At 41.3% G+C, this 72,089-nt stretch overlaps 4 long non-coding RNA genes across 4 annotated transcripts; all 4 read right to left on the reverse strand.

Annotated features, from left to right (window-relative positions):
- Positions 1-18,087: 18,087 nt before the first annotated feature.
- LOC127317148 (uncharacterized) lies at positions 18,088-20,900 on the reverse strand. The gene is made up of 4 exons (XR_007860932.2): positions 20,665-20,900; positions 20,408-20,579; positions 19,365-19,427; positions 18,088-18,282 (listed from the first exon to the last, which is right to left on the reverse strand). It is a non-coding gene; the product is annotated as an uncharacterized lncRNA (long non-coding RNA).
- A 2,739-nt stretch (positions 20,901-23,639) lies between these two features.
- Positions 23,640-26,559, reverse strand: LOC127317146 (uncharacterized). The gene is made up of 4 exons (XR_007860930.2): positions 26,247-26,559; positions 25,990-26,161; positions 24,949-25,011; positions 23,640-23,845 (listed from the first exon to the last, which is right to left on the reverse strand). It is a non-coding gene; the product is annotated as an uncharacterized lncRNA (long non-coding RNA).
- Positions 26,560-29,218: 2,659 nt separating this feature from the next.
- Positions 29,219-32,101, reverse strand: LOC127317147 (uncharacterized). The gene is made up of 4 exons (XR_007860931.2): positions 31,828-32,101; positions 31,571-31,742; positions 30,529-30,591; positions 29,219-29,424 (listed from the first exon to the last, which is right to left on the reverse strand). It is a non-coding gene; the product is annotated as an uncharacterized lncRNA (long non-coding RNA).
- Positions 32,102-34,792: 2,691 nt separating this feature from the next.
- Positions 34,793-37,314, reverse strand: LOC139833275 (uncharacterized). The gene is made up of 3 exons (XR_011748691.1): positions 37,147-37,314; positions 36,106-36,168; positions 34,793-34,998 (listed from the first exon to the last, which is right to left on the reverse strand). It is a non-coding gene; the product is annotated as an uncharacterized lncRNA (long non-coding RNA).
- Positions 37,315-72,089: the final 34,775 nt, after the last annotated feature.

Genomic DNA, 72,089 nt, shown 5'->3' on the forward strand with positions numbered 1-72,089 from the left:
CTTTTGGTCCTGTGCCGCCTTGGAAACGTTGAGACCGCTGCTGCAAAATGGGACCCGCATGTCATCCTCTATGTACAATAAAATTTCTTTTCTTGGATTATTTTTTGCTCCTGATATTTGGTCACTTGCATTTTTCTTTCAATCTCATGCCGAGTTTGAAACGTTGAGGAACCTGCTGGCTCATGGGTCCCGCATGTCATCCTCTACGAACAATAAAAGTTTTCTTTGTTGGATTTATTTTTTACCCCTAATTTCTGGCTATTTGCCTTTTTCTTTTGATCCCCTGCCCCCTTTGAAACGATGACGACGCAGCTGGCAGGTCGGTCCCACATGTCATCCTCTATGAACAATAAAGGTTTCCTTTGATAGATTTATTTTTGACCCTAATTAATTTCTGGCTATTTCCTTTTTTTATTTTGATCCCCTGCCGCCTTGGAATAGTTGAGGATGCTGCTGCCTCATGGGTCCCGCATGTCATCCTCTCAGAAAGGTAAATGTTTCATTTCTTGGATTTTGTTTACCAACTGATTTTTGGCTTATTTTTTTGTTTCGATCTCCTGCCGCCTTTAAAACGTTGACGACGCTGCTGGCTCATGGGTCCCCTTCTGCAAAGGTTGTATTTCTAGCTAGATAGCTAAGGTGGATTCGAATCTGCCGTGGTTCAGGCAGCTCAGGTAAGCCTTCTTGCACTGATTAATGGAACTAGTGTATAGCAAGGTCAAGACATGTGGCTCGGTGTAATGAATCTATTTGAATCATATTGTGGATTCAATCTGATAGTTCTCTAACAGGTCATCCAAAATAGAAATTAAGTTTTTTTCTAAAACGGAAATGCAAATTAAGATGAACACAAACATTAGTTATCATAATAGCTGATCATACATACATACTTGCTAAGAGCAAAAGCTTGCCAGAGTTTTACCACCCATACAATTAATTAGCAGTTCAGATAAGATAACCTTATATAAGTATAACTACAAATGCATTTGCTAAGGGCTCATGGGACAACAGAACTAGACAACTGCAAACTTTATGACCAGCATGTCACAGTGGCATCGAAAGATCTTGACCTTCAACTTTGATCCAATGCGAAGTTTGGCACCGCCAATGAACTTTTTCCACCTGGAAGTAACAGCCAAGCGGCCATCTGTGGGACTAACGGAGTACCGTCCCTCCACGGTGAGACCTTCACTCTCCATGACGAGGGAAATCTTGCCCCTTCGGCCAGCATTGAGATCCTTGGAGATACTTTTAGGCAATTTCTGATTCAAAGCAAGAGATACCACCAAAAATTAGTCAATGGCACCAATGCACTAAAGACTGAACCATGTGAGACTTTGAGCAGAGAAGACATCAAGATAAGAGCAGTTATGCTGTCATATACTCACGAACATAGCCTTGGATGCGTCCTGGTCACCACACGGGTGGCCACAGCAATGAGCCGAGACCTCGGTGATCTGGCTGGGCAGCAGGAGCAAGGGCTGGTACACGAGCTGGTGCTGATGCAGGAGACTGGGCGGGTGTGCAATAAATGGTGCCTCTAGAGGAACCGGTGCCGATGCAGGAGAGGTTGGCAGGTGTGTAAAGAACGGTGCAGCTAGAGGAACCGATCTTGATGCAGGAGCCTGCTGGGCAGGTGTAGTATATGGGGCCTCTACAGGGAACCAATGCTGATGTAGGGGCCTGCTGGGTAGATGCAGTAAACGGAGTTGGTACAGGAACCAGTGCTGATGCAGGAGAGTGGGAAGCCGGTGCCGGTGCTGGTGTGGGTGCCCTTTGTGACATCCGCTCCTGTTCCATCAGGGGATCTGCAGCTTTGATCATGTTAAACCCAGCAAGCTAGAACAGAGGGAATGGTTTGGAACAACTGCTCAGAATGCAGTAATCAAAGGATATGAGTACAAAAAAGTTACATATTATATATTTGGAAGTGTCTCCAACTCTGTAAGCAGTTACGTATATCTGCTCGTTTGAGTTTCTGATCCTCAGCTCGTCGCCCTTCTTCATACCGTAGTCAAAAGCAAACTTTCTCCAATCATGTCCATACAAATATGTGATGGCCTGCGTCTTGTAGACATACACCTCATAGACCGTGTAGGTGTTCATCAATTTGCCATTGCCATGCATAGTGAAAGACCCTTCATGCGGACACATCTGGTTAATCATTGGACGAAGTTCACAAGGTACGATCTCAGGTGAAAATTGATACTAATGTAAGAAGCAGGAAGACTAAAAACAAGACTTTACTATATGCCAATTCATGCTAAACCACTGAGAATACATACTTGTAACTCTGTGAAGGAGTTATTAGAAAGGTAGATAGAGCCATAGGAGGTGTTATATGCGGGGTATGTACATGGGCCCGCCATATTCCCGCAAGCTCGGCATCGGGATGGTGAAGGAAACATGGGAGGTACTACTGGTGCGTAGCGCTGAATGTAAGTGGAAGAATTAGGTTGTGTAAAGTGCATAGTTCAGAGCAATGCAAATGTTGACAAGCGAGTGCATAACACTATGTTACAAACTGAACAGTCAAAATTTAGTGTATGATGAATATAAGCATGCTAATTTGGCGTTTCCGAATTCCAAAAAGCATTAGACAGAGCCGGTGATAATATCAGACATAAATCATGGCATGTATATGTGGCTTAAGAAAATATACCCGAACCCTTGGATGGTTACGGCCCGGCTGGTCCTTGGACTTGAGCTTATATAAGCATCCGTAAGGTGGGCCGACAGTAACTTGGTGGCAGCCTCTGCAGATGCCTCATCAGCAGCAGTTGCAATCCTTTTGACCAATGAAGGCTTAGCAGTTTCAGTCTGCATATGAAAATTGAAGAGCAACAGACACCAGCAGTGATATATAAAATGAATCTATGATACACTGATGCATATAGTGCTGGATGTAAGTGGAAGAATAGGGTTGTGTGTGTTTCTGAACTATTGGTAAGCATTAGACAAAGCCGGCAATAAACAGACAAATCAAATCATGTATGATGATTAAGAAAATATACCTGCTTACTGAAAAGGATACCACCCAGCTGGCCCGTGGCCTTGTGCTTGAGGAAGTTTTCAGAAGATGGTGGCGGCACCATCGTCTTCACAGCAGCCTCATCAGGATCATTTTTTTTTCCATTTGAGTAGAGGTACAGAAGCTTCATCCTGCATATGAATAGCAACATAACTCATCATTGATATTTAATAAATCTATGAGATAGACTGATGCAAGTAGTGCGGGATGTAAGTGGAAGAATAGGGTTATGCATAGACAACAGTTGACAACAATGCAAATGATTACAAAAGAAGCCAACGGAACTCAACAGTTTATATACTGGATGAGACAGACTGAAAAGTGAAAAATTAGTGTATGAATGATGATTGTAAGCAAACGCAGTGTTTCTGAACCTTTGCTAAGCATTAGGCAAAGCCAACAGTAATTAAACAAATAATAATAAAATCATGTATGTGGATTAAGAAAATATACCAGATTCCTTAAAAGGTCACCACCCAGCTGGCCCATGGCCTCATGCTTGTAGAGGTTTTCGGATGATGGTGCCGGCACCATCATCCTCACAGCAGCCTCATCAGCCTCATTTTGCATCCACTTGAGTAAAGGCGCAGCAGTTTCAGCCTGCATAAGAATGGGAACAGATCTCACAGTTGATATTGAATGACTACGAGACAGATCGATGCATATAGTGCTTGGATGTAAGTGGAAGGGTATGGCTGTGTATGGACAACAGTTCACAACAATGCAAGGGTGTGTTCGGTTCTGAAACAGCGTGGAATGGAATGGAATGGTTCCATTTCGTAGGAATGGAATGGTTACATTTTTCGGTTGGGAAAAATGGAGAGCGAGAATGATCGAGGTTAAACTAATCATTTGTCTCAAAATTGTAATTAGCAATTGCAAATGACATTTTAATCTCAAAGTCGTAATTAACAGCGCCTAATGGTGCTCTTTTAATCTAAAAATCGTAATTAACATCATTTTTTGTTGGGTTAGGGGAACTGGAGAGTAGATGAACATTACTGTATGATGATTGTAAGCAAACGAATTTGGTGTTTCTAAACTTTTGGCTTCGAGATCTAATGGGCTTCAACTCTAGCCTACCCCAGCTTGTTTGGGACTGAAAGGCTTGGTTGTTGTTGTTGTTGTAAACTTTTGGCAAGCATTAGAAAAACCCGACAATAAACAGACAAAAATCAAGGCATGTTTTGTGGATTAAGAAAATATACCATATTCATTAAAAGATCACCACCCAGCGGACGCGTGGCCTTGTGCTTGTAGAGGCATTTAGAAGATGGGGGCGGCATCAATATACTGGCAGCCTGATCAGCCGCAGTTTTGATCTTCCTTTTGAGTAAAGGCCCCAAAGTTTGAGTCTGCATATGAATAGCAAAACAAAAGGCAGACCTCAACAGTGATATTGAATTACTGTATGAGATAGACTGATGCATATAGTGGATGCTCTTAGCTTTTTGCACCATGAACACTAGCTATGGATAGACAAAAAAACTAGTTGACTCAGCTTTGTCTAGATACCTCCATCCCAAAGCTTAAGGCTTATTTATTTTTGAGAAATCAAAACAAGTAAAGTTTGACCAAAATTTTAGAACATTCTATCAACAAATATAATATTATGTAGATACCGTAGGAAAATATATTTCACAACCTATTTAATGATATTAATTTTTTATTTTGCATGTTAATGATTTTTGGTAAAAGCTTAGTCAAATATGGTATAGTTTGACTTTCTAAAAATAATATAAGCCCTAAGCTTTGGGATGGAGGTAGTAGTATCTAGAGCTAAAACACGTCTAGATACATCCGTATCTGCAGATAGTTGAGTCAATTAATTTGGATCTGAGGGAGTATCAGATTCATACTACATCATGGTAAGTTGGTTAAAAAAATTTACCCCTGGGCGGTCCCTACCCAGCTCGGCAGTGGCATTCCGCTTCTTGTGCTGCAGATCTGGCCATGCTCTTGCAGCAGGTGGGGCGCTATCGTTCCCCATAGCCTCATCACGGAACCTGGAGGTACCAACCTAATACAGAGAATATAGAGCATGGTGTCACAGAGGCTTTACGCACAAACAGCTGAAGACATGTGCTACTTTAAGCATTTTCCAGAACAGGAACAGATTGAGGATGCAGACAGACAGAGTGGATAAGCAAACGGAATTACCGCTTTGCGGGGTGGGGACGCAGCTCAGGCTCAGCCAACTGCCCACATGCGTGGTGGCCTTACGCTCCATTGCCCCCCCACCACCACCACCGAGGTCTTCCCTTTCCTGTACAAGCTGACAAAAGATACAGTGAGGATCAGCAAAAACTACAAAGGTTGCAAATGTCGACAAATAAAGGAAGAACACCCCAATCCAAGCAAAGGTAGCCCCCGCCCCCCATCCCCATCAATCACTCCCAGCGCGAGGGTGACCAGAAAGACACCCCTTTGCCCAGAATAGGAAATAGATGCGCAAGATATCGAGGTGAGGAAAAAAGAACCGATCTCGAGAAAGGAAAGAACATTACTAGTACTACCTAATCCGCTTGGTCTAGATGCAGCTTGCCCCTCCAAGCTGGATGCCTGGACGGTGGAGGCGAAAGGAGGGGATCGAGCTAGCGGCTTGCATCCGTCGGCTGTCGGCACTCGATCGGGAGAGACAAGGGGGGCTACATAAAGGGGAGGGGTAACATATTTTATTACACGGTGAACTTACTGATGTGACTAGTCATTACATGTCTCACTGAAACTGGGGCCCATAGTGTGGCACCCCAAATTCACTTGAACCTGCCCGCGGGACGCATTGGCGCGTCAAGACAACCCCCGAATTGTAGCGGGGAAATGAAACATTTCACAAAAATTCGAAATTCAAGCACACTGCCACGCGCCAAGCACGCGGGCTGTTCCTTCCTCTTCCTCGGTTCCTCCTCCCCTATCCGAAAAACCCCAAATCCCAAGCTCAAACAACAAAAAAAACCAAATCCCCTGGCCGCCATGCATGTCGTCGTTAACCCGCTGGAGATCGTTCCCGGACGAGGCGGAACCCCGCCCTGAGATCCTGAGTTCGTCCGTTCCGTCCACCTCGAGGCACTGCGTGCTGTCTCGCAACGGCGGTTTGAGGGCGCTGCAGAGGAAGTTCCACCGGAAAGTGCTCATGGCAACAATGCAAGCTCACCGGCGTGCTGTATCCCGAGAGGAACTGGTCAAAGCTTTGCTATTCGCAAAAAAAAGCGGGCCAAGATCTGGTCAAAGCTTCGTCGATGGCTTGCCGCGAGAGGCTTGGAGTCTAGAGTCAATAAACTAGCTGCTCGAGGACTTGGGCGGTTTACACCAATTCATATTAACTGACTCAAGTTTGTTAGTCTAGTTAACAAATGCATCTAGATACATCCATATCTAGACAAAATTGAGTCAATTAATATGAATCAGAGGGGAGTGCCTGAAAGTGTTTCATGCTACCAATTAATGCGCTGGCAGGACTAGCTGTAGAAGTAATTGTGCTACTACTCATACAATGAACTGATTGTGTGGGTGTCAAATTTTGCAACGCGATCATCCACTGAATGCTTAATTATAGTTCTAGCGCCAAAGGGGTACAAATCTATACCTACTAATAAAGGAAGGAAGGTTTCTCCCCAAAATTTTCGTCCGTTTTTTTATTGCCCTTATTTTTTATGAAAATTACGACAACTACCACCGGTTATGTACAAAACGTTTTGCAGCGCGGAGAAAAAGATCGGACTCTGCTTCGCCTTTTCATGAATAAAAAGGGAATCACATCACAGCTTCGGCTCTGTCCGCAATGGGGGCAAGCAATCCTTTGCGCCGCACCTCCCACCGCGTGGTCGTTCAGGTGGGCGGGAGCAGGGCGTCCGTCCCGGAGGAGTACGGCGGCGGGGAACCTCACGTGCCGCCCCTTGCCGGCAAGCTCCTGCCCCACGCGCTGCCCCTCCTGGCGAGATCCCTTCACCGTCTAGCTGTCCCCGTGCGCAGCCCCTCCTTGCTGCCCCGGCCAGCCCCTCGCGCCTCCACATCGTCCTCGCCGAGGCCTCCCTCGCCTGGCCGGCGCCAAGAACAGAGGAAAGGCTCCGCAGTGGCGTTCGTGGTGGTCCTCGCCGGGATCTCCCCCAGCCCTAGCCGGCGCCAAGAATCCTCCCATGCGCCCACCACGAAGGCCATGCGAGGATGAGCATATCCGGGAGTGACTTATGCAGGGGACGAGCCAGGATTGAGACGGGTTGCGGGAAGGAAGCAGAGCGACGGTGTTCGGGTGAGGCGGGGCTTGCTCCGGAGTAGGCAGGCGCGGAGGCGGACGCGTAGCTGCACAGGTTGCGGCGAGCGCGGAGGCGGGCGTGGAGCTACGCAGGCTGCATGAAGACGGAGTTGCTGGATCAGGTGTACAACCGCTCGCTCAGTGTGGAGCTGATGGGACTGCCGCTCTCGCCTCTCGCACGAGTTCACAAAGGGGCTGAGCATCGGGGTGCTGCAGAGGATGATCGGGCTCTGAAAGAAGTCCGTGCTTGCACTTCCCCACATCTCCAGATCTCCTTTGCAACCGAGCGCCTTCGAATAAATTTGATATCAGATGACAATGAAATTACATCATCTCCGCTCGCTAGCAATATAGCTATCAGTACATTCATTCACTTCAAAGTTTCGAATCTGAAAACCAGATCCCGTTTTTAGTGATGCACAATGCACACTTCCAAACATTTGATACAGACTGGCCACGAAGATTTAGTTGACTGTTGAAGTAAGAAAATTCAGCAAATTCAGCTACCCACACGAAAGAAGTGTTTCAGTTTATTATTTGCTTGTGATTTGCCTACAACTTACTTTCTACAATATCGGTTGTAAACCATTGGGTGAATATCTCACCATCAACATCACACCTTCGCACATAACTTACCGACAGAAAATGATACTTATGTTTTATTAATTCTCCAAACTATCTAAATTACAATTTTAGATGACTCATAGATCTTATAGATACTAGAAAACTAGCTAAAGAGCAATGTAGGTTACTGAAATTTATGGACAGTGTAAGAGACATAGCAATTAATAAAAACTTATTATGAAGTTTGCAATTTATGTTACTGATTATGGACAGTGTTAGACACATGAAAACTAACAAAACTATCTTCTTAAATATTGTCGATGGTAGTTGCATTTTGTAAGCAATATCAGGAACAATAATCCGCCGCAACGCGCGGGCATTTTTCCTAGTCATAACAAAGATAGTACATACTACAGCACCAGAACATAAGAGTACGAATCATAAAGTAGGTCAACATTTTGCATCAGACTGGGTGGTCCTGAGACTACCGGGACGCCCCTGATGATCTCCGGGCGTGCATCCACTTCAACGCAAAGCTGTGTACTCGGTCCACGGCCTCCTTCTGTAGGCTGGATAATCTCAGGTGCAGGACCTTCGTCTATGAAAGGCTCGTCATCAGTACCATCCACATGTGCATCAGGGCTGGGTGGTCTTGAGACTACCAGGACGCCCCTGATGATCTCTGGGCGTGCATCCACTTCAACGCAAAGCTGTGTACTCGGTCCACGGCCTCCTTCTGTAGGCTGGATAATCTCAGGTGCAGGACCTTCGTCTATGAAAGGCTTGTCATCAGTACCATCCACAGGTGCATCAAACTGAGATTCATCTTCAAATCTCCCATCAAACTGAGAGACCTCTTCAACTCTATGCTTCTGCAATTAGTACATCAACAGATTAGACAAACATCTAAGGGATGCAACAAATGCCGTTTTACATATTTACCTTCTCATCTGGCACAACACATGTCCCAGAGCTGAAACCCGTTTCCTGAAGCAAGCGCTTTTTCTCTCCTTCCCGTCCATCCATCTGCAACAAGTTAAATTTGAGTACAGAACCTTGCACAGCAATGCAAACTATTGATCGAAACAACGGCAGCATCAATATAAATAATTAGCTACATATGCCAGCACACATACAGTGTGAGCAAGATCTGCTTCTCCCGCTGAAGGATCATTATATGGTTCACCATGATAAACCCACCTAACATATGTGCGGTCCATCCCAAAAATGTGTAAATGATCTTCCACTACATGGTGAGGCCTCTTCTCACCATTCATACATGTGCAGCGCGGGAAATACACGTCCAGGTTGTGACCTTCATGAGCTCTAATAAACCCCATAAAGGGTTGAACACCATTTATATATGAAGGGGAACATAAGTGTCCATGCAGTATCCAAGTTCTGTCCATCTGTTTAATTATGAGATACAATGGTTGGTGATTAATTTAAGGCGAAGTAGGAAATGTATATCCATCGAGTACAAAACTATACTAGTACATGATTATGCATTTCAGCAATCATGTCGAGTACAAAACAAAAATTGCCCATCGACATTTTAGCAAACAGATCGTGTACAAAACTCTGCCATGGCATTTCAGCAAATTAACGGATCGAGTGCAGAACTGACTCTATATGCCCACGCAAATGAACAAATTGATCGAGGACAAATCGAGCAGAAAACTATAAAGTGCCAATTAGTTCGAGCATATTGACGATTTTTTTAGCAGCATCAAGAAAATATAAATCGTTAGGCCATCTTGCCCGATGCATGATTGAGCTAGAGATAGCATCCCTACCGTGGATCAACTTGACCGCTGGTGCGTCTCGAGAAGAACGACGGGGAGGGGAAGCTTCTTCTTCGCACGGACGGGACGGGGAGGGGAAGCTCTTCGCACGGACGGGGATAAGTTGTGTAGCGGTGGGTGGGGTCATGCGGCCGGGCCGCCCGGTAGGTGGTGTTTAATGGAGTTGCGTGTGTAATTTGCCGTGCACAAGGTTGAGGAATAGGCGGTTCCCTTTGCCGCGCGCACAATTCAAACTATCCCGCCCATGTAGTTTAAATTCGCCCTATTTTCGTTAAATCGACATAAAGTCATGTGAGTGGGTGGAAATTAGCAAAGTTGCTTGAAAAATAGTAAAACTCTGGAATTATCCTTTAAATATGCTCTACTTCGTGTGAAAATCGGGGTGTGGAGGCATGTTGAGCTGTTTTATTTGTACTTTCTTCATTAAAATTCCCATTTTATGCACTTTGGATGGAAAGAAATCATTTGTACATAAATTTTGATAGCGCCATTTGCAAACATTAATTGTTTTACATGCCAAGATGCACCCATCCACCAAATATGGGGCAAAAGTTTATCACAATCTAGATATATATGTATAATTAGTGAGGGACCCCTTTTGATTTTGTGCAATTTCCACTAATTAGCTAGAGAGAAGGGGTCAATTAATTAGGCCATGTTAGGGGCTATGTGTTTTAGATTAGGGTTGTGTGGATTCAAATACAACTTCTTTATTTGTGTTATCAGTACTTATATATATAATTAATTGAATTATCAGTACTTATTATATAATTAATGAATCCCAATAATGTCTATATATATGATCGATATAGGCCATATATATTAATTGGGGTTATATAATCTAGGGTTTTAGCAAGGTTTTATTAGATTGGGTTATTAATTAGCTTGGGGTTATGTGTTTTAACGAGGGTTTGATTATCTAATTAAGGTTAATTTTCTATATATATACGATTTAGGGTTTAGGGTTAATGGCACATATATTTAATTAGAGGACCGCGAGGACCCCTGGCCTGCTTGATGCGCAATTAAGGGTCGTCGTTGGCCTATAGCTAGCTATATAGGGTTTTATGGTTTATTTAGAGGGTTTATGTGTTAGGGTAAATTATAACTTATTGTGAATTAAATTATAACTTTTTTTATTAGTGTGCTACACAATTAATCAAAACTCTAGCTAGATCGATCGAGTGTGCACAGACATGCACTATTAGAGGCACCCGCCTTTGCGCGTAAAGTGCAAGCATAATGTGTGTCGTTGCGCTGGCCACACCAATCGATAAAGAGAGAGATAGAGATGAGAGATTATTGAAATCGCCAAGAATATTCAAATATATATATATGCATGCATGGTAGGCCATGCATGCATGCACACTAATTATATATATATATATATATATATATATATATATATATATATATATATATATATATATATATATTGTGAGGCAACTTAATCAAATGTACGTGTTTTTCATTCAAAAACTTTTCAAAATTCAAGTTAATTAATTTATCAGCGCTAATTAGTTGGTCGCCTGCTTGATGCACAAGTAAGTGTCGTTGGCCTATATATATGTAGGGTTTAATTAGGGTTTAGTGTTTAGTGTTTAGGGTGTACGTTTAGGGTTTAGGGTTTAGGGTGTTTAGGGTGTTTAGGGATTAGGGATTAGGGTTTTAGGGTTGTATGGTTTAAGGTTTAGGGATCATCGATCGAGTGAACACACACATTACTATTAGAGGCACCCGCGCCTTTGCGCATAAAGTGCATGCGTATATAAGTGTGTTTTTTGGCCACCAACGATATATAGATCGAGAGAGAGATTGAACTATATATATCCCCAAGAATATGTTCAAATATATATATTGAAATATATGCACGAATGATATGCAAGCTAGGTATGCCATGCGCGCATGCACACTAATTATATATATATATATATTATGAGGCAACTTAATCAAATGTGTTTTCATTCGAGAGAACTTGTCAAAAATCAAGTTAATTAATTTATTAGCGCTAATTAGTTGGTCGCCTGCTTGATGCGCAATTAAGTGTCGTTGGCCTATATATGTAGGGTTTAATTATAGGGTTTAGGGTTTAGGGTTTAGTGTTTAGGGTTTTGGGTGTAGTGTTTAGGGTTTAGGGTCTAGGGTTTAGGGTTTAGTATTTACATTGTTTAGGTTGTATGTTTAGGGTATAATTAGGGATTAGGGTTTTAGGGTTTAAGGTTTAGGGATCATCGATCGAGTGCACACACACATTATTAGAGGCACCCGCGCCTTTGCGCATAAAGTGCATGCGCGTATATATATAAGTGTGTTTCTTGGCCACCAACGATATATAGATCGGGAGAGAGATTGAAATATATATATATCCCCAAGAATATGTTCAGATATATATTGAAATATATGCACGAATGATATGTGCAAGGTATGCCATGCGCGCATGCACACTAATTGTATATATATATATATATATTATGAGGCAACTTAATCAAATGTGTTTTCATTCGAGAGAACTTGTCAAAACTCAAGTTAATTAATTTATCAGCGCTAATTAGTTGGTCGCTTGCTTGATGCGCAATTAAGTGGGTTTAGGGTTTAGGGTTAGCTAGCTAGGGTTTTAGGGTTAGGGTTAATTAGGGTTTAGGGTCTATATAGGGTTTAGGGTTTAGGGTTTGGGGTTTAGTGTTTGGGGTTTAGGGTCTAGCTAGGGTTAGGGTTTAGGGTTTAGTGTTTAGGGTTTAGGGTGTAGTGTTTAGGGTTTAGGCCGGGTCTAGGGTTTAGGGTTTAGTGTTTAGGGTGTTTAGGGTGTACGTTTAGGGTACAATTAGGGATTAGGGATTAGGGTTTTAGGGTTTAAGGTTTAGGGATCATCGATCAAGTGCACACACACATTATTAGAGGCACCCGCGCCTTTGCGCATAAAGTGCATGCGTATATATATAAGTGTGTTTCTTGGCCACCAACGATATATAGATCTAGAGAGAGATCGAAATATATTTAGGGTTTATGGTTTAGGGTTTAGTGTTTAGGGTGTTTAGGGTGTATGTTTATTAGGGTATAATTAGGGATTAGGGTTAATTTAGGGTTTAAGGTTTAGGGATCATCGATCGAGTGCACACACACATTATTAGAGGCACCCGCGCCTTTGCGCGTAAAGTGCATGCGTATATATAAGTGTATTTCTTGGCCACCAACGATATATAGATCGAGAGAGAGAGATTGAAATATATATATCCCCAAGAATATGTTCAAATATATATTGAAATATATGCACAAATGATATGCAAGGTATCCCATGCGCGCATGCACACCAATTATATATATATTATGAGACTACTTAATCAAATGTGTTTTCATTCGAGATCGAGAACTTGTCAAAATTCAAGTTAATTAATTTATCAGCGCTAATTAGTTGGTCGCCTGCTTGATGCGCAATTAAGTGTCGTTGGCCTATATATGTAGGGTTTAATTAGGGCTAGGGTTAGGGTTAGTGTTAATTAGGGTATAGGGTCTAGGGTTTAGGGTTTAGTGTTTAGGGTTTAGGGTTTAGGGTTTAGGGTTTAGGGTTTAGTGTTTAGGGTTTAGGGTGTTTAGGGATTAGGGATTTGGGTTTTATGGTTTTATGGTTTAAGGTTTAGGGATCATCGATCGAGTGCGCACACACATTATTAGAGGCACCCGCCTTAATTTCCGCATAAATTGCATGCGTATATATATAAGTGTGTTTCTTGGCCACCAACGATATATAGATCGAGAGATAGAGATTGAAATCCCCAAGAATATGTTCAAATATACGCACACACATGAATTATTAGACACACCCGCGCCTTTGCGCATAAAGTGAATGCGTATATATATATATAAGTGTGCTTTTTGGCCACCAACGATATATAGATCGAGAGAGAGAGATTGATATATATATATCCCCAAGAATATGTTCAAATATATATTGAAATATATGCACGAATGATATGCAAGGTATGCCATGCGCGCATGCACACTAATTATATATATATTATGAGACTACTTAATCAAATGTGTTTTCATTCGAGATCGAGAACTTTTCAAAATTCAAGTTAATTAATTTATCAGCGCTAATTAGTTAGTCGCCTGCTTGATGCGCAATTAAGTGTCGTTGGCCTATATATGTAGGGTTTAATTAGGGCTAGGGTTAGGGTTAGTGTTAATTAGGGTATAGGGTCTAGGGTTTAGGGTTTAGTGTTTAGGGTGATTAGGGATTAGGGTTTAGGGTTTAGTGTTTAGGGTTTTGGGGTTTAGGGTTTAGTGTTTAGGGTTTAGGGTGTTTAGGGATTAGGGATTAGGGTTTTAGGGTTTTATGGTTTAAGGTTTAGGGATCATCGATCGAGTGCGCACACACATTATTAGAGGCACCCGCCTTAATTTGCGCATAAAGTGCATGCATATATATATATAAGTGTGTTTCTTGGCCACCAACGATATATAGATCGAGAGATATAGATTGAAATCCCCAAGAATATGTTCAAATATACGCACACACATGAATTATTAGACGCACCCGCGCCTTTGCGCATAAAGTGCATGCGTATATATATAAGTGTGCTTCTTGGCCACCAACGATATATAGATCGAGAGAGAGATTGATATATATATCCCCAAGAATATGTTCAAATATATATTGAAATATATGCACGAATGATATGCAAGGTATGCCATGCGCGCATGCACACTAATTATATATATATTATGAGACTACTTAATCAAATGTGTTTTCATTCGAGATCGAGAACTTGTCAAAATCCAAGTTAATTAATTTATCAGCGCTAATTAGTTGGTCGCCTGCTTGATGCGCAATTAAGTGTCGTTGGCCTATATATGTAGGGTTTAATTAGGGCTAGGGTTAGGGTTAGTGTTAATTAGGGTATATGGTCTAGGGTTTAGGGTTTAGTGTTTAGGGTTTAGGGTTTAGGGTTTAGTGTTTAGGGTTTTTGGGTTTAGTGTTTAGGGTTTAGGGTGTTTAGGGATTAGGGATTAGGGTTTTAGGGTTTTATGGTTTAAGGTTTAGGGATCATCGATCGAGTGCGCACACACATTATTAGAGGCACCCGCCTTAATTTGCGCATAAAGTGCATGCGTATATATATAAGTGTGTTTCTTGGCCACCAACGATATATAGATCGAGAGATAGAGATTGAAATCCCCAAGAATATGTTCAAATATACGCACACACATGAATTATTAGACGCACCCGCGCCTTTGCGCATAAAGTGCATGCGTATATATATATAAGTGTGCTTCTTGGCCACCAACGATATATAGATCCCCAAGAATATGTTCAAATATATATTGAAATATATGCACGAATGATATGCAAGGTATGCCATGCACGCATGCACACTAATTATATATATATTATCAGACTACTTAATCAAATGTGTTTTCATTCGAGATCGAGAACTTGTCAAAATTCAAGTTAATTAATTTATCAGCGCTAATTAGTTGGTCGCCTGCTTGATGCGCAATTAAGTGTCGTTGGCCTATATATATATGTAGGGTTTAATTAGGGTTTAGGGTTAGCTAGCTAGGGTTTTAGGGTTAGGGTTAGGGTTAATTAGGGTTTAGGGTCTATATAGGGTTTAGGGTTTGGGGTTTAGTGTTTAGGGTTTAGGGTCTAGCTAGGGTTAGGGATTAGGGTTTAGTGTTTAGGGTTTAGGGTGTAGTGTTTAGGGTTTAGGGTCTAGGGTTTAGTGTTTAGGGTGTACGTTTAGGGTATAATTAGGGATTAGGGATTAGGGTTTTAGGGTTTAAGGTTTAGGGATCATCGATCGAGTGCACACACACATTATTAGAGGCACCTGCACCTTTGCGCATAAAGTGCATGCGTATATATAAGTGTGTTTCTTGGCCACCAACGATATATAGATCTAGAGAGAGATTGAAATATATTTAGGGTTTATGGTTTATGGTTTAGGGTTTATGGTCTAGGGTTAGGGTTTAGGGTTTAGGGTTTAGTGTTTAGGGTTTAGGGTTTAGGGTGTAGTGTTTAGGGTTTAGGGTCTAGGGTTTAGGGTTTAGTGTTTATGGTGTTTAGGGGGTACGTTTAGGGTATAATTAGGGATTAGGGATTAGGGTTTTAGGGTTTAAGGTTTAGGGATCATCGATCGATTGCACACACACATTATTAGAGGCACCCGCGCCTTTGCGCATAAAGTGCATGCGTATATATATAAGTGTGTTTGTTGGCCACCAACGATATATAGATCGAGAGAGAGATTGATATATATACATATCCCCAAGAATATGTTCAAATATATATTGAAATATATGCACGAATGATATGCAAGGTATGCCATGCGCGCATGCACACTAATTATATATATATTATGAGACTACTTAATCAAATGTGTTTTCATTCGAGATCGAGAACTTGTCAAAATTCAAGTTAATTAATTTATCAGCGCTTTTTAGTTGGTCTCCTGCTTGATGCGCAATTAAGTGTCGTTGACCTATATATGTAGGGTTTAATTAGGGCTAGGGTTAGGGTTAGTGTTAATTAGGGTATAGGGTCTAGGGTTTAGGGTTTAGTGTTTAGGGTTTAGGGTTTAGTGTTTAGATTTTAGGATTTAGGGTTTAGTGTTTAGGGTTTTTGGGTTTAGGGTTTAGGGTTTAGTGTTTAGGGTGATTAGGGATTAGGGTTTTAGGGTTTTATGGTTTAAGGTTTAGGGATCATCGATCGAGTGCGCACACACATTATTAGAGGCACCCGCCTTAATTTGCGCATAAAGTGCATGCGTATATATATAAGTGTGTTTCTTGGCCACCAACGATATATAGATCGAGAGATAGAGATTGAAATCCCCAAGAATATGTTCAAATATACGCACACACATGAATTATTAGAGGCACCCGCGCCTTTGTGCATAAAGTGCATGCATATGTGTGTTGTTCTGGTCACCAACGATAGATCGAGAGAGAGAGAGAGAGATTGAAATCCCCAAGAATTAGAGGACCCCCTTGCACAAGTGTTGGCCATCTATATATAATATGAATCCTAATAATGTTCATACATGATAGGGCATATGTGTGAAGCAAATTTTTTTCGAGAACTTGTAAAGATTCAAATTTATCAGTGCTAATGGAAACTAGTGCACATTAGAGGGACCCCCTTGCACACGTGTTGGCCATCTATGTATAGTTTGAATCCCAATAATGTTCATATATGATAGGCTATATGTGAATCAATTTTTTCTTCCAAGAACTTGTCAAGATTCAAATTTATCGGTGCTAATGGAAACTAGTGCGCACTAGACGAGCCCCTTGGGCAAGTGCTGGCCATTACATATAGTTTAAATCTCAAGAATGTTCATACATGATAATCCATATGTGCAAAGGAATTTTTTCCCCGTGAACTTGTCAAAATTCAAGTTTATCGGTGCAAATGGAAACTAGTCCAAAAAATTACATAGAGGTCCAAAAGAATTAGACAACAACTAATAGGACCTGCAACTTTACAAAAAGGACCCCAAAACATATAGAAGAAAATCAATCGAGTCCTTCTGGACCGCACATCAGATCTCTGCTCCGCATCCTTTCCAGCAACTCCGTCGCCGGGGACGCACCACTTGGGACGGTGTCGCCGGTAGTCGCCAGGACGAAGGAGAAGAAGGGCCTCAGCAACGGCATATTGGCTCTGAGAAGGGCCGCCGAAAGGCCAAGATGTTCACGGGCAAGACGGATGACGCCGTCGTATGCCCCGAGCTTGTGAACGTTAGCAGCTTGACTTCCCCATTGGCGAGATCTGAAGCACTAACCAAAGCAAGCCTCACCGTTAGCGCCATCACCTTGATGGCACCAGATCGGGGTTTGGCCGGCAAGATCCGCCAGATCTGATCCGCCAGATTCACCATAGTCCAGATCTGAAGCCGATGACGAGATCCCCGATTCCATTGCGCCATTCTGCTCATGGGAAACACTGGATCTAAGCTTACAACAACACTAACTCCCTCGGATCCAAATTAGCTGACTCAACTTTGCTTATCTAAATATGGGTGTATCCACACATGTTTTTACTCTAGATACATACACGTCTAAGGATAGTTGAATCAATTAATTTAGTTCGGAAGGTGTACGATATATAGAGAGAAGTCGGCCTCGTCTCCAGCCGGCGAGGCCGCCGGAGAGAAGGGGGAGAGGAGCCGGGGGAGTGCGAGAGACTCGAGAGAGAAAGAGAAGAGGAAGAAATGAGAGCTCCCTGGGGAAGAACATTATTTTTGTCGTTCTGCTCGTAGCTTGAAACTAAAAATTTCGGCCGCGCGCCAAATCATCCCGCCGCATCCATTCGAAAATCCCGTGACCAGTTTGTAGCACCCTACCTTTTAATAAAGGCAAGATACCTGTGTATAGTGCTATTTCCGGGATCACTGATAGCACACACATTACAAAATATAGTAATCATTGCAATAGTATAAAATTACTATATCGTTGATCCAGAGGGTACAATAAAACTTACAAATTGCATAGTCACATGGACTAGCTCAGAATAAACACAGCAGAAAGTAAATCAGCAATGAGCCTTCATCATCTTTATGTGCCACAGGCAGTCATGTTGGAATGTAGACTCGAGATCCTACCACGTACTTCTCCTCAGAAAAATCCTGCACGTTTGAATATGCAGCCCCACGAATGGAGGTCAGTACAATGATGTACTGGCAAATGACACTTATATGGTGGCAGTTTTGGGCATGACTATCTACATGATATTTGGCAAGTGGAGTTTAGGCAAATTTGCATAAAGCCAATTTTATCCTACATTTTATAATTCTTGAAAAGATTTTTACAAAAAGGGCACAAAGTCAAGATGACTCCCAGGTCACCACCACATACCATGGTTTTCACTTCCAGGTACGTAGCCCTGGGGCCACTCAACCAGGATAAACCTCAGGTCACCACCACATACCGTGGTTTTCACTGCCATGTATGTAGCCCTGGGAAAACCCCGTCCTATGTTTCTACACAAACTTTTAATTCAGAAAAGGTGATGAGATTATTCCGTACTTCCTTGTCTAGAGACTCAAATTGTCCATAACCGGGGACACGGCTAAGATCTTAGTTTTTAACTCTGCAGAGGTTGTGCACTTTCACCTTACGACCCATTCTACCCAGAGAGAAGAATGAGACGAGATCTTTCAGAAGGAGAGAGCAACCATACCCGCAAGACCCGTTCCCACCTATAATTCTGCTACCAGCCAATGTCTTGCAACAAGTTGAACCCTCGCATCTTACTCAATCAAGACAGAGCCCATAATATCATAAGGCTGCACTGGAAGTACACTAAACACGGAAGACATAGCAATCTCTTTGTTCCTGGGTGGCAAACCACAAGTGTACTCACCCCCAGGTCACCACCACATACCATGGTTTTCACCGCTGGTATGTAGCCCTGTGGCCACTCAACATAATCCAAAGCCACACCAATTCCACCCAGGTGTTTCATTAAGGTTGTTAACTTTAATTTTTTCCAAACAACACTTTAACCAACAAGTAAAACCAAGCATTGGCATCATTTTTAAATCACTTCTGACAATCCTAGCAGTTTGTGTTTAAAGGGTGGCTACACACTACTAGGATCTAAGCATAGCATAATACTTTTCATTTGAAAACAAAATCCCTACCGTGCATACTAATTGAAAACACTAATGCATAATTATAAAATAGGTAGGATTTGAGTGTCACTTGCCTTGATCAAAGCAACCCGCACAATCACAGCAATCACAAGCACCACCTTGACCTCCTCCACAATCTATTCAGACGAACACAACAAAAATAAACAAACACTCGATATGAACAATCATAGACATGTATGCATGCATGCTATGCAACAATTTATTTCACAAGAGAGGTAGTGTGTATATGTTGTATTGTGTGTTCTCTGATATGTGCAATAATAATGAAGCTTCCTAGGTATTTAATTTGGTTTAGAAAAACAATAATTAAGTATCTACTTAACATACACAACCTTATTAATTAGCTACCACAAGACTTATGTTTAGTAAAAATATAAACTTGACTTCCCTGGATAGGTTACAGTAGTACAAGATTAGACCAATTGGAATTATTCAAAAATAATTTATAGAATTTGAATTATCGTCAAATTACTGATTTGTATAGATTTTACTAAAACAAGTTTGTGCACGTGTCAAAGTTGTACAACTCCTATACCAAGTTGAAGTACATGATCTGAGGATTCCATAAAGTACAAATTTGTTAAATTTGGACTAGTAGATTATTTGATATAATTTTTATAGTGAAAAAGGATTAATTAAATCATTTGAATTATGATTCGAAAACTAATACATAACATATACAGTATTCTTGCATATTTGGATTCTACATGTTATAAGCTTTCCAACGATATAAACTTTGTAAATTTTGGACCTCTGGATGATTTTATAATGAATTTCTAAGTTAGACACATAATCTGATATTTAAAATTTACATTTAAAATTAGTTTGACCGAGTTTGACTGAGACGCTGACTGTACTGTATAGTTGACTGCTGACTGTACAGTTGACTGCTGACTGTATCTGCTTGACTGCAGTTTGACTTTGACCAGACTGAGTTGACTATGCTGATGTCATGATGATGTCCTAAAGTTGACAGAAAAGTTTGCTCAGATGGAAAAACTTTCTACATCAAAGTTGTATAGAATTAATAGATCTATCTAACGCACAAATTACTTTTCACAACGGATTAATGTGTTTGACAAGATCTGGGTTATACCTTTTAAGATCTGAATCTTGCAACACGATTTTCTCCTTGCTCGGTGAACGAAACAAGATAAAACTTGCGGCAATTGAAAGATCTTGACGAGAGGAACAACTTCCGTGTTGAGGTCATGACGATTCGAGATTGTTTTGAAACTCGATTTGGCTCCGGTTGACTCGAAATAGATCTGTAGATGAGCGATAAATCCGTACGTCAAATCGAAAAACTTTCAACATGAAAGTTGTAGAGGATGATCAGATCTACATACTCACCAATAGAATTTGGATTTCGTGGAACGAGCACGAACTAATTGAAGATTCCTTTGTCAGATCTGACACCTTGCGATGCGAAATTATCCGTGTATGGTGGATGAAAAGAGATGAGATTGATCGGGATTGAAAGATCTCGACGAGATCTACAACTTTCGTGTAGAGCCCGAGGTGATTCGAGGTAATTTTGGTGGTCAAATCAACGAGTTAAGATTTCGTTGATGTAGGATTTCGAGAAGAGGAAAGAGAAAACGAAACTGCGGTCTGGTGGAGAGTTTATATAGACCATAAGTTGGTGGAAAAGGTGGGTCTCGAAGTTAGGAACACGTAGAAACAAATGGATCTGAAAACGGAGTTGTGTAGCTCAAGAAAAGTGCTTTTAAGTGGAGATAAGTTTTGATGAACACGAAAATCTCTTCGTGCCAGACACGAGCACGAGCTCGATCCTCGGGCATGGCCGGTCGGTCCGGCTGGGCTTGGCGTGGCTTGCTGGGCCGGTCGGCTCGGCTGGCCGGCCCGTTTGTTTTTTTTTCTTTTTTTTTCTTTTTCTCTATTACTTGTTTCTTTTATAAAATGAGTTTCGTAACTCTGATTTGAGTGAATCAAAATTCTACGAGTTTGTAAAACTATTTTGCTCAGCATAGGATAATAAAAGGATTTAGATTTTATAAATTTTTATTTTATATTATTTTATTACTATTATGCCACTATGACTATATGTGAATAGTTTCAACATACGCATACCAAACAACTTTATAAAAATTTGTAAAAATTAAAATAGTGTTTTAGGAAAAACAAGAAACCTGTTTAAAATCCATTTGTGAAAATAAAATAATAATTATATGCACTTGGCTTAATAGCTACTTTGGCAATATTTTACAAATATAGTTTTCTATAGTTTTATTTTCTTAAATAGAAATCCATTAAGGATTTGAAAACTTTGAAAATCAAAATATGTTTGATTTTGAAAATACTTGAAACCGAAAGTAATTGGAGAACAACAGTTTGGAAAATACTTTTAAATAACTTCTAAAAGTTTTAGTTCCTTGTGAATTTTTAAATCAAGTTCAAACAATCAAGCATCAAATTTATTTTTATTTTACATTCCAAAATTTAGAAAATTTCGGGATGTGACAGACTACCACCCTTAAAAGAAATCTCGTCCTCGAGATTTGAGAAAGGCTAGAAGGAAAAGGTTTTGGGTTCAGGTCTTCTAATAGGTTCATACTCACTATTGCTTCTTTTGAAAATCTCCGAGGAGATTTTGGAAGTCAACCTTGGGCTTTGAAAATGTTACACTAAACTATATGCGGTTATACCATCAATTGTATCCAATCTTATGACGGTACTCATCTCTTGGTCATTATCCTAAGTATACTCATGGGGAACTCCTTGTGATACCTTCTCCAAGTACCATCTCATGCGACATCCGGTGTAAATCTAAGGGTATGACTTCTACCACCCTTAAAAGAAACTTTTGTTAGGTAGTTTTAGGTCTTAGGTTTAGGCTAAGCTAAACTTGGATATGACTTGGCACATCCAGGAATATGACTTGACACGAGGTCATCTTTTGAAATATCTATGGCTTCTGGGCTAGGTGGTTGTTTATTTACATAAAGTGAACTACCTATCTCTCCAAGGTGATTCGAATAGGTTTCCTTCATAGGTAAGACTTCTAATCCAAATGGTTGGTTGAACAAATTTTGATACTGATGGGTTGCTCTTTGGGTCAATCAAGATACACCGATGTGTAGACTTCATGACATCCTTCATATTTTTCTTTTTGGTGTCTTCGACAACTTTTCACCACTCTTCATCTAGTGGCTAGATCTTCAAACTAAACATAGTCCTACGCTTGGCAGCACTTGCCTACTATAAGGTCATAATATCTATTCACCCTATGGTTCAGGCTTAACAACGACGTCTCTCTTGTAGGTACGTCTCTCTGGATTTACCATTCTTCATACAAGAGTAAACAATATGAGTAGTCGTCATGGGGGCCAATCCATGTCGCACCCAATCATTTCCTTATTTTCAGTTTGGTATATCTCGTATTCTAACTCTTGGTCAACCTCACAAGTTTGATAAAACTTACATGGAATGATTGAATCAATGTTTCAATCCCCATTATTGAATTGTTTTGAAAACACCTCTATCGATCCTTAACTGCGGTTTTGCGTATCTCACATCCTATGCTTCTTCATCTGATAGGAAACATCTATGTTGATTTCACTACTGTTGTCTTCAGGGAAAGTTTCCGAGAAAACATTCTCTGGGTTGGGTATAGATGAGAATAGATAGAAAGATTCTAAAGAAGATTTCCTACCCAAACACATCAGATCAAGGCAAATCATTTTACAAACAGCATCTAACAAGCATCAAGCAGCATGTTTCAAACACAAAGAAACTAGTATGGTCATACCTCAATTTGGTAAGATCAATACTTTGTTAATTTATCTTTGGTTTGCTAAAAGAGAATTAATGGTGGTCTAGTCTATTTCTATATTGGATGCATCAAATTTCTATTCTAGTCCTTCGGTGTATCTTCATGTGTTGTGCAATCTCCATCGAAGTCTTTCTTCATGATCTTCATTCGTCTTCCATGAAACACTTCTTGCGGAGTCGAAGAAAATCACATGAAGCAACAGTCCCTCACTTCAGGCACAAGGTCATCATCGGTCCTTGTTGATAGTTTTGATAAGGCGGTCATCTAAAGTGAGAGGAAAAAAAATTGAAGATGGAATAGATGAGAATACCAGAAGTTCACAAAGCAAACATTTTTTTAATTGAAATAGGATTAGACAAAAAATTTCATCCTAGGGTCTTCCTATTTCTAATCCAAACCTAGGGTCTCGATCCTACAGGCAACACTATGCTCTGATACCATTTTGTAGCACCCTACCTTTTAATAAAGGCAAGATACCTGTGTATAGTGCTATTCCCGGGATCACTGATAGCACACACATTACAAAATATAGTAATCATTGCAATAGTATCAAATTACTATATCGTTGATCCAGAGGGTACAATAAAACTTACAAATTGCATAGTCACATGGACTAGCTCAGAATAAACACAGCGGAAAGTAAATCAGCAATGAGCCTTCATCATCTTTATGTGCCACAGGCAGTCATGTTGGAATGTAGACTCGAGATCCTACCACGTACTTCTCCTCAGAAAAATCCTGCACGTTTGAATATGAAGCCCCACGAATGGAGGTCAGTACAATGATGTCTTGGCAAATGACACTTATATGGTGGCGCTTTGGGCATGACTATCTACATGATATTTGGCAAGTGGAGTTTAGGCAAATTTGCATAAAGCCAATTTTATCCTACATTTTATTTAAAACAAAACATTTTATAATTCTTGAAAAGATTTTTACAAAAAGGGCACAAAGTCAAGATGACTCCCAGGTCACCACCACATACCATGGTTTTCACTTCCAGGTACGTAGCCCTGGGGCCACTCAACCAGGATAAACCTCAGGTCACCACCACATACCGTGGTTTTCACTGCCATGTATGTAGCCCTGGGAAAACCCCGTCCTATGTTTCTACACAAACTTTTAATTCAGAAAAGGTGATGAGATTATTCCGTACTTCCTTGTCTAGAGACTCAAATTGTCCATAACCGGGGACACGGCTAAGATCTTAGTTTTTAACTCTGCAGAGGTTGTGCACTTTCACCTTACGACCCATTCTACCCAGAGAGAAGAATGAGACGAGATCTTTCAGAAGGAGAGAGCAACCATACCCGCAAGACCCGTTCCCACCTATAATTCTGCTACCAGCCAATGTCTTGCAACAAGTTGAACCCTCGCATCTTACTCAATCAAGACAGAGCCCATAATATCATAAGGCTGCACTGGAAGTACACTAAACACGGAAGACATAGCAATCTCTTTGTTCCTGGGTGGCAAACCACAAGTGTACTCACCCCCAGGTCACCACCACATACCATGGTTTTCACTGCCAGGTATGTAGCCCCAGGTAGCCACTCAACATAATCCAAAGCCACACCAATTCCACCCAGGTGTTTCATTAAGGTTGTTAACTTTAATTTTTTCCAAACAACACTTTAACCAACAAGTAAAACCAAGCATTGGCATCATTTTTAAATCACTTCTGACAATCCTAGCAGTTTGTGTTTAAAGGGTGGCTACACACTACTAGGATCTAAGCATAGCATAATACTTTTCATTTGAAAACAAAATCCCTACCGTGCATACTAATTGAAAACACTAATGCATAATTATAAAATAGGTAGGATTTGAGTGTCACTTGCCTTGATCAAAGCAACCCGCACAATCACAGCAATCACAAGCACCACCTTGACCTCCTCCACAATCTATTGAGACGAACACAACAAAAATAAACAAACACTCGATATGAACAATCATAGACATGTATGCATGCATGCTATGCAACAATTTATTTCACAAGAGAGGTAGTGTGTATATGTTGTATTGTGTGTTCTCTGATATGTGCAATAATAATGAAGCTTCCTAGGTATTTAATTTGGTTTAGAAAAACAATAATTAAGTATCTACTTAACATACACAACCTTATTAATTAGCTACCACAAGACTTATGTTTAGTAAAAATATAAACTTGACTTCCCTGGATAGGTTACAGTAGTACAAGATTAGACCAATTGGAATTATTCAAAAATAATTTATAGAATTTGAATTATCGTCAAATTACTGATTTGTATAGATTTTACTAAAACAAGTTTGTGCACGTGTCAAAGTTGTACAACTCCTATACCAAGTTGAAGTACATGATCTGAGGATTCCATAAAGTACAAATTTGTTAAATTTGGACTAGTAGATTATTTGATATAATTTTTATAGTGAAAAAGGATTAATTAAATCATTTGAATTATGATTCGAAAACTAATACATAACATATACAGTATTCTTGCATATTTGGATTCTACATGTTATAAGCTTTCCAACGATATAAACTTTGTAAATTTTGGACCTCTGGATGATTTTATAATGAATTTCTAAGTTAGACACATAATCTGATATTTAAAATTTACATTTAAAATTAGTTTGACCGAGTTTGACTGAGACGCTGACTGTACTGTATAGTTGACTGCTGACTGTACAGTTGACTGCTGACTGTACTGCTGACTGCAGTTTGACTTTGACCAGACTGAGTTGACTATGCTGATGTCATGATGATGTCCTAAAGTTGACAGAAAAGTTTGCTCAGATGGAAAAACTTTCTACATCAAAGTTGTATAGAATTAATAGATCTATCTAACGCACAAATTACTTTTCACAACGGATTAATGTGTTTGACAAGATCTGGGTTATACCTTTTAAGATCTGAATCTTGCAACACGATTTTCTCCTTGCTCGGTGAACGAAACAAGATAAAACTTGCGGCAATTGAAAGATCTTGACGAGAGGAACAACTTCCGTGTTGAGGTCATGACGATTCGAGATTGTTTTGAAACTCGATTTGGCTCCGGTTGACTCGAAATAGATCTGTAGATGAGCGATAAATCCGTACGTCAAATCGAAAAACTTTCAACATGAAAGTTGTAGAGGATGATCAGATCTACATACTCACCAATAGAATTTGGATTTCGTGGAACGAGCACGAACTAATTGAAGATTCCTTTGTCAGATCTGACACCTTGCGATGCGAAATTATCCGTGTATGGTGGATGAAAAGAGATGAGATTGATCGGGATTGAAAGATCTCGACGAGATCTACAACTTTCGTGTAGAGCCCGAGGTGATTCGAGGTAATTTTGGTGGTCAAATCAACGAGTTAAGATTTCGTTGATGTAGGATTTCGAGAAGAGGAAAGGGAAAACGAAACTGCGGTCTGGTGGAGAGTTTATATAGACCATAAGTTGGTGGAAAAGGTGGGTCTCGAAGTTAGGAACACGTAGAAACAAATGGATCTGAAAACGGAGTTGTGTAGCTCAAGAAAAGTGCTTTTAAGTGGAGATAAGTTTTGATGAACACGAAAATCTCTTCGTGCCAGACACGAGCACGAGCTCGATCCTCGGGCATGGCCGGTCGGTCCGGCTGGGCTTGGCGTGGCTTGCTGGGCCGGTCGGCTCGGCTGGCCGGCCCGTTTGTTTTTTTCTTTTTTTTCTTTTTCTCTATTACTTGTTTCTTTTATAAAATGAGTTTCGTAACTCTGATTTGAGTGAATCAAAATTCTACGAGTTTGTAAAACTATTTTGCTCAGCATAGGATAATAAAAGGATTTAGATTTTATAAATTTTTATTTTATATTATTTTATTACTATTATGCCACTATGACTATATGTGAATAGTTTCAACATACGCATACCAAACAACTTTATAAAAATTTGTAAAAATTAAAATAGTGTTTTAGGAAAAACAAGAAACCTGTTTAAAATCCATTTGTGAAAATAAAATAATAATTATATGCACTTGGCTTAATAGCTACTTTGGCAATATTTTACAAATATAGTTTTCTATAGTTTTATTTTCTTAAATAGAAATCCATTAAGGATTTGAAAACTTTGAAAATCAAAATATGTTTGATTTTGAAAATACTTGAAACCGAAAGTAATTGGAGAACAACAGTTTGGAAAATACTTTTAAATAACTTCTAAAAGTTTTAGTTCCTTGTGAATTTTTAAATCAAGTTCAAACAATCAAGCATCAAATTTATTTTTATTTTACATTCCAAAATTTAGAAAATTTCGGGATGTGACAGACTACCACCCTTAAAAGAAATCTCGTCCTCGAGATTTGAGAAAGGCTAGAAGGAAAAGGTTTTGGGTTCAGGTCTTCTAATAGGTTCATACTCACTATTGCTTCTTTTGAAAATCTCCGAGGAGATTTTGGAAGTCAACCTTGGGCTTTGAAAATGTTACACTAAACTATATGCGGTTATACCATCAATTGTATCCAATCTTATGACGGTACTCATCTCTTGGTCATTATCCTAAGTATACTCATGGGGAACTCCTTGTGATACCTTCTCCAAGTACCATCTCATGCGACATCCGGTGTAAATCTAAGGGTATGACTTCTACCACCCTTAAAAGAAACTTTTGTTAGGTAGTTTTAGGTCTTAGGTTTAGGCTAAGCTAAACTTGGATATGACTTGGCACATCCAGGAATATGACTTGACACGAGGTCATCTTTTGAAATATCTATGGCTTCTGGGCTAGGTGGTTGTTTATTTACATAAAGTGAACTACCTATCTCTCCAAGGTGATTCGAATAGGTTTCCTTCATAGGTAAGACTTCTAATCCAAATGGTTGGTTGAACAAATTTTGATACTGATGGGTTGCTCTTTGGGTCAATCAAGATACACCGATGTGTAGACTTCATGACATCCTTCATATTTTTCTTTTTGGTGTCTTCGACAACTTTTCACCACTCTTCATCTAGTGGCTAGATCTTCAAACTAAACATAGTCCTACGCTTGGCAGCACTTGCCTACTATAAGGTCATAATATCTATTCACCCTATGGTTCAGGCTTAACAACGACGTCTCTCTTGTAGGTACGTCTCTCTGGATTTACCATTCTTCATACAAGAGTAAACAATATGAGTAGTCGTCATGGGGGCCAATCCATGTCGCACCCAATCATTTCCTTATTTTCAGTTTGGTATATCTCGTATTCTAACTCTTGGTCAACCTCACAAGTTTGATAAAACTTACATGGAATGATTGAATCAATGTTTCAATCCCCATTATTGAATTGTTTTGAAAACACCTCTATCGATCCTTAACTGCGGTTTTGCGTATCTCACATCCTATGCTTCTTCATCTGATAGGAAACATCTATGTTGATTTCACTACTGTTGTCTTCAGGGAAAGTTTCCGAGAAAACATTCTCTGGGTTGGGTATAGATGAGAATAGATAGAAAGATTCTAAAGAAGATTTCCTACCCAAACACATCAGATCAAGGCAAATCATTTTACAAACAGCATCTAACAAGCATCAAGCAGCATGTTTCAAACACAAAGAAACTAGTATGGTCATACCTCAATTTGGTAAGATCAATACTTTGTTAATTTATCTTTGGTTTGCTAAAAGAGAATTAATGGTGGTCTAGTCTATTTCTATATTGGATGCATCAAATTTCTATTCTAGTCCTTCGGTGTATCTTCATGTGTTGTGCAATCTCCATCGAAGTCTTTCTTCATGATCTTCATTCGTCTTCCATGAAACACTTCTTGCGGAGTCGAAGAAAATCACATGAAGCAACAGTCCCTCACTTCAGGCACAAGGTCATCATCGGTCCTTGTTGATAGTTTTGATAAGGCGGTCATCTAAAGTGAGAGGAAAAAAAATTGAAGATGGAATAGATGAGAATACCAGAAGTTCACAAAGCAAACATTTTTTTAATTGAAATAGGATTAGACAAAAAATTTCATCCTAGGGTCTTCCTATTTCTAATCCAAACCTAGGGTCTCGATCCTACAGGCAACACTATGCTCTGATACCATTTTGTAGCACCCTACCTTTTAATAAAGGCAAGATACCTGTGTATAGTGCTATTCCCGGGATCACTGATAGCACACACATTACAAAATATAGTAATCATTGCAATAGTATCAAATTACTATATCGTTGATCCAGAGGGTACAATAAAACTTACAAATTGCATAGTCACATGGACTAGCTCAGAATAAACACAGCGGAAAGTAAATCAGCAATGAGCCTTCATCATCTTTATGTGCCACAGGCAGTCATGTTGGAATGTAGACTCGAGATCCTACCACGTACTTCTCCTCAGAAAAATCCTGCACGTTTGAATATGAAGCCCCACGAATGGAGGTCAGTACAATGATGTACTGGCAAATGACACTTATATGGTGGCAGTTTTGGGCATGACTATCTACATGATATTTGGCAAGTGGAGTTTAGGCAAATTTGCATAAAGCCAATTTTATCCTACATTTTATTTAAAACAAAACATTTTATAATTCTTGAAAAGATTTTTACAAAAAGGGCACAAAGTCAAGATGACTCCCAGGTCACCACCACATACCATGGTTTTCACTTCCAGGTACGTAGCCCTGGGGCCACTCAACCAGGATAAACCTCAGGTCACCACCACATACCGTGGTTTTCACTGCCATGTATGTAGCCCTGGGAAAACCCCGTCCTATGTTTCTACACAAACTTTTAATTCAGAAAAGGTGATGAGATTATTCCGTACTTCCTTGTCTAGAGACTCAAATTGTCCATAACCGGGGACACGGCTAAGATCTTAGTTTTTAACTCTGCAGAGGTTGTGCACTTTCACCTTACGACCCATTCTACCCAGAGAGAAGAATGAGACGAGATCTTTCAGAAGGAGAGAGCAACCATACCCGCAAGACCCGTTCCCACCTATAATTCTGCTACCAGCCAATGTCTTGCAACAAGTTGAACCCTCGCATCTTACTCAATCAAGACAGAGCCCATAATATCATAAGGCTGCACTGGAAGTACACTAAACACGGAAGACATAGCAATCTCTTTGTTCCTGGGTGGCAAACCACAAGTGTACTCACCCCCAGGTCACCACCACATACCATGGTTTTCACTGCCAGGTATGTAGCCCCAGGTAGCCACTCAACATAATCCAAAGCCACACCAATTCCACCCAGGTGTTTCATTAAGGTTGTTAACTTTAATTTTTTCCAAACAACACTTTAACCAACAAGTAAAACCAAGCATTGACATCATTTTTAAATCACTTCTGACAATCCTAGCAGTTTGTGTTTAAAGGGTGGCTACACACTACTAGGATCTAAGCATAGCATAATACTTTTCTTTTGAAAACAAAATCCCTACCGTGCATACTAATTGAAAACACTAATGCATAATTATAAAATAGGTAGGATTTGAGTGTCACTTGCCTTGATCAAAGCAACCCGCACAATCACAGCAATCACAAGCACCACCTTGACCTCCTCCACAATCTATTCGCATTTAACACAACAAAAATAAACAAACACTCGATATGAACAATCATAGACATGTATGCATGCATGCTATGCAACAATTTATTTCACAAGAGAGGTAGTGTGTATATGTTGTATTGTGTGTTCTCTGATATGTGCAATAATAATGAAGCTTCCTAGGTATTTAATTTGGTTTAGAAAAACAATAATTAAGTATCTACTTAACATACACAACCTTATTAATTAGCTACCACAAGACTTATGTTTAGTAAAAATATAAACTTGACTTCCCTGGATAGGTTACAGTAGTACAAGATTAGACCAATTGGAATTATTCAAAAATAATTTATAGAATTTGAATTATCGTCAAATTACTGATTTGTATAGATTTTACTAAAGCAAGTTTGTGCACGTGTCAAAGTTGTACAACTCCTATACCAAGTTGAAGTACATGATCTGAGGATTCCAGAAAGTACAAATTTGTTAAATTTGGACTAGTAGATTATTTGATATAATTTTTATAGTGAAAAAGGATTAATTAAATCATTTGAATTATGATTCGAAAACTAATACATAACATATACAGTATTCTTGCATATTTGGATTCTACATGTTATAAGCTTTCCAACGATATAAAATTTGTAAATTTTGGACCTCTGGATGATTTTATAATGAATTTCTAAGTTAGACACATAATCTGATATTTAAAATTTACATTTAAAATTAGTTTGACCGAGTTTGACTGAGACGCTGACTGTACTGTATAGTTGACTGCTGACTGTACAGATGACTCCTGACAGTACTTATTGACTGCAGTTTGACTTTGACCAGACTGAGTTGATTATCTTGATGTCATGATGATGTCCTAAAGTTGTGAAAAAGTTTGCTCAGATGGAAAAACTTTCTACATCAAAGTTGTATAGAATTAATAGATCTATCTAACGCACGAATTACTTTTCACAACGGATTAATGTGTTTGACAAGATCTGGGTTATACCTTTTAAGATCTGAATCTTGCAACACGATTTTCTCCTTGCTCGGTGAACGAAACAAGATAAAACTTGCGGCAATTGAAAGATCTTGACGAGAGGAACAACTTCCGTGTTGAGGTCATGACGATTCGAGATTGTTTTGAAACTCGATTTGGCTCCGGTTGACTCGAAATAGATCTATAGATGAGCGATAAATCCGTACGTCAAATCGAAAAACTTTCAACATGAAAGTTGTAGAGGATGATCAGATCTACATACTCACCAATAGAATTTAGATTTCGTGGAACGAGCACGAACTAATTGAAGATTCCCTTTGTCAGGTCTGACACCTTGCGATGCGAAATTATCCGTGTATGGTGGATGAAAAGAGATGAGATTGATCGGGATTGAAAGATCTCGACGAGATCTACAACTTTCGTGTAGAGCCCGAGGTGATTCGAGGTAGTTTTGGTGGTCAAATCAACGAGTTAAGATTTCGTTGATGTAGGATTTCGAGAAGAGGAAAGGGAAAACGAAACTGCGGTCTGGTGGAGAGTTTATATGGTCCCATAGGTTGGTGGAAAAGGTGGGTCTCGAAGTTAGGAACACGTAGAAACAAACGGATCTGAAAACGGAGTTGTGTAGCTCAAGAAAAGTGTATTTAAGTGGAGATAAGTTTTGATGAACACAAAAATCTCTTCGTGACACGAGCACGAGCTCGATCCTCGGGCGTGGCCGGTCGGTCCGGCTGGGCTTGGCGTGGCTTGCTGGGCCGGTCGGCTCGGCTGGCCGGCCCGTTTGTTTTTTTTTTCTTTTTTTTCTTTTTCTATATTACTTGTTTCTTTTATAAAATGAGTTTCGTAACTCCGATTTGAGTGAATCAAAATTCTACGAGTTTGTAAAACTATTTTGCTCAGCATAGGATAATAAAAGGATTTAGATTTTATAAATTTTTATTTTATATTATTTTATTACTATTATGCCACTATGACTATATGTGAATAGTTTCAACATACGCATACCAAACAACTTTATAAAAATTTGTAAAAATTAAAATAGTGTTTTAGGAAAAACAAGAAACCTGTTTAAAATCCATTTGTGAAAATAAAATAATAATTATATGCACTTGGCTTAATAGCTACTTTGGCAATATTTTACAAATATAGTTTTCTATAGTTTTATTTTCTTAAATAGAAATCCATTAAGGATTTGAAAACTTTGAAAATCAAAATATGTTTGATTTTGAAAATACTTGAAACCGAAAGTAATTGGAGAACAACAGTTTGGAAAATACTTTTAAATAACTTCTAAAAGTTTTAGTTCCTTGTGAATTTTTAAATCAAGTTCAAACAATCAAGCATCAAATTTATTTTTATTTTACATTCCAAAATTTAGAAAATTTCGGGATGTGACAGACTACCACCCTTAAAAGAAATCTCGTCCTCGAGATTTGAGAAAGGCTAGAAGGAAAAGGTTTTGGGTTCAGGTCTTCTAATAGGTTCATACTCACTATTGCTTCTTTTGAAAATCTCCGAGGAGATTTTGGAAGTCAACCTTGGGCTTTGAAAATGTTACACTAAACTATATGCGGTTATACCATCAATTGTATCCAATCTTATGACGGTACTCATCTCTTGGGCATTATCCTAAGTATACTCATGGGGAACTCCTTGTGATACCTTCTCCAAGTACCATCTCATGCGACATCCGGTGTAAATCTAAGGGTATGACTTCTACCACCCTTAAAAGAAACTTTTGTTAGGTAGTTTTAGGTCTTAGGTTTAGGCTAAGCTAAACTTGGATATGACTTGGCACATCCAGGAATATGACTTGACACGAGGTCATCTTTTGAAATATCTATGGCTTCTGGGCTAGGTGGTTGTTTATTTACATAAAGTGAACTACCTATCTCTCCAAGGTGATTCGAATAGGTTTCCTTCATAGGTAAGACTTCTAATCCAAATGGTTGGTTCAACAAATTTTGATACTGATGGGTTGCTCTTTGGGTCAATCAAGAGACACCGATGTGTAGACTTCATGACATCCTTCATATTTTTCTTTTTGGTGTCTTCGACAACTTTCCACCACTCTTCATCTAGTGGCTAGATCTTGAAACTAAACATAGTCCTACGCTTGGCAGCACTTGCCTACTATAAGGTCATAATATCTATTCACCCTATGGTTCAGGCTTAACAACAACGTCTCTCTTGTAGGTACGTCTCTCTGGATTTACCATTCTTCATACAAGAGTAAACAATATGAGTAGTCGTCATGGGGGCCAATCCATGTCGCACCCAATCATTTCCTTATTTTCAGTTTGGTATATCTCGTATTCTAACTCTTGGTCAACCTCACAAGTTTGATAAAACTTACATGGAATGATTGAATCAATGTTTCAATCCCCATTATTGAATTGTTTTGAAAACACCTCTATCGATCCTTAACTGCGGTTTTGCGTATCTCACATCCTATGCTTCTTCATCTGATAGGAAACATCTATGTTGATTTCACTACTGTTGTCTTCAGGGAAAGTTTCCGAGAAAACATTCTCTGGGTTGGGTATAGATGAGAATAGATAGAAAGATTCTAAAGAAGATTTCCTACCCAAACACATCAGATCAAGGCAAATCATTTTACAAACAGCATCTAACAAGCATCAAGCAGCATGTTTCAAACACAAAGAAACTAGTATGGTCATACCTCAATTTGGTAAGATCAATACTTTGTTAATTTATCTTTGGTTTGCTAAAAGAGAATTAATGGTGGTCTAGTCTATTTCTATATTGGATGCTCTATTCTAGTCCTTCGGTGTATCTTCATGTGTTGTGCAATCTGCATCGAAGTCTTTCTTCATGATCTTCATTCGTCTTCCATGAAACACTTCTTGCGGAGTCGAAGAAAATCACATGAAGCAACAGTCCCTCACTTCAGGCACAAGGTCATCATCGGTCCTTGTTGATAGTTTTGATAAGGCGGTCATCTAAAGTGAGAGGAAAAAAAATTGAAGATGGAATAGATGAGAATACCAGAAGTTCACAAAGCAAACATTTTTTTAATTGAAATAGGATTAGACAAAAAATTTCATCCTAGGGTCTTCCTATTTCTAATCCAAACCTAGGGTCTCGATCCTACAGGCAACACTATGCTCTGATACCATTTTGTAGCACCCTACCTTTTAATAAAGGCAAGATACCTGTGTATAGTGCTATTCCCGGGATCACTGATAGCACACACATTACAAAATATAGTAATCATTGCAATAGTATCAAATTACTATATCGTTGATCCAGAGGGTACAATAAAACTTACAAATTGCATAGTCACATGGACTAGCTCAGAATAAACACAGCGGAAAGTAAATCAGCAATGAGCCTTCATCATCTTTATGTGCCACAGGCAGTCATGTTGGAATGTAGACTCGAGATCCTACCACGTACTTCTCCTCAGAAAAATCCTGCACGTTTGAATATGAAGCCCCACGAATGGAGGTCAGTACAATGATGTACTGGCAAATGACACTTATATGGTGGCAGTTTTGGGCATGACTATCTACATGATATTTGGCAAGTGGAGTTTAGGCAAATTTGCATAAAGCCAATTTTATCCTACATTTTATTTAAAACAAAACATTTTATAATTCTTGAAAAGATTTTTACAAAAAGGGCACAAAGTCAAGATGACTCCCAGGTCACCACCACATACCATGGTTTTCACTTCCAGGTACGTAGCCCCAGGTAGCCACTCAACCAGGATAAATCTCGGGTCACCACCACATACCATGGTTTTCATCGCCATGTATGTAGCCACTGGAAAACCCCGTCCTATGTTTCTACACAAAATTTTAATTCAGAAAAGGTGATGAGATTATTCCGTACTTCCTTGTCTAGAGACTCAAATTGTCCATAACCGGGGACACGGCTAAGATCTTAGTTTTTAACTCTGCAGAGGTTGTGCACTTTCACCTTACGACCCATTCTACCCAGAGAGAAGAATGAGACGAGATCTTTCAGAAGGAGAGAGCAACCATACCCGCAAGACCCGTTCCCACCTATAATTCTGCTACCAGCCAATGTCTTGCAACAAGTTGAACCCTCGCATCTTACTCAATCAAGACAGAGCCCATAATATCATAAGGCTGCACTGGAAGTACACTAAACACGGAAGACATAGCAATCTCTTTGTTCCTGGGTGGCAAACCACAAGTGTACTCACCCCCCAGGTCACCACCACATACCATGGTTTTCATTGCCAGGTATGTAGCCCCAGGTAGCCACTCAACATAATCCAAAGCCACACCAATTCCACCCAGGTGTTTCATTAAGGTTGTTAACTTTAATTTTTTCCAAACAACACTTTAACCAACAAGTAAAACCAAGCATTGGCATCATTTTTAAATCACTTCTGACAATCCTAGCAGTTTGTGTTTAAAGGGTGGCTACACACTACTAGGATCTAAGCATAGCATAATACTTTTCTTTTGAAAACAAAATCCCTACCATGCATACTAATTGAAAACACTAATGCATAATTATAAAATAGGTAGGATTTGAGTGTCACTTGCCTTGATCAAAGCAACCCGCACAATCACAGCAATCACAAGCACCACCTTGACCTCCTCCACAATCTATTCAGACGAACACAACAAAAATAAACAAACACTTGATATGAACAATCATAGACATGTATGCATGCATGCTATGCAACAATTTATTTCACAAGAGAGGTAGTGTGTATATGTTGTATTGTGTGTTCTCTGATATGTGCAATAATAATGAAGCTTCCTAGGTATTTAATTTGGTTTAGAAAAACAATAATTAAGTATCTACTTAACATACACAACCTTATTAATTAGCTACCACAAGATTTATGTTTAGTAAAAATATAAACTTGACTTCCCTGGATAGGTTACAGTAGTACAAGATTAGACCAATTGGAATTATTCAAAAAAATTTTATAGAATTTGAATTATCGTCAAATTACTGATTTGTATAGATTTTACTAAAGAAAGTTTGTGCACATGTCAAAGTTGTACAACTCCTATACCAAGTTGAAGCACATGATCTGAGGATTCCAGAAAGTACAAATTTGTTAAATTTGGACTAGTAGATTATTTGATATAATTTTTATAGTGAAAAAGGATTAATTAAATCATTTGAATTATGATTCGAAAACTAATACATAACATATACAGTATTCTTGCATATTTGGATTCTACATGTTATAAGCTTTCCAACGATATAAACTTTGTAAATTTTGGACCTCTGGATGATTTTATAATGAATTTCTAAGTTAGACACATAATCTGATATTTAAAATTTACATTTAAAATTAGTTTGACCGAGTTTGACTGAGACGCTGACTGTACTGTATAGTTGACTGCTGACTGTACAGTTGACTGCTGACTGTACTGCTGACTGCAGTTTGACTTTGACCAGACTGAGTTGACTATGCTGATGTCATGATGATGTCCTAAAGTTGACAGAAAAGTTTGCTCAGATGGAAAAACTTTCTACATCAAAGTTGTATAGAATTAATAGATCTATCTAACGCACAAATTACTTTTCACAACGGATTAATGTGTTTGACAAGATCTGGGTTATACCTTTTAAGATCTGAATCTTGCAACACGATTTTTTTCCTTGCTCGGTGAACGAAACAAGGTGAAACTTGCGGCAATTGAAAGATCTTGACGAGAGGAACAACTTCCGTGTTGAGGTCATGACGATTCGAGATCGTTTTGAAACTCGATTTGCCTCCGGTTGACTCGAAATAGATCTGTAGATGAGAGATAAATCCGTACGTCAAATCGAAAAAAACTTTCAACATGAAAGTTGTAGAGAACGAGCACAAACTAATTGAAGATTCCCTTTGTCAGGTCTGACATCTTGCGATGCGAAATTATCCGTGTATGGTGGATGAAAAGAAATGAGATTGATCGGGATTGAAAGATCTCGACGAGATCTACAACTTTCGTGTAGAGCCCGAGGTGATTCGAGGTAGTTTTGGTGGTCAAATCAACGAGTTAAGATTTCGTTGATGTAGGATTTCGAGAAGAGGAAAGGGAAAACGAAACTGCGGTCTGGTGGAGAGTTTATATACACCATAGGTCGGTGGAAAAGGTGGGTCTCGAAGTTAGAAACGCGTAGAAACAAACGGATCTGAAAACGGAATTGTGTAGCTCAAGAAAAGTGCGTTTAAGTGGAGATAAGTTTTGATGAACACGAAAATCTCTTCGTGCCAGACACGAGCACGAGCTCGATCGCTCGGGCGTGGCCGGTCGGTCCGGCTGGGCTTGGCGTGGCTTGCTGGGCCGGTCGGCTCGGCTGGCCGGCCCGTTTGTTTTTTTTTTCTTTTTCTCTATTACTTGTTTCTTTTATAAAATGAGTTTCGTAACTCCGATTTGAGTGAATCAAAATTCTACGAGTTTGTAAAACTATTTTGCTCAGCATAGGATAATAAAAGGATTTAGATTTTATAAATTTTTATTTTATATTATTTTTTTACTATTATGCCACTATGACTATATGTGAATAGTTTCAACATACGCATACCAAACAACTTTATAAAAATTTGTAAAAATTAAAATAGTGTTTTAGGAAAAACAAGAAACCTGTTTAAAATCCATTTGTGAAAATAAAATAATAATTATATGCACTTGGCTTAATAGCTACTTTGGCAATATTTTACAAATATAGTTTTCTATAGTTTTATTTTCTTAAATAGAAATCCATTAAGGATTTGAAAACTTTGAAAATCAAAATATGTTTGATTTTGAAAATACTTGAAACCGAAAGTAATTGGAGAACAACAGTTTGGAAAATACTTTTAAATAACTTCTAAAAGTTTTAATTCCTTGTGAATTTTTAAATCAAGTTCAAACAATCACGCATCAAATTTATTTTTATTTTACATTCCAAAATTTAGAAAATTTCGGGATGTGACACAGTTTTACCCTTTTTACCCTGGTCCGGAAGCTACAACCCACCGATCATGGAGGGCTCTTTCGGTAACAATGAAATATCTTTCCTAGATCCCGAACCCTCCCCACAGGCCCACACCCACCCACCAACCATTCGCCCCATTAGCTCAAAAATACTCTCACACGCCAAAGCTCTGACTCTCTACAGTACTAGATCTGCTTCGCCGCCGGCATACTCCTCCATAGCGTAGCCTTGATCGTGATGGCTGTCCACCCACCTGATCCGCTCCCCCGCCGCCCTCGTCACCAAAGGATCTGCTTCACCGTCGACCTCGCCACCGACGGATCTGCTTCACCGCCGACCTCGCCACCGACGGATCTGCTACACCGCCGACCTCATCCACAGCGTAGCAATCAACGCCTTTCCTATCGACGCACTGGATCCTCTCCAACGGAACCGGGTCTACTTCACCGTGCCCCCCCTCCATAGAAGCCGATCTATTCCACCGACTACCTCGGCGCAGCGGCTGTATCAACTTCACCGAATCCCTTGCCAGCCAACCAGATCTGCTTCACTAACGCGTACTTCTACTGAAACAGGGTCGACTCATCGTCTCCCGCGTTTGCCGCCGCTGGAATGCAAGTTGCCGCCCCCCGTCCACCCCGCCGCAGCTTGGTTAGTACGCTGGCCCGTTAGATCGCGGTGTTTCTTTAGCCATGTTTTGTGTAGTTATTTGTAGATCTCATATTCCATTAACTTTCTTGATGTGTTACTTCGCATGAAGTTCGTTTAAATATTGTACAGTACAAAAGCATTATCCAGTCGCTACCATCCTGTTCATTCTACTGACACCTGTGTGCATCCACATATTTATAGCCTTATACCCATTCATTTGCTGCCAACTGTTTTTGTACTGCATGCTATTCCTTTTATAGTCATGCTATGGGCATTTCCAATCTGGTTGTTCTTATACCACGTCATTAGCTCACCGCTAGCCGCTAGCTGTTTTCCCGTGCCTGCTATTCTCATACTGCTTTTATAATCATGCTATGTGCATTTCCAATCTGCTTGCTCTTATACCTCGTCTTTAGCTTATAGCTATTTTTTTCCATGAATGCTCCTGTCGCACAGCTTGTATAGTTATTGCTGCGTGCATGTCTTGTCTTTGTATTATCGTAGACTAACTTGTCAATGTTATTTTTCCTAGGGATTGATCATGCAAACCACTTATTAGAATATCCAACATTAACAGCGGGGACGCTAGGGAAGGTTGGAATCTGAGTTCTTGGTTGGTAACTCTGGCAGTTTACTTCCGTTATTATCTATAACCTATATGCATTGTTCCTTATGGAAGAGATTAACACTTGGACCCCTGCCATAGCAATGCCATCCATGCTTTACTATGTTTCTGCCTATTTGATATGCTTGTCTTGGAGCAACTGCGAAGGTGATTTGAACCTGACATTTGGTCATTCTTAATGCCAGTTTACTTTATGTGGAAAACCTTGGCATTACCCTACTCTAAATCTGAATGTCTGAAATTCGTATCTCATGCAAATCAACATCTAGTTGGTTTTAATCTGATATCTGGTAAATATTGGCTTATTCATTTGGCAGCTCAAGTTTTTTGTTATTTGAAACCAGCTGACTTGGTCTTAAATGTGATATCTAAACATAGATTAAGGACAATGGAGCAGGAGGATTAGCATTTCACTTGATGGCTGAACCTAAAATGACAGGCATGTCGACCACGACTAGTGCACGCAAGAGAAGGACCTGTAGCGAGCCAGTATGTGCTTAGTACATGCATCTTATCTTATCTTGTGCTATTTCTACTACATGCTGTTATCTGATCTCTACATTGCGTAATACGTTTTTGAATAGTTAATTGTTGTAACTATGTTTGCAATATTACCAGAATGCAGTTTTAGTGAAGCAGTCATCATTAGAAGATAGTCGCCAAAGCGACCCTGTGCAACATTATGATGTAAGTCTGCTTAGTACAAGTTCCATTCATTGTCTTATTTATGCAACTTGTTATTATCTTATATCTACATTGCATAATAAATGTTTGAATAGTTCACTGTTGTAACTATGTTTGCAATATTACTAGAATGCAGTTGTAATGAAGAAGTCCTTAGTAGAAGATAGAGCGCAAAAAAGGTTCCGGGGTGAGCCTATGCAACGATATAATGTAAGTCTGTGCTTAGTACTTGCGACTATCTCATAACGACAATGCTTAATACATGTTTGCATAGTTCATCGTTTAACTCTTTTTGCATTATTATCAGAATGCAGTTGTGATGAAGCAATCTTCATCAGAAGAGAGGCCCACAAAAAGTTATGATCTTTCTTCTGATGCATCCTCTCATAGCCGTCAACCTAGACCATTCCTTTCATCAAACAGTAAATATCTCAAGGCTGTAGTTTATAAAAGACATGGTATTGCTGCTTTAAGATCTGTAGCTGATATGTTGACCAAGAGTATACAAGATTCAATCAAGGCAATTGCCAAATGTCAACGTGTTATTGATGATGCTAATAGAAGTCTTCAATGATTCTATGTAATTTTTTTATTTGGGCACATTAATTGCCTTGTAATTTTCCTAGTTATTTTATTTGTGTATGTAATTGTGTGTATCATTGATATCAGATTGTGGGCTCATGAAATTTAATGCAATTTGAATAGTCAAACAACCAGGGCCCTACTTTCATTTTGGGCCGGCTCACTTACTTATTGGGCCGCCCCGTTAACACGATAGTGGGCCCACCTGCTTATTGGGCCGGCCCACTTGCTATATGGTGGACCCCACATACTAAATGGGCCGGCCCTTTAACAGGCAAGTGGGACCCACCTGTGTTTTTGGCCCGACCCACTTTCTTGTTGGGCCAGCCCACTGGCTATGTGGTGGACCCCACATACTAAATGGGCCGGCCCTTTAACAGGAAAGTGGGACCCACCTGTGTTTTTGGCCCGGCCTACTATCTTGTTGGGCCGGCCCACTGTCTATGTGGTGGACCCCACATACTAAATGGGCCGGCCCTTTAACAGGAAAGTGGGACCCACCTGTGTTTTTGGCCCGGCCCACTATCTTCTTGGGCTGGCCCACTTGCTATATGGTGGACCCCACATACTAAATGGGCCAGCCCATTAACAGGAAAGTGGGACCCACCTGTGTTTTTGGCCCGGCCCACTGGCTTGTTGGGCCAGCCCATTTGATCTATTGTGGACCCCACGTACTAAATGGGCCGGCCCGATAGTAGGAAAGTGGGACCCACATGCTAATTGGGCCGGCCCAATAACTTCTTGGGCCGGCCCACTTGCTTTAAGGTGGACCCCACTTTGTAAATGGGCCGGCCCGATAACAAGAAAGTGGGTCCCACATGTCTTGTGGGCCGGCCCTTTTGCCTATTGACCGGTCAAACGAGTGCATTCGGCCCGGCCCACATGCTTAGTGGGCCGGCCCATTAAAGTTTTGACCAGTCAACCTGAGTGGTTAGGCCCGGCCCACGTAACTAATGGACCAGCCCAGCTATATAGTTGACCGGTCAAACTAAGTCAGCTGGCCCGGATCGCAAACTTAATGGGTCGGCCCGCTTAAGACGTGGCAGGCCTCGTGTGGGCCTACCATCAGTTTGCATGACGTCAGCAGTCAACGGGCTCCCGGAAACACTTCTGCAACGGTCCGATTTTCCGTGGCGGAAGGGCGCCCAAGCGCGACGGACCGAAAAAAACGTGGTAGGACTTTGCCTGACGCAGTTTCGACAACATAACCCATATCGTCGGGTTAGGCCCATAGGCGACGAAAAATACCCCTTAGCGGACGATTTTGGAACGTTGTCTATCAGAACTTTTCTTGTAGTGTGTGATAGTTATATTGTTGAGTTTGTTCATGATGCTACTGAAAGTTATTATGAGAGAGGGAAACATGGTTATGTGCATCTTAATAATATTAAGTTTCCCCTCTTTATGTTGAGAATCTTGAAGTTGCGCTTGTGTTGCCTTTGTACGCTTGTTGCGTTATGCTTACATGACTTGTTTATTTACAAGATTCCTTTTCATAGGAAGTGGGTTAGGCTTAAATTTGTTTCATACTTGCTTTTTGATTCTCTCTTTGCTTCAACTCTCATCCTTATGTGAGCATCATTGAAATTACTGAGCCCATCTTAATGGCTATAAAGAAAAGCGCTTATGGGAGACAACCCATTATTTTACTTCTGCAATTTTTGTTTTATATTTGTGTCTTGGAAGTTGTTAATACTGTAGCAACCTCTACTTATCTTTACTTTATTGCATTGTTGTGCCAAGTAAAGTCTTTGATAGTAAGGTTGATACTAGATTTGGATTTCTGCGCAGAAACAGATTTCTTGCTGTCACGAATTTGAGTTGATCTCTCTGTAGGTAACTCAGAAAAATCTGCGAAAAATCATGCGTAATCCTCAGATATGTACGCAACTTTCATTCAATTTGAGCTTCTTCATCTGAGCATGTTAAGTGCCTCGTAAAAATTCGTCTTTACGGACTGTTCTGTTTTGACAGATTCTGCCTTTTATTTCACATTGCCTCTTTTGCTGTGTTGAATGGATTTCTTTATTCCATTAACTTTCAGTAGCTTTGGGTAATGTACAGAAGTGTTAAAAATGATTGTGTTACCTCTGAACATGTGAATTTTTGATTATGCACTAACCCTCTAATGAGATTGTTTTGAGTTTGGTGTGGAGAAAGTTTTCAAGGGTCAAGAGAGGAGGATGATACAATATGATCAAGAAGAGTGAAAAGTCTAAGCTTGGGGATGCCCCCGTAGTTCATCCCTGCATATTTCAAGAAGACTCAAGCATCTAAGCCTGGGGATGCCCAAGGCATCCCCTTCTTCTTCGACAACTTATCAGGTCACCTCTAGTGAAACTATATTTTTATTCCGTCACATCTTATGTGCTTTACTTGGAGCGTCTGTATGTTTTTATTTTTGTTTTTGTTTGAATAAACTCGGATCCTAGCATTCTTTGTGTGGGAGAAACACACGCGGCGCTTGTTCATATGAACACTGGTGTTCTTAGCTTTACTTTTAATGTTCATGGCGAAGGTTGAAAACTGCTTCATTCATTGTTATTTGGTTGGAAACAGAAAATGCTTCATGTGGTAATTAGTATATGGTCTTGAATAATTTGATACTTGGCAATTTTTTGAGCTCTCAAATAGATCATGTTTAAGCTCTTGCATCATGTAGATTGCACCTATTAGTGGAGAATTACTGTAGAGCTTGTTGAAATTTGGTTTGCATGATTGGTCTCTCTAAAGTCTAGATATTTTCTGGTGAAGTGTTTGAACAACAAGGAAGACAGTGTAGAGTCTTATAATGCTTGCAAGATGTTCTTATGTAAGTTTTGCTTTACCGGTTCATACTTTTGTTTGCTTCAAACAACCTTGCTAGCCAAAGCCTTGTACTGAGAGGGAATGCTTCTCGTGCATCCAAAACCTTGAGCCAAAAACTATGCCATTTGTGTCCACCATAACTAACTACTATGTGGTATTTCTCTGCCATTCCAAAGTAAATTGCTTGCGTGCTACCTTTAAAATTTCATTCCTTGTCTTTGCAATACATAGCTCATGGAAAAGTAGCTTAAAAACTATTGTTTTAAAGAATATGTCGCTTAAGTATCTTATTTCTTATAAGTTGCTTGTTGAGCGGTAACCATGTTTCTGGGGACGCCATCAACTATCACACTTTTGTTGAATATCATGTGAGTTGCTATGCATGTTCGTCTTGTCTGAAGTAAGGGTGATTTGTTATGATTAAATGGTTTGAGTATGCATATTGTTAGAGAAGAACATTGGGCCGCCAACCAAAGCCATGTATCATGGTGGAAGTTTCAGTTTGGACATTAATCCTCAATCTCTTATGAGAATATTATATGTTGTTGAATGCTTATGCATTAAAGAGGAGTCCATTATCTGTTTTCTATGTTGTCCCGGTATGGATGTCCTCAGTTGAGATCTATCAAAAACGAGAAATCAAATGCGATCTATCTCCTTGGACTTTTGTACAGGCGGCATAGAGGTACCCCTTTGTGACACTTGGTTGAAACATATGTAATGCAATGATAATCCATGGAAATCCAAGCTAATTAGGACAAGGTGCGAGCACTATTGGCATTCGATGCATGAGTCTTGCAACTTATAGGATGTCTTATGCATAACACATATGAGTTATTACTACCGTTGACAAAATTGTTTCTATGTTTTCAAATAAAAAGCTCTAGCACAAAGAGTAATCCCTGCTTCCCTTCCGAAGGGCCTTTCTTTTACTTTATGTTGAGTCAGTTTACCTACTTCTTTCTATCTTAGAAGCAAACACTTGTGTCAACTGTGTGCATTGATTCCTACATTCTTGCTTATTTGCATTCATCATATTACTTTGTGTTGACAATTATCCATGAGATATACATGTTGAAGTTGAAAGCAACTGCTGAAACTTATATCTTCCTTTGTATTGCTTCAAAACCTTCTATTAAGAATTTATTGCTTTATGAGTTAACTCCTATGCAAGTCTTATTGATACTTGTCTTGAAAGTACTATTCATGAAAAGTCTTTGCTATATGATTCAGTTGTTTAGTCATTGTCTTTACCATTGCTTCGAATCACTTCACTAATTTCATATGCTTTACAATAGTATTGATCAAGATTATGATAGTAACATGTCACTTCAGAAATTATCCTTGTTATCGTTTACTGATGGCGTGTAACTCACACGTTCGTTGGGAACCCCAAGAGGAAGGTATGCTGCGCACAGCAGCAAGTTTTCCCTCAGAAAGAAACCAAGGTTTATCGAACCAGGAGGAGCCAAGAAGCATGTTGAAGGTTGATGGCGGCGGGATGTAGTGCGGCGCAACACCAGGGATTCCAGCGCCAACGTGGAACCTGCACAACACAACCAAAGTACTTTGCCCCAACGAAACAGTGAGGTTGTCAATCTCACCGGCTTGCTGTAACAAAGGATTAACCGTATTGTGTGGAAGATGATTGTTTGTAGAAAACAAGAGAACAAGATGTTGCGGTAGATTGAATTTCAGTAAAGAGAATTGGACCGGGGTCCACAGTTCACTAGAGGTGTCTCTCCCATAAGATAAACAGCATGTTGGGTGAACAAATTACAGTTAGGCAATTGACAAATAAAGAGAACATGACCATGCACATACATATCATGATGAGTATAGTGAGATTTAATTGGGCATTACGACAAAGTACATAGACCGCCATCCAACTGCATCTATACCTAAAAAGTCCACCTTCAGGTTATCATCCGAACCCCCTCCAGTATTAAGTTGCAAAGCAACAGACAATTGCATTAAGTATGGTGCGTAATGTAATCAACAACTACATCCTTAGACATATCATCAATGTTTTATCCCTAGTGGCAACATCACAACACAACCTTAGAACTTTCTCATCACCGTCCTGTGTCAATGCAGGCATGAACCCACTATCGAGCATAAATACTCCCTCTTGGAGTTACAAGCATCTACTTGGCCAGAGCATCTACTAGTAACGGAGAGCATGCAAGATCATAAACAACACATAGATATAACTTTGATAATCAACATAACAAGTATTCTCTATTCATCGGATCCCAACAAACGCAACATATAGAATTACAGATAGATGATCTTGATCATGTTAGGCAGCTCACAAGATCCGACAATGATAGCACAATGGGGAGAAGACAACCATCTAGCTACTGCTATGGACCCATAGTCCAGGGGTAGACTACTCACACATCACACCGGAGGCGCCCATGGCGGCGTAGAGTCCTCCGGAGATGATTCCCCTCTCCGGCAGGTGCCGGAGGCGATCTCCTGGATCCCCCGAGATGGGATCGGTGTTGGCGGCGTCTCTGGAAGGTTTTCCGTATCGTGGCTCTCGGTACTGGGGGTTTCGTCACGAAGGCTTTAAGTAGGCGGAAGGGTAGGTCAAGAGGCGGCACGAGGGGCCCAGACCATAGGGCCGCGCGGCCAGGGCAGGGGCCGCGTCGCCCTATGCTCTGGCTGCCTCGTGGCCCCTCTTCGTCTCGTCTTCGGACTTCTGGAAGCTTCGTGGCAAAATAGGACCCTGGGCGTTGATTTCGTCCAATTCCGAGAATATTTCGTTACTAGGATTTCTGAAACCAAAAACAGCAGAAAAACAAAGAATCGGCACTTCGGCATCTTGTTAATAGGTTAGTTCCAGAAAATGCACGAATATGACATAAAGTGTGCATAAAACATGTAGATAACATCAATAATGTGGCATGGAACATAAGAAATTATCGATACGTTGGAGACGTATCAGCATCCCCAAGCTTAGTTCTGCTCGTCCCGAGCAGGTAAAACGATAACACAGATAATTTCTGGAGTGACATGCCATCATAATCTTGATCATACTATTTGTAAAGCATATGTAGTGAATGCAGCGATCAAAACAATGTATATGACATGAGTAAACAAGTGAATCATAAAGCAAAGAATTTTCATGAATAGCACTTCAAGACAAGCATCAATAAGTCTTGCATAAGAGTTAACTCATAAAGCAATAATTCAAAGTAAAAGCATTGAAGCAACACAAAAGAAGATTAAGTTTCAGCGGTTGCTTTCAACTTGTAACATGTATATCTCATGGATATTGTCAACATAGAGTAGTATAACAAGTGCAATAAGCAAATATGTAGGAATCAATGCACAGTTCACACAAGTGTTTGCTTCTTGAGGTGGAGAGAAATAGGTGAACTGACTCAACATTGAAAGTAAAAGAATGGTCCTCCATAGAGGAAAAGCATCGATTGCTATATTTGTGCTAGAGCTTTGATTTTGAAAACATGAAACAATTTTGTCAACGGTAGTAATAAAGCATATGTATCATGTAAATTATATCTTACAAGTTGCAAGCCTCATGCATAGTGTACTAATAGTGCCCGCACCTTGTCCTAATTAGCTTGGACTACCGGATCATCACAATGCACATGTTTTGACCAAGTGTCACAAAGGGGTACCTCTATGCCGCCTGTACAAAGGTCTAAGGAGAAAGCTCGCATTTGGATTTCTCGCTATTGATTATTCTCAACTTAGACATCCATACCGGGACAACATAGACAATGTATAATGGACTCCTCTTTTATGCATAAGCATGTAACAACAATTAATAATTTTCTCATTTGAGATTGAGGATATATGTCCAAAACTGAAACTTCCACCATGGATCATGGCTTTAGTTAGCGGCCCAATGTTCTTCTCTAACAATATGCATGCTTAACCATAAGGTGGTAGATCTCTCTTACTTCAGACAAGACGGACATGCATAGCAACTCACATGAAATTCAACAAAGAGTAGTTGATGGCGTCCCCAGTGAACATGGTTATCGCACAACAAGCAACTTAATAAGAGATAAAGTGCATAATTACATATTCAATACCACAATAGTTTTTAAGCTATTTGTCCCATGAGCTATATATTGCAAAGGTGAATGATGGAATTTTAAAGGTAGCACTCAAGCAATTTACTTTGGAATGGCGGAAAATACCATGTAGTAGGTAGGTATGGTGGACACAAATGGCATAGTGGTTGGCTCAAGTATTTTGGATGCATGAGAAGTATTCCCTCTCGATACAAGGTTTAGGCTAGCAAGGATTATTTGAAACAAACACAAGGATGAACCGGTGCAGCAAAACTCACATAAAAGACATATTGAAAACATTATAAGACTCTACACCGTCTTCCTTGTTGTTCAAACTCAATACTAGAAATTATCTAGACCTTAGAGAAACCAAATATGCAAACCAAATTTTAGCATGCTCTATGTATTTCTTCATTAATGGGTGCAAAGTATATGATGCAAGAGCTTAATCATGAGCACAACAATTGCCAAGTATCACATTACCCAAGACATTAATAGCAATTATTACATGTATCATTTTCCAATTCCAACCATATAACAATTTAACGAAGGAGAAACTTCGCCATGAATACTATGAGTAGAAACTAATGACATACTTGTCCATATGCTACAGCCGAGCATGTCTCTCTCCCATAAAGTGAATGCTAGGATCCATTTTATTCAAACAAAACAAAAAACAAAAACAAACCGACGCTCCAAGACAAGCACATAAGATGTGATGGAATAAAAATATAGTTTCAGGGGAGGAACCTGATAATGTTGTCGATGAAGAAGGGGATGCCTTGGGCATCCCCAAGCTTAGACGCTTGAGTCTTCTTAGAATATGCAGGGGTGAACCACCGGGGCATCCCCAAGCTTAGAGCTTTCACTCTCCTTGATCATGTTGCATCATACTCCTCTCTTGATCCTTGAAAACTTCCTCCACACCAAACTCGAAACAACTCATTAGAGGGTTAGTGCACAATAAAAATTAACATATTCAGAGGTGACACAATCATTCTTAACACTTCTGGACATTGCATAATGCTACTGGACATTAGTGGATCAAAGAAATTCATCCAACATAGCAAAAGAGGCAATGCGAAATAAAAGGCAGAATCTGTCAAAACAGAACAGTTCGTATTGACGAATTTTAAAATGGCACCAGACTTGCTCAAATGAAAATGCTCAAATTGAATGAAAGTTGCGTACATATCTGAGGATCATGCACGTAAATTGGCTTAATTTTCTGAGTTACCTACAGGGATGTGGACCCAGATTCGTGACAGCAAAGAAATCTGGAACTGCGCAGTAATCCAAATCTAGTACTTACTTTTCTATCAACGGCTTTACTTGGCACAACAAAACACAAAACTAAGATAAGGAGAGGTTGCTACAGTAGTAAACAACTTCCAAGACACAAAATAAAAACAAAGTACTGTAGGTAAAAACATGGGTTGTCTCCCATAAGCGCTTTTCTTTAACGCCTTTCAGCTAGGCGCAGAAAGTGTGTATCAAGTATTATCAAGAGATAGTGTGTCAACCTTACCTTGGGCTTTACCCTTACCTTTCTTATTGTTTTTTGTTTCCCTTTGGTTTAGGAAATATATGATTTCCCCCTGGTATAGAGGTGAATTTCAGAGTGCCTTCTCCAACATCAATGACTGCTCCCAATAGTTTCAGCAGGGATCTTCCGAGTATGAGTTTTCCTGTTTCAACAACAAGATAATCAATGGATATTGTTCTTCCAAGAATGGTTGTATGCACACCTGCGGCTATTCCTTTAGGAATTATAGCAGAGTTATCAATGAGAGTTATTTCTTCTCCTCCTTCATCGACTCCCCAAAGTTTCAAAGATTTATAAATGCTTTCAGGCATAAGGCAAAATTCATACATAATATCACAGTAGGCATGAAGAGTTCGATCACCGATAACAATTTTAACAGTAGGATCCCACAATGAAAGTTTAGAGTTCACTAAAACTTGTTCAAGACGATTACGAACGTGGCAATAGTTATCATCCAAGCGAGATGTACTTATCTCGAGATTGTTCAATCTACTATATATGCTAGTGAGGGCTGAATCAAAGTTATTAGCTGAATCATGTGATGCAACCAACTTCTTTATGGCATTAAAAGCTTGATCCCCATTGCAATGAAGGAAATCTCCTCCCACTAAAGTATCCAAAGCATATCTATATCGAACCATGAGACCAAAATAAAAATTACTAAGGAGCAAACTTAGAGTCATTTGAGGTTCAGTTTTACGATAAGAAGTAAAAATTCTAGACCAAGCATCCTTAAAACTCTCCTCATCCCCTTGTTTAAAAGTGAAGACTAATTCTTCAGGCGAAGAAGTAACAGGTTCAGAGCTAGACATGGTAACAAAAGTAACTAATTTTTTTGTATTTTTAATATAGAGTGCAAGACAGTAAATAAAGCAAACTAGATAAAGTAAATGCAAGTAACTAATTTTTTTGTGTTTTTCATATAGCAAACAAGATAGCAAATAAAGTAAAACTAGCAACTAATTTTTTGTATTTTGATTTAGTGCAGCAAACAAAGTAGTAAATAAAACTAAGCAAGACAAAAACAAAGTAAAGAGATTGAGAAGTGGAGACTCCCCTTGCAGCGTGTCTTGATCTCCCCGGCAACGGCGCCAGAAATTTAGCTTGATGGCGTGTAACTCACACGTTCGTTGGGAACCCCAAGAGGAAGGTATGATGCGCACAGCAGCAAGTTTTCCCTCAGAAAGAAACCAAGGTTTATCGAACCAGGAGGAGCCAAGAAGCACGTTGAAGGTTGATGGCGGCGGGATGTAGTGCGGCGCAACACCAGGGATTCCAGCGCCAACGTGGAACCTGCACAACACAACCAAAGTACTTTGCCCCAACGAAACAGTGAGGTTGTCAATCTCACCGGCTTGCTGTAACAAAGTATTAACCGTATTGTGTGGAAGATGATTGTTTGCAGAAAACAAGAGAACAAAGATTGGCAAGAGATTGAATTTCAGTAAAGAGAATTGGACTGGGGTCCACAGTTCACTAGAGGTGTCTCTCCCATAAGATAAACAGCATGTTGGGTGAACAAATTACAGTTAGGCAATTGACAAATAAAGAGAGCATGACCATGCACATACATATCATGATGAGTATAGTGAGATTTAATTGGGCATTACGACAAAGTACATAGACCGCCATCCAACTGCATCTATGCCTAAAGTCCACCTTCTGGTTATCATCCGAACCCCCTCCAGTATTAAGTTGCAAAGCAACAGACAATTGCATTAAGTATGGTGCGTAATGTAATCAACAACTACATCCTTAGACATAGCATCAATGTTTTATCCCTAGTGGCAACAGCACAACACAACCTTAGAACTTTCATCCTTTGTCCCAGGTGTCAATGTAGGCATGAACCCACTATCGAGCATAAATACTCCCTCTTGGAGTTACAAGCATCTACTTGGCCAGAGCATCTACTAGTAACGGAGAGCATGCAAGATCATAAACAACACATAGATATAACTTTGATAATCAACATAACAAGTATTCTCTATTCATCGGATCCCAACAAACGCAACATATAGAATTACAGATAGATGATCTTGATCATGTTAGGCAGCTCACAAGATCCGACAATGATAGCACAATGGGGAGAAGACAACCATCTAGCTACTGCTATGGACCCATAGTCCAGGGGTAGACTACTCACACATCACACCGGAGGCGACCATGGCGGCGTAGAGTCCTCCGGGAGATGATTCCCCTCTCCGGCAGGGTGCCGGAGGCGATCTCCTGGATCCCCCGAGATGGGATCGGCGTTGGCGGCGTCTCTGGAAGGTTTTCCGTATCGTGGCTCTCGGTACTGGGGGTTTCGTCACGGAGGCTTTAAGTAGGCGGAAGGGTAGGTCAAGAGGCGGCACGAGGGGCCCAGACCATAGGGCCGCGCGGCCAGGGCAGGGGCCGCGCCGCCCTATGCTCTGGCTGCCTCGTGGCCCCTCTTCGTCTCGTCTTCGGACTTCTGGAAGCTTCGTGGCAAAATAGGACCCTGGGCGTTGATTTCATCCAATTCCGAGAATATTTCCTTACTAGGATTTCTGAAACCAAAAATAGCAGAAAACAGCAACTGGCACTTCAGCATCTTGTTAATAGGTTAGTTCCAGAAAATGCACGAATATGACATAAAGTGTGCATAAAACATGTAGATAACATCAATAATGTGGCATGGAACATAAGAAATTATCGATACGTTGGAGACGTATCATTTACCTACTCGAGGGCGAGTATGAACTAAGCTTGGGGATGCTTGATACGTCTCAAACGTATCTATAATTTCTTATGTTCCATGCTAGTTTTATGACAATACTCACATGTTTTATATACACTTTATATCATTTATACGCATTTTCCGGCACTAACCTATTAACAAGATGCCGAAGCGCCAGTTCATGTTTTCTGCTGTTTTTGGTTTCAGAAATCTTACACAGGAAATATTCTCGGAATTGGACGAAACAAAAGCCCAGGGTCTTATTTTCCACGGAGCTTTCCAGAAGACCGAAGGAGATACGGAGTGGGGCCACGAGGTGGGCACACCACCTGGCGGCTCGGCCAAGGGGTGGCCCGCGCCGCCCTAGGGTGTGGGCCCCTCGGGCGCCCCCTGACTCTGCCGCTTCGCCTACTTAAACTCTCCGTCGCGAAAACCCTATTACCGAGAGCCACGATACGAGAAAAGTTCCAGAGACGCCGCCGCCGCCAATCCCATCTCGGGGGATTCAGGAGATCGCCTCCGGCACCCTGCCGGAGAAGGGAATCATCACCCGGAGGACTCTACATCACCATGATCGCCTCTGGACTGATGTGTGAGTAGTTCATCCGTGGACTATGGGTCCATAGCAGTAGCTAGATGGTTGTCTTCTCCTCTTGTGCTATCATGTTTAGATCTTGTGAGCTGCCTATCATGATCAAGATCATCTATTTGTAATGCTACATGTTGTGTTTGTTGGGATCCGATGAATATGGAATACTATGTCAAGTTGATTATCAATCTATCATATATGTGTTGTTTATGATCTTGCATGCTCTTCGTTGCTAGTAGAGGCTCTGGCCAAGTTGATACTTGTGACTCCAAGAGGGAGTATTTATGCTCGATAGTGGGTTCATGCCTCCATTGAATCTGGGACAGTGACAGAAAGTTCTAAGGTTATGGATGTGTTGTTGCCACTAGGGATAAAACAACAATGCTTTGTCTAAGGATATTTGTATTGTTTACATTACGCACCGTACTTAATGCAATTGTCTGTTGTTTGCAACTTAATACTGGAAGGGGTGCGGATGCTAACCCGAAGGTGGACTTTTTAGGCATAGATGCATGCTGGATAGCGGTCTATGTTCTTTGTCGTAATGCCCTAAGTAAATCTCATATCAGTCATCATGATATGTATGTGCATTGTTATGCCCTCTCTATTTGTTAATTGCCCAACTGTAATTTGTTCACCCAACATGCTATTTCTTATTGGAGAGACACCACTAGTGAACTGTGGACCCCGGTCCATTCTTTTACATCTGAATACAATCTACCGCAATCATTGTTCTCTGCTGTTCTTTGCAAACAAACATCATTTGCCACACCATACGTTTAATCCTTTGTTTACAACATGCCAGTGAGATTGACAACCACACTGTTAAGTTGGGGCAAAGTATTTTGATTGTGTTGTGCAGGTTCCACGTTGGCGCCGGAATCCCTGGTGTTGCGCCGCACTACACTCCTTCACCAACAACCTTCACGTGGCCTTCATCTCCTACTGGTTCGATAACCTTGGTTTCTTTCTGAGGGGAAACTTACTGCTGTGCGCATCACACCTTCCTCTTGGGGTTCCCAACGGACGTGTGCTTCACGCGCCATCAAGCATGTTTATGCCTTCTATCACGGTTTGATGGGCTCCTCAAGGGAGGATAGGGTGTTCTCCCTTGCTCTGAATCCGTTGGAGGAGGGCAAGAGGATCTCGGATGTAGAGAATCTCGCCTTGGAGCTCACCTTCACTCAGGAGGAGTTGGATGAGGTCCTACTGAGTATGAAGCTGGACTCGGCACCGGGGCCAGATGGTTTGCCGGTCCCGTTCTTCAAACGATTTTGGGGAATCATGTGCGGTCACATCCTCCTGCTCCTCAATGACTTTGTCCTGGGTAGGGTGGATATAGCGCTCCTCAACTACGGGATCATCACGCTTATTCCTAAGGTCAAAGGGGCGGACACTATAAAGAAATTCTGGCCGATAGCGCTCATTAATATCATTTTTAAATTCGTGGCTAAGGCCTTTGCCATCCGTCTTGCTCCTCTTTCTCATAGGATGATTGACCGTAGTCGGACTGCATTTATTAGGGGTAGATGCCTCCATGAAGGGGTGCTGGCCCTGCATGAGATTGCACATGAGCTCAAAGTGAAGAGGCTGGGGGGCCTCTTCCTCAAGCTCGACTTTGAGAAGGCCTACGACAGAGTCAATTGGGACATTCTCCAGGAAGTTTTGCTGAGGAAGGGATTCTCGGTGACATAGGTATGCCTAAGTGGCATGTCGCATGAATACCCCTGGATCATAATCGACGTAAATTAAGGCCCATGGAATCGAAGATTTGGAGGCCCAGAAGATTGGAGAAGTTCGGATTAGGAAAATAGAGTTGTTATATGAAACTTGAATCAATATAGGGAAAGGCCTAGCATGGCCCGATAATTTTACTTGTACGACATAGAAAAACCTCGACTTCACCTCCTATATAAAGGGGAAGCCGAGGTCGAAATAAAGATCGAATCATTGTGAACCCTAGCCACCATATTTTGTTGAGTTAGACGACTTTGTTCGTCTGACAACCTTGGAGATCTACTTTCCCTCTACTTTCCACGAAACCCTAAGTCTACAACTTGTAGGCATTGACGAGTTAATCCATCTTCAATTGGCGTCGTCTGTGGGAATTGGAGGCAGCAAGGTCCTGATCTCAATGGCACCATCATCATCATCATCGACAGCAAGCAACACGATAGAAGGAGGTAAATAGATACAATCTGGTCTATTCGATTTTTTTCCTCACCCTCCCGCCCGTTTGCATGCATACGCCAACTTGGAAGAAGCAATGGAGATAACGTTCGGGAGTTTCTGCTTCCTCGTCGGGAAAGAGGGATCGCACCGTTTTTCGGCACCGATTTTTTCGGGACCGTTAGCGGCCGAGCATGATTACTCGGGATCATTAGCATCATCCGTTGAGTCACGCGACGAGGAGGTCTCGCCACAACGCATCACTAAGCTCGCCGACAACGGAAAACTCGCTGATCTATTCGGCGGGGTGACTTTCGGATCGGTCACGGAAACTGATCTATCCCAAGATAGCGACTCCGAGAGCTTCACAAACTTCGAATTCACCAACACAACCAATTCCACTGCTAGCAGGGAGGTCTTTGACGATCCAATATCCTGATTTCAAAGATAACGCATATTCGTCATACCTTCAAATCTGCGTGCTCACAGCATCGGGTCGCGAGGTAGATGAAGATGAGCAATCTGAGGCTTTCGACGATCTAGTCCATCCCTATGTCGATCCCGCAGATCTCACGAGGGGAACATGAAACAAGTATGTCCGAGCACAGCCAAGAGAAAAAGTGCAGATACCTCAAGTGGCGTGGGATAGAGCTACAATAGCTATAGACGGTACATAACCGATGACAACATAAGCATCGGCAGCAGCGCTACAGGCGTATCAATATAAACTCGGTCGTGTGAGACGTGAGTTACAAAAGTTGCAAGAGAAACTTGATTAGAGGAAAGCTGCGGCGGATGCCTCAAGCGTGCGCAGAGCCAATCTGATCGCGCAATCAAGGAATTCAGTAGATAACCAAAGAGACCATCACGAAAGAGCAAGATCTCGGATGGCAGGCATACCCACAACTGAGCGCGAGAATCTAGTTCAAAATCTCGACATGTCCTTTATGTCGATAGATACAAGAGGACACATAATACCCAAAACACCAGAAGCAGGATACATGGCAACAGATGCATACTTGATGGCAACCAGGCCACCACAGGGCGATCCTCGAGCGTCTTTATAACAAACTGTTATGGCAGGAGTTGGTGTCATGGGAGCAGCAATAGCTGGGAGAGAAGTAGTACAACAACCCATAGATCCTCCATGTCATAATAGTCCAAGACAACATAGTCCTTGACGCACAGTGGTAGCAACTCGAGACATCCAGAGAGAAGGTGATGCGAGGAATACCACAACCCAGGATCGGGCCGACAGAGCACGAGAAGAAAGAAGCCGAGAAAATAGAAGCCAAGAAAATCGCCAAACAATAGAGGATAGTGAAGAACTATGTGGACTCCCTTGATTTACCCGTAGGGTTCACAGGACTCGAGTACCTACTAGTTTTAAATTACCCGATAGTTACAAAAAGTTCGACGGACTTCAAGATCCAGAAGATTGGTTGGTTGATTATCTGGAAACGGTGAAGTTAATGGGTGACACGAGAGCAACAACCATGCAAAGCATTCAAGTTTATCTAAGTGGAGCCACAAGATCTTGGATGAGGAAGTTGCTAGAAGAATCCATAGATAGCTGGGAAAGCTTCGAGAACCTGTTTGTAAAAAAATTCAGGTCCACTTGCAAAAAACCAGCATCGATCGAGCAGCTGAGAACTTGCACGCAAAAATCAGGTGAATCAATGCGAGCATACATCCAGTCGTGGAGTCTCATCAAAAACTTAGCTGAGCATCTGTCTGATGAAAGGGCAATTGGCGCATTCATTGCAGGCATCCGCAGAAGTGACCTCGTGGAGGAACTGGGAAGATCTAACCCAATAATGGTGGCAGAACTCATGGAAACAACAAATAGATGGGATAATGGTGACGATGTTGTCCAGAACAAGCGGCGTCGATCACCCAAAGAAGATCGTAATAGAAACAACAATCAGCATAGGAGACGTTTCTGTAACTTTGCGGAATACGACGGTCCCAACCAAGTTGCGGCTGGTTTTCGCAATAATAATGGTAGCAACCATCGTGACGATTATCATAGGAGCAATGAGCAAAGAAGTGACAATAGAGATGCAACAAGTTCCAGCAGGCAAAATAATCGACCTAGGCATCCACGGCCATTCACAATATCACCCGAAGAAATATTAAACGGACCATGCTAGATGCACTTCTACATCGATTCTGATGGGAGGATACAATCAGGTCACCTCTAGAAAGACTATCGAACGTTCCAAGCTCTGCGAAGGGCTACAGAGAACACGGAAGCAGAAGCGGTCAGCAGGGGATACGCGCAAGGATCAAGGAGCGAGGTACACATACCATTGCCACCGCCACCCGCAATTACCAGTGCAAACCAACATCAGCTGCAAAATGCGAGTCCTCCAAACACTGATGGGGAGTTCACACAAACAAGGGGAGCAGTAACGATGATCCAAAAGGGTAGATCATCGAATAGGTCGCAAAAGCTGATTTTCGGTAGGTGAACATGTCAGTGTTGGCACCTCCACCAACTATCGAGTATCTCAGTTGGTCAGGAAAACCAATAGGATTCAACATAGAGGATCACCCACCCCAAGTGGCACAGCCGTGACATTTAGCAATGGTGTTACCAACAGTTATTGAAGGATATGATGTCTCTGGAATATTCATTGATGGAGAGAGCAGTATAAACCTCATTTACGCGGATACATTGAGGAATATGAACATCTCGTTAGCCAATCTGACACCAACTGATACATGCTTTCATGGAATAACACCCGAGAAACCAAATTATCCCTTGGGCAAGATAGCACTCGACGTGCAGTCTGGAACCGTAGAAAAATTCAGGAAAGAAAAACTCGAGTTCGAGGTCATGGACTGGCCGTCACAATATCATGCTCTCTTGGGACAACCCGCATATGCTAAATTCATGGCAGTACCACACTATACATATCTGTTGTGGAGGATTCCTAGACCGAAGGGCCCGATAATGGTTAAGGGAAGATTCGCCATGTCTGTGGGATCCCTGGCGACATGGGTGCCATGAACCTACGGTCGATGGGCCCTTAGCGTCCACGATAAAACAATCACTCGAGGAGGCCATTCTCGAGTGAGGCTCCACGAGGCATCAAGCCCTCTTGGAGACACCCAACTGGAGCGGAAGGTAGGTCCGGGGAAGAACTCCCTCTCGGAGGTCCCCAAGCTACTAGCCTCTACAAGCCAGAAAGCCGCTTGCGGGGACGATAAGATCAAGGGAGGAAGCATTGGATTCCCTCCTCTCAAGTCCTGCAACAAGGATGGAGAGAGCGGGTCCTGAAGGCTACAAGACAAGCCGGGCTGGTGCCGCACACGTCATGGCTAAGATGAGAAGCTCCGCCCTGAGGAGGCGAGATTCCCTTGGCTCTTTGTTGATTAAAGTAGGCTCAACGAGGACTAAAGCTCCAAGACCCTGCCCTTGCCTCTTTAGTGCAAGGCAGGGTGGACGACACAAGCTGCCAGAGGAGGCGTCATCAACAACCTCAGTGTCTACCATGGACCGGCACTTTAATCGACCATGGACTATGTCCATCCTGTAAAGGGCGAGGGAGTTTCCCGCCTTCAGTTTGGAGATGTGGCAACCCTTCCCCCTCAAGATATTTTGGGGGAAGAGTACCAGCTCCACTATAAAAGGACTAGCCTTGCTAGCGTAGAGGGGATGATCCTGAGCGATCACAAACCCTAGACATATGTACGGTCATCTTCTCCGTTATGACATGCAATACATCCACCAAAGCAGGACGTAGGTGTTTTACCTCTCCGAGGGCCATGAACCTGGGTAACTGCCGTGTCTCTCTCTGTAGTGCCAGCCTCGGTAAGGCGACGCAATGATCTTGAGTCCCCAGCGTTCGAACCTCTCGGGTTCGGTGATACCCCTGTTCCTTAGCGGACACGAATCTCCAACACTGTTAGATAAGTGCGATCGGGATTTTCACAAGCTTTCCGAGTCATTTGGAATGCAAGATGAGTACGAGGCAATGGAGTTCAATACCAACCACGATGTGCTGCCAGATGGAGGTAGATCCTTGCAAGAGCAAGGTTTCGACACTTCTAAGAATTCCAAAGAAGTGTGCACCTGACGGATCCCAAGAAGATGCCATCCATCGCGGCTAACATGGATAGCGCATAGGAAAGCGCGCTCATCGAGTTACTCCGTGAGCGCTGGGAAATCTTTGCATGGTGTCCAGCTGACATGCCAGGAGTACCCAGGGAACTTTCCGAGCATGCACTTAATTTGGATCCAAGAGCCAGACCAATAAGGCAACCTTTGTGTCGTTTCTCTGAGCCGAACCGCAAGGCCATGTTGTCAGAAATTCATCGACTCGAAGAAGTTGGGTTCATCAAGGAAATAAAAACTGAGGTCACTTGGGTTGCTAATCCAGTGCTGGTCCCAAAGAAAAACACTGAAGTCCTTTGCATGTCGTCGATTTCACATGTCTCAATAAACACCGCCCAAAGGATCACTTCCCCTCAAGAGGATCGATCAAATTATCGACCCCACGTCAGGCTGTGAATGTCTTTCCTTCCTAGAAGCATATTCTGGTTACAACCAGATCCGACTGAAAGAAGAGGATGAATTCAAAACAGCTTTCATAACCCCCTGTGGCGTGTTTTGCTACATAACAATGCCATTCGGGTTAAAAACGCACGAGCAACATATCAGAGGATGATTGTCAACACCCGGATTTTTAAGTCCAGATGCCTATTATGCCATTCATCGCAATCCCGGGAATATTTTTTTTTGCGAGACATAATAGATTGATATCACAGAACATCATTTATTACAACATCATAATTGTCTTACAACAAAGGATCACATGATCCAATCTCATTACAATAATAGTTGATCTATTGATCAATTACAAAACACATAGCGGAAGCGAAGTAGCGGTTGTGGTCCATCTGTTCCACAGGCAACTGTTGACATCAGGAGTGGTCCTAGTTGTTGTAGACGTCCTGATGTTCTTCATCCTGGTACTGGGGCTCATCTTCATAGTCTGGCCATTTGAATTGCCAAGGACACAGCCATGAGTACTTTAAAGTACTCGCAAACTAATACTAGTGTAAGCATTATCAACTATAGTAAAGTGGTTCTAGCTCTAGGTTCATTTGCATAAAGCCAGTTTTATTTCATAAACATTAAATAAACAAAGACTCTTCATTTCCTAACTTAAGTCAAGTGGGAACATTAGTGTCATTCCCACAACTCTGTTGTGATTCAAAGTCAAAGTCACCTTTCAATTCAAGTCACAAGTCACCATTCATATTTTGGAAAAGTTCTAATGATGGAACAGTATGGCCTTTCCAACTGTCCATGACCGAGGACGCGGCTATTCGAATAGGTTTACACTCTGCAGAGGTTGCACACTTGTGCCACAACTTTTGATTACATTCGTCAGGGATAACCCTGAATAATCATAACTCAGTATGCGGATCATCAACCATTAACCTTTCACTTACACACCCTAGTATAGGTACCTCTCCCCATGAGCTTGGCCTCCCGGTGATAGCCAACTGTTATCCCGGGAACTGCACAGGGCTTGGGTCGTACATTCACCTCATTTCACGTAATTTCAGTTTCCACGGAGGCAGCCTCGGCATAACCTCTATGACGCTTGTTCAGAGGGAACCCATACTAAGACACATAAATTTCCAGCTAAAGCCTTACCCATAATCAGGTATTGTGGGGGTACTTGTAAATTGGAATGGTATCGCATCCGAACCCAACCATCAGTTTTTGGTAAATTTCACCAAGTCATTCACAAGTCATATTCACCTTCAAAATCTTTCAATAGAATGACTCTTCATTCCAAGGTTTTCAAAGTCATTGGTTTTCACAAGTTCCCATCTAGAGTAGTCATTTTTAGTTTAGCACTAGCAACTAGTCATGAAGGGTGCTAATCCCTCTTGTCTTTCTCTAGGCTACTTTTGATGTTCTTGTAACATTCTAAACTTAGACCAAAGTTAACTATAAGGTAAGCTTTGATAAAAATCAGATAAAATCTTGCAAGAGTAAAACTTGGTATTTGGATCCTTAGGTAGAAATAGAAATGTAATGGTGCCTTGCTCCATTAGAGCTTTGCACTTGGGAACTTTGCAAGAGTGTTAGCTTGCCTTGATTGGGGTAGTGTTCAAAGTTCTCTTCTTCTTCCTCTTGGTAGAAAACCTCCTCCTCTTGATAGTCCCCGGTACTAGCGTCTATAAATGAATACGAGGATACAAACACCAATCAATACTTAAGTAGACTAGTTTTAGCCTTAAGGGCTCACTCAAGATGATCTAGCATCATCACTTTGCATTGCTACCCAAAAATTATGCTAGGGTTTTCTTACTTAGTGTTAGGAAAATAATTTCCTCTCATTGAAATGTGGATTAGGGTTTCTCTTTAGTTTGGAGAAATAATTTCCTCTCATTGAATCTTGTTAAGATTTAGTCTCCTCAATTCACAATGTATGGTCACATGTTGACCAAGGTCAACACTTCACACTTATTATTTGAGAAACATGATTTAATTGGGGTTCTATACCTCATGTAATTTAAATCCTATTTGATTTACTATCCTCAAGTGAGCAAATATGAGACCATGCAACAAGGGTGATCACATTACTTCATAACACTTGGGAAGATGATTTAAATGAAGTACTACACCTCATAGATTTAAAATCTTGGATTTGAAAATAATTTAAATGAGCTAGCCAATTTTTGATTCTAGCCCATGATCATATGAAACAACTATGTTATATTTTTGCATAAACAATTAGAGTTTTTGAAATGTGAATTATGAGAATTTGAATCACCTCAAAATTCATTATGGTTGATTTTATAAATTTATTTGAAGTTGGAAAACCTTATGACTTGCTATTTTCACTATTCAAATTCTACAATAGATATGGATTTGAATCCAGTGTGGTTGGATAGAGCTTTTCATAAGCTTTCCAAATATATAAAATTTGCCAAATTTGGTACAGTATATTTCTCTATTTTTAATTTTGAAAAAGCATCGGCAAGGTATTTGAATTAATTAATTTAAACAGAATTTGAAAATCTGGGCCAGCGCGGGTAAGGAATTGGGCCAGCGAGAGGGGAAAAGGATTGGGTCGGCCCAGCTAGCGCGTCTCGCACGCAGCGGGCCACCTGACAGGTGGGGCATTCCTGTCAGCGAGTATTAACGACCGAAACGGTACCTTTCAACGTGGACCGCTAGATTAGATGACGATCCGACGGCCGAGTGATACGTCCAAAACGTATCTACTTTCCCGAACACTTTTGCTATTGTTTTGCCTCTAATTTGTGTATTTTGGATACAACTAACACGGACTAATGCTGTTTTCAGCAGAATTGCCCTGGTGTCTCGTTTTTGTGCAGAAACTCAACTTTCAGGAAAATCCCCGGGATTAATTCCAATGGGCCTATTTTCATAGAAGAGGGACGGAGCCAGAAGACCAGAAGGAGGGGGCCACGAGGCGCCAACCCCATAAGGCGGCGCGGTGGGCCCCTGGGCCGCGCCGCCCTATGGTGGCGATGCCTCGAGCAGCCCCAGGTGCCCCCCTCTGGACTACTTAAGGGCTTCGACCTAAAAACGCAAGGGGGTTAGACGAAATCGCCAGAAGCCATCCAGAACACCGCCGCCATCGCGAAACTCCGTCTCGGGACCAGAAACTCCGTTCTGGCACTCCGCCGGGACGGGGAATTGGAGGAGATCATCGCCATCATCACCACCGAAGCCTCTCCATCAACCAGCCATGTTTCCCCCATCCATGTGTGAGTAATTCCCCCGCTGTAGGCTGAAGGGGATGGTAGGGATTGGATGAGCACTACAAGAAAAGTTCGGATAGACAACGTCCCAAAATCGTCCGCTAAGGGGTATTTTTCGTCGCCTATGGGCCTAACCCGACGATATGGGTTCTGTTGTCGAAACTGCGTCAGGCAAAGTCCTACCACGTTTTTTTCGGTCCGTCGCGCTTGGGCGCCCTTCCGCCACGGAAAATCGGACCGTTGCAGAAGTGTTTCCGGGAGCCCGTTGACTGCTGACGTCATGCAAACTGACACGTGGCAGACGCCGTTAACAGTTAACGGCGTTAACCGGCTAAACCCCGTGGTAGATGGTACGCCCACACGAGGCCTGCCACGTCTTAAGCGGGCCGGCCCATTAAGTTTGCGGGCCGGGCCAGCTGACTTAGTTTGACCGGTCAACTATATAGCTGGGCTGGTCCATTAGTTACGTGGGCTGGGCCTAACCTCTGAGGTTGACTGGTCAAAACTTTAATGGGCCGGCCCACTAAGCATGTGGGCCGGGCCGAATGCACTCGTTTGACCGGTCAACAGGCAAAAGGGCCGGCCCACAAGACATGTGGGACCCACTTTCCTGTTATCGGGTCGGCCCATTTACAAAGTGGGGTCCACCTTAAAGCAAGTGGGCCGGCCCAAGAAGTTACTGGGTCGGCCCAATTAGCATGTGGGTCCCACTTTCCTACTATCGGGCCGGCCCATTTAGTACGTGGGGTACACAATAGATCAAATGGGCTGGCCCAACAAGCCAGTGGGCTGGGCCAAAAACACAGGTGGGTCCCACTTTCCTGTTAAAGGCCCGGCCCATTTAGTATGTGGGGTCCACCATATAGCAAGTGGGCCAGCCCAAGAAGATAGTGGGTCGAGCCAAAAACACAGGTGGGTCCCACTTTCCTTTTAAAGGGCTGGCCCATTTAGTATGTGGGGTCCACCATATAGAAAGTGGGCTGGCCCAACAAGAAAGTGGGCCGGGCCAAAAACATAGGTGGGTCCCACTTTCCTATTAAAGGGCCGGCCCATTTAGTATGTGGGGTCCACCGTATAGCAAGTGAGCCGGCCCAACAATATAGTGGGCCGGGCCAAAAACACAGGTGGGTCCCACTTTCCTGTTAATGGGCCGACCCATTTAGTATGTGGGGTCCACCATATAGCAAGTGGGCCGGCCCAACAAGATGGTGGGCCGGGCCAAAAAGGCAGGTGGGTCCCACTATCCTCTTAAAGGGCCGACCCATTTAGTGTGTGGGGTCCACCACAAAAGCTTTTGGGCTGGCCCAACAAGTTAGTGGGCCGGCCCAATTAGTATGTGGGGTCCACGGTAAATCAGGTGGGCTGGCCCGACGAGTTAACGGGCCGGCCCAATAAGCTTGTGGGGCCCACTTTTCTATTACTGGGCCGGCCCAGTAGTGGGTGGGGTCCACCTTAAAGCAAGTGGGTTGGCCCAATAAGTACGTGGGCCAGCCCGTTTAGTTGGTGTTTATATGCCGGCATAATAGGCGCTTTAGGATTTTGCGGGCCGGCACATATGTGATTTCGCTTAATTGGGCCGTTTAAGTGATGGGAATTTGTGATTTAGATACTGAGAATATTTACGCAGCACATGATTTCTGTCGGATAGCCTCACTTACCACAAGTACCAAAGAAAAAATGCGCGAAAGAACTATAAAAACTAACTAAATATTACATCAGCTGCAAGGCTTTGAAAAAATATTATAGAACCCAGAGAAATTGAATGGTAATTAAACCTAGCAATACAATGAAGCGATCCAGCAATCTTTTAAGTTGTCCATGCAGCACCTATATCTGAAACAAAGACATTACAAGTTAAGACAACAACAATGGAAAGGCAAAGACACTACAATATTGTTTGCCAAAAAATTTGGAACTCATCATTTCGTCGTTATAAGAAGATCATTGTAATGCGCACAATAAGCAAACAAAGAGTGCATGCCGCATACCAACAGCCAATATAACAAAGCACATTAGAATGAAACAGCAGACTTACTACTGTCGAGTCCCATGCAAACCAACATGTTCAGGGAGTACAAGATTGGCATGAACAACATAGTAGCAGGCTATAAATTTTGTAACAACTGACTGAGCAAGATGAAGTTATGATGGCTACATCTACAAAGCAGGGAATGTAAACCAAAAATAGAAGTTACGATGGCAAAAGCTAAAGAGGAGGGAATGTGAACCAACATGTGCCAAGTGCAATTACTTCAAATTGGCCGTGAACTAAATAATACTCCTGAACTTATAGTGAAGGGGATGCAAATTAAGATGTTTCGGGATATAAACTTGTAATGAGCAACACATAGAGGATAGTTAATGCTGGAGCTTAGGATGGACCAGATACAGAATATAGTGGGATCACCTGTAAACTTGTATAAGAGGGAATGCAAACCAATATGTTCAGCATTGCATATGTGAGCGTCATGCCAAGTCAGAGAAACAAGTCAATAATGCAGCTTCTGAAGAACAAGATGGCACACAAAATTATTATCTAGTAGTATGACAAGTTTATTTGTACTATAGGCTAGATAGTAGAGTGATAGCATGCCAAACTAAGTCCTTACTTTGTTAGCTTACGATGAACTAGATACAAAACAATGGCATCACCTGTAGTACAGGGAATGCAAGCCAACATGTTCATGGAGTAAAAAATTGGCACAAACAACATAGTAGCAGGCCATAATTTTTGTAACAACAACTGAGCAAGATAAAGTTATGATGGCTAGATCTACAGAGCAGGGAATGTAAACCAAATATAGAAGTTACGATGCCAAAAGCTATAGAGCAGGGAATGCGAACCAACATGTGCAATTACTTAAAATTGGCCATGAACTAAATAATAGCAGGATGTTACTATAATAGCTAGGAATAAAACAGATTGGAGTTATAATGGCATCACTCATAAACTTGTAGATAAGGGAAACAAATCAATTTGTTTCGGGATATAAAGTTGTAATGAGCAACACATAGAGGATAGTTAATGCTACGGCTTAGGATGGACGAGAAACAGAATATAGTGGGATCACCTGTGAACTTGTAGAAGAGGGAATGCACACCAATATGTTCACTATTCTATATGTGAGCGCCATGCCAATTAAGAGAAACAAGTTAATATTGCAGCTTTTGAAGAAACAGATGGCAGACAAAATTATGATGGAAGTAGCTGATGTGACGAGTTCAAATAAATTTGTACTGCAGGATGGCAGAGGGATAGCATGCAGGAACTAATAGCAGGCAGTTGCTTTGTTAGCTTATGACAAAGTAGATAGAAATAACAATGGCATCACCTGTAGTACAGGGAATGCAAACCAACATGTTCAGGGAGAACAAGTTGGCATGAACAAAATAGTAGCAGCCTATAATTTTTGTAACAATGAATGAGCAAGATAGAAGTTATGATGGCTACATCTACAGAGCAGGGAATGCAAACCAAAATGTTCAATCGCTTAAAGTTAGCAATGAACTAGAAAATAGCAAGGTGTTACGGTCATAGCTAGGAATGAACTAAAAGAGCTTCAGACAAACAAGCATCTGAACCCAGAACATGGCTCTAAAACAAGGGACTTACATTAGGAGAAGCACTCTGTGGGAGTCACAGCAGATCTTCCTGGGGTTGATAGATCTGGTGATGAAGTACGCTACATGTGCTACTTGGGGTTGGAGAGACGGCCATTACACTTCATGGTTACTCATCTCATATGCAAAAACGTAACGGCGCGTCATTAGCACAAACAGGTTCCCCCAAGATTAAACAAGAACTTATAGGCAAGCAATAGAAAAGCGACAGTAGAAGAGTTTAGATCATGCACGGCGCCGGTGAAGCAGATCCGGTTCATGCACAACGGTGTCGGTGAGCAAGATCCGATGCGGTGGACGACGGATCTGACGAAGCGGCTCCGGTGGGGTGGACGATACCACAGCTGAAGCGACTGCGGTAGACTGCTGGATGAGCATATGGTTTCGAGGTTCGGCGGGGATGATCCGGTCCGGTTGATGACGGCGTCGATGAAGCGGCTCCGGCAGGCAGCCGGATGACGAGGATCGCGAGGCCTCGGGTAGGCCAGGGAAGTCCGGCGGGGATGTTTCGGTGTGGTGGTCGTGGAGGTGGGAGAGAGAGGGACTTGGGAAGTTCCGGTGGGTGGTCTGAGGGAAATGAATTTTTTTGGGGAGGGTTTCCGGGCTAGGGAGGTGGTGATCGAAAAAATGACGGGCAGACCCCCCCACCAACCGACTTTGCTGTCATCTCCACAGGGGTAGAATGGGAATTTGGAAGCGTGTGAAATTTTTGTATTTTGTGGGCGGGAAGTTTTGCCGCTATGAGATTTTGAATTTGGCTACCGTCCAACTATAATGATAAAAAATTGTGAGACCGTACTAGTACCTCTGTTCAAGGCCGAGTGCAAAATCAAATCATCATCACCTTGAATATCGGTCACTACCATGATCATGATCTATCTCTGAAATTAGTTTATTCGCTAGATCTTGGAAAGTATAATGATAAAAAGAATTGTGAGACCGTACTAGTACTTCTCTTCTAGGCCGAGTGCAACATCAAATCATCATCATGTTGAAAATTTGTTACTACCATGATCATGATCTATCTCTGAAATTGTTGCATCTGTTGCAAAGTATAATGCTAAAATTTTGAGTGACCGTACTAGTACTTCTGTTCAAGCCCGAGTGCAACATCAAATCATCATCACGTTGAAAATTTGTTACCATGATCATGATCTATCTCTGAATTTGGCGCATCCGATAAATGTTGCAAAGTATAATGATAAAGAATTTGTGAGACAGTAGTAGTACTTCTGTTCAAGCCCGAGTGCAACATCAAATTATCATCACGTTGAAATTTTGTTACCATGATAATGATCTATCTCTGAATTTGGCGCATCCGCTAAATCTTGCAAAGTATAATGATAAAGAAATTGTGAGACAGTAGTATTACTTCTATTCAAGCCCGAGTGCAACATCAAATCATCATCACGTTGAAAAATTGTTACCATGATCATGATATATCTCTAAATTTGGCGCATCCACTAAATCTTGTAAAGTATAATGATAAAGAAATTGTGAGACAGTAGTAGTACTTCTGTTCAAGGTCGAGTGCAACATCAAATCATCATCACGTTGAAAATTTGTTACCATGATCATGATCTACCTCTGAAAATGGGCGCATCCGCTAAAACTTGCAAAGTATAATGATACAAAATTGTGAGACCGTACTAGTACTTATGTTCAAGGTCGAGTGCAACATCAAATCATCATTACATTGAAAAGTGTGTTACCATGATCATGATCTATCTCTGAATTTGGCGCATCTGCTAAATGTTGCAAAGTATAATGATAAAGAATTTGTGAGACAGTAGTAGTACTTCTGTTCAAGCCCGAGTGCAACATCAAATTATCATCACGTTGAAAATTTGTTACCATGATCATGATCTATCTCTGAATTTGGCGCATCCGCTAAATCTTGCAAAGTATAATGATAAAGAAATTGTGAGACAGTACTATTACTTCTGTTCAAGCCCGAGTGCAACATCAAATCATCATCACGTTGAAAATTTGTTACCATGATCATGATCTATCTCTAAATTTGGCGCATCCGCTAAATCTTGCAAAGTATAATGATAAATAAATTGTGAGACAGTAGTAGTACTTCTGTTCAAGGTCGAGTGCAACATCAAATCATCATCACATTGAAAATTTGTTACCATGATCATGATCTACCGCTGAAAATGGGCGCATCCCCTAAAACTTGCAAACTATAATGATACAAAATTGTGAGACCGTACTAGTACTTATGTTCAAGGTCGAGTGCAACATCAAATCATCATTACATTGAAAAGTGTGTTACCATGATCATGATATATCTCTGAATTTGGCGCATCCGCTAATCTCGCAAAGTATAATGATAAAAAAAAAATCTGAGATTGTACTAGTACTTATGTTCAAGGCCGAGTGCAGGATCAAATCATCATCACGTTGAAATTTGTTACAACGATCATGACATATCTCTAAAATTGGCGCATCCGCTAAATCTCGCAAAGTATAATGATAAAAAAATTGTGAGACTGTACTAATACTTATGTTCAAGGCCGAGTGCAGGATCAAATCATCATCACGTTGAAATTTGTTACAACGATCATGACATATCTCTGAAATTGGCGCATCCGCTAAATCTCGCATGTGGCGCATCTCAGTGCGGAGCAACATGCCGGTGCTATCAAGGTTGAGGCGTCAGTAGCGTCATCGGGCTCTCCTCTTTTGATAGATCTTCTACATGGCGCGGCGCACCGCCCGTCGAGAAGCAGTCACATGTGACACCGAGGTGGAGACGTCGCCGGCATCCTCGAGGCGCGGCCGCCCTTCTGCGAGCCAGCGTTGACTCAAGGTATGAATCCATGCGTTGTCGCGCCCCTTCTTTCGATGAAGTGGGGTGCCTTAGATTTATTGTTCTTCTCTTACGATTATTTCGAGCTGAACATGTGTGCTCTTTCTCTGAATATATTGCTTGAAAAGCTAACGAAGTTACTTAAAATCACTTCGTTCTTAATCTTGCGTGCTAATTTTGTTATTTTTGCTGACAGTGGTGCGAGCATGGAGATTTATTTGTGGGTGTGCTGAGCTGTTAGGCCTAAGTCGAAATCCTCAGCTAAACGAGGCCTCAGCTTAACACATAAAAAAGGTGTTCAATCTCGCCCACAATGTCCTCTTCTTTCCTCTTCCTTTATTGGAACTTGTTTTGCAGACAAGGAAAGTGGCACATGTAATGTGAGTAAAACCCTCTTAGCCAAAATCAGCTACGAGCAAGATTTTCTGTATTGTAGATGCCCCAATTGACTCTCATCCCCAATGTAGTCTTTTTTTTATGTCAGTATAGACTTCTTTACATGGCATGCATTTGCCTAATGAGCAGCATTGTATTGCCATTCTAGCCAACCTGATCGATATGTCAAGCTTCATGCACGAGATGCCATATTTAATTTACTCCCTCACTCCGATCCATATTTCTTGGTGTAAAATGAATGTGAATCGAAGGGAGTACTTTTCTTAGATAGTACTATACCAGTTCAAAAAAAAGTACTGTAGTACTACATCACAAATGCATCAAAAGAGTACTACATCACAAGACTACCACGGTTGTACTAGTAGAGTTTAATGCTGAACTTCCAAAGGGAATAAGATTACACATATGAACTTTAAACAGGACCAGGACCATGAGGGCCAGCAGCAGGGGCGTTGACCGGGAACAAGCCAGGCAAGACGTAATTCTGGAGGAAGAGGCCATATGCTGCGTGCTTGGCCTTGGTTGCAGGGCGGTGCCTCCCCGATGTACTTTGGCCTACACCCGTCGCATGCTGGATCAGGCTGCGGATGTCCTTCTGGAGGATTTTGCCACAGAATGGGCAAAATAGCTCCCCGCGCATGCGGAAACGAATTTCACCACCCTTTAGCCGCTTCAGAACGTAGCGGCTCTTCTGGTCCCTGCGCTCCTTGTTGTCTTCCATTTCATCAGAATATTCCTGTGAATTATAAAGTACATAATAATCAGGTGTTTAATGACAGATCGAATAAATACTGCACTATCATAAGCAAACCTTAGAAACCCTAAAATTAAATGTGTAGAACAAGTAAATGGCAGAAGAAATCATACTAAATCACGAGAAAACCCTATGAACAGCAATGAACATAAGCCACAACAATTGCAAGTCCACTAAGTATGAACACATAAATTAATTATATGACTAATCAAGCCAACTACATGGCAGATTAGTCGAAATTAAACTAGAATCTGACCGTACGAGCTGTAGAATCAAGTACGTCTACAAGAACAAGGTAGGAGATCAAATCAATCAAGAACCAAGTTCGTGCAAACCACATGAATAGTAATATGACACAAAGAGGATCGGGACAGTTTCGGTAAAAGAGCAGTACCTCCTCGTCGTCACCCTCGACATCCTCCTGGAACTGAACGTTTGGGCCGAAATCGTCGAAGGGGTCGAGGTCCGCGTCCAGCACCGGATCTAGGAAGACCTGGCCGTGGTGGCCTGCAACGCCTTGCAGATCTTTGGCGGGAGCAACGGCGTTGCTATCCACCTTCTCCTCGATGGCCAGGACGCCCGTTTCGACCGAGGTCAAAGAATCAGACAAGCAGAGGAGACGAGCGGCCTGGGTGCCCGGTGAAGCCTCACCCTCCGCGACGGCCACTACCGCAGAGGCATCCTCTGCGCGAGCGGCCCCTGATTGCTCCGCCTCGTACGCAAGACCTGTCTTCATGCTGCTGCGGTTGGAAACGAGGAAGTCGATGCCTCGGAGGTGCGGTGAGTTGATGGGGTTTTCACAGTGTAGGGGAGGGGAGAGGACGAGCTCGCGAGAGACGATGAGGCCGATTATTTTATAGCCTCTGACTCTCTGTATCGAGTTGTGGACGCGTGAAGTCGTGCATGTACTCGATTTTCCACTTTCTGAGAAACGTGTACGAAACCTTTTTTTCTTGGACCATTTAACTTCATGTGGGGCTCATGTATACTGTCAACACCCGGATTTTTAAGTCCGAATGCCTATTATGTCATACATCGCAATCCCAGGAATATTGTTGTTGCGAGGCATAATAGTTAAGTATCACAGTCATCATTCATTACAAACCATAAGTCTTACAAATTTGGAATCACATGATCCATATTACACGAATAGTTGATCTATTGATCAACAAACAAACACAAGTTCATAGTTCAACATAGCGGAAGCGTAAGATACAAGGACTCTCTAGTCCACAGGCCAACGCTTGACGTCGGAAGGCGCTTAGTTGTCGTAGGCGTCCTGCTGGTCATCTCCTTGGTCGTCTTCATACTCTGGCCATTTGAATAGCCAGGGACAAAGCCGTGAGTACGTTGAGTACTCGCAAACTAATACTAATGTAAGTGCTAGACATTCTAGTATGGTTTGCTAAGCTCTAGTTTATTTGCATAAAGCTAGTTTTAGTTCACAAAGTTTGAGAAAAGCTTAATCAAGTGCTAACTAACTCAAGTGGGAACATTAGTGTCGTTCCCACCATTCAAGTGGTGATTTCAATTCAGTTCACCACAAGTCATTTCACCATCATCCTTTTCAACATCATTTTCAAAGATATGACATCGAAAACTATACGGCCTTTCCAACCGTCCGTAACCGTGGACGCGGCTATTCGAATAGGTTTACACTCTGCAGAGGTTGCACACTTGTGCCACAACATTTGATTCCATCCGTCGGGATTACCCTGAATCATCGTAACACAGTACGCGGATCATCAACCATAACCTTTCACTTACAAATCCTAGTATGAGCACCTCTCCCCATGAGCTTGGCCTCCCAGTGAAGACCAACTGTCAACCTGGGAACTGCACAG

Source organism: Lolium perenne, chromosome 7, assembly GCF_019359855.2.
Source record: "Lolium perenne isolate Kyuss_39 chromosome 7, Kyuss_2.0, whole genome shotgun sequence".
NCBI classification, from domain to species: Eukaryota; Viridiplantae; Streptophyta; class Magnoliopsida; order Poales; family Poaceae; genus Lolium; species Lolium perenne.